Consider the following 69,917-nt stretch of genomic DNA (forward strand, 5'->3'; position numbering starts at 1 on the left):
CTGAGTCCATTTGTATCTTGCATAGGACCCGACTGATGAGGCAGAAGGGGGGAAAGGCATAGAAAAACAATTTTCCCCAATTCAGGGAAAAAGCATCCATTGCTGCTGCCTCAGGATCTGGTTCTCAAGCGACATAAGTTGGTAACTGGTGATTCAGTCTGGATGCAAAGAGATCGATATCAGGTGTACCATACCGCATAGTGATATCAGCAAATACTTTGTGGTTCAACATCCATTCGGTGTTGTCATTAAATTTTCGTGACCTGGTGTCTGCCATTGTATTGAGCTTACCTGGTAGGTAAGTTGCTGATAGCCAAATATGTCTGTCGACACACCATTGCCAGATTGTGTTGACCAGATTGTCACACGATATCGATTTTATTCCACCCATATGATTAATATAAGCCACCACCATGGTATTGTCAATTTGTAGGCGGACATGCAGATGGTGCATAGTTGAACAGTAAGCTTTTAGCCCATAAAACGCACCCAAGATCTCTAAGTAATTTATACCCAGTGTTTGTAGTAGTGATGATTCTTGTATGCTCCATCTACCACCAGTACTAGATATGGTGTTAGTTGCTCCTCAGCCATGAGCACTGGCATCTGTTTGTAATGTGACTGATGGGTTACTGATAACGATGGGGCTGGAACTATGCCAAATATTTTGCTTCCACCATTGTAACTCCGAAATTGCTTTGGCTGGTAATTGCATAGGTCGATCAAAATGACCTGCATGTTGTTTTAGCGCTTGCACCTTTGCCCTTTGTAGATTTTGGTAATGCAAAGGTGCAAACTGAGTAGCTGGAAATGCTGCTACTAATTTCCTAATCACTCTTGCCACCTGTCGAATAGATGGTTGATTCGTAACAATCAATTTGTTGCAGGCTTCCACCAAATCTGCTGATTTGTTTTTTGGCAATGTTACAGACATGTGGACAGAGTTAATTGTGAATCCCAGATAATCCATAGTTGTGGATGGTGTCAACTTAGATTTATCTGGATGGATGATAAACCCCAGTGTTTCAAACAACTGTTTGGTAGCTGAAACTGTGGATTTAGCTAATTCCAGGGTTTTCCCCACAATCAAAATATCATCAAGATATGCCATGACAATATGTTTTTGTTTTCTTAGTATTGTCAAGGCTGGTTTCAATATCTTGGTAAATAGTCTAGGGCTGAAGTTAAACCATTAGGCAATGCTTTATACTGCCATTGTTGCCCCATCCAGTTAAATTTTAGGTATCGACGATGATCCTTATGAATGGGTACCGAATAGCATGCATCTTTTAAATCGATGCATGCCATGAAGTATCCTTCGGAAACTAATTGTTTGGCAGTAACAAATGTTTCCATTTTAAAATGTATATACTTAACAAAAGTATTCAGTCTAGTTAAGTCAATGATGATGCGACATCCACCATCTTTCTTGGTTTTTGTAAAAATGTTTGATACAAATTCCAGAGAGTCATGCACCGTCCTCTCTATAACTCCTTTGGCATGTAACCTCACCAGTTCTGCATGTCCTTCCAACTTTTCCAGTTGTGAGAGTACAAACTCCCTGTCAGGTACATGTTGAACTGGTGGCATACTTTTTTGGATGAAATCAATTTTGTATCCCTGAATACTCTGTAGTATATATTTATTAATTGTAATAGTCCTCCATGCTTCCCAAAACAAGTGTAACCTTCCCCCTGTTAGTTAACAGGACCTACACCTTTTATGTTCTGGAAGGAACCAGACCCACCTACCTCCATGGTTACCGGTGGTATGTTCATTTCTTCGGCTTCTGCCTCTTCAGTGGTCGAGGCGCTGGAGTGTGGGGTTGGCGCATCTTCCATGAGGGCCGCTCTGGGCCTTGGCCTAAAAAAGACCTTTGTGGTTGTTGTGCGGCCCTCATGCTTTCACCAGCACCCTGGTGTTGATGCCTGCTGGTGGATGCTTAGGGGTGCTGCCGTCTGGGGTGTGTGGTTTTGCTCGTGAGGCTGCCCTCATAAGCCCAACGGCTTTAGACTCTTCGTCCAGTTCTTTTACTTGCTTAGGCAAGTCTTTCCCAAACAGCAGTGTCTGTGGTTGTGCCGTTGCTATTTTGCACAACCCTGCAAATTTGCGGTTGAGGGCAGGTTTGATGGCGTTCTTTCGCAGGCAGTTTATTTCATACTGTGTATTACACAGTAGGGCCAGTGTGTCCTGCTGATTGTTTGTCATTTCAACCCCATCAACGGAACGAGCGTAGGATGTTATAGCTGAAGTTAGAAGTATTAGTACTTTCTGAAGTTTCACCTCCTGGGCCCTTATGCTCATCCCGATGTACCCCCAGATTTGACTGTTGGTGGCGGGTACATTTAACGAGATGCAGTTCTCTGGAGGTATGTATTTGTCCATTGTATCATTGACTACCTGTTCCTGCAGAGGGTGGAATGACAGGTAGTCTATGCTGGCCGGCAGTTTGGCCTGCAATGGTTGTCCCGCTTGCGGTGGTACCGCAAACTTATTGACCACTCCCAGCAGCTCTTCCTGGTCCTGCACCCCCAGCACACTGCCGGTATCTTCAGTCATACTGTAGATTATCACTTTTGTTATTGATACCATCTCCCGGAGCAAGTCTCGCTGGAGCATCTGCTCCATCAACCACTCCATGCGGGATAGATGGTCACCTTTGCTGCTCTCGGGCAGCGCGTCCTCCCGGCCGGACTCATCCGAGTCTATCGGCCGGACCGACTTCTGCTTCGCCTTGCCTCCAACCCGCTGCGCTGGTTCGAGCTGAGCAGCTTGCGTCGTTGGGCTCGGCTGAGCAGGGTTTGAGTCGGTGACTGTGAACCGCAGGGAATGCGGTCCCGGTGCCGTCGGTCGCCACCCACTGTCGGAACCTTCCTGGTTCACCACAGTCATACGGGACGCGACCTTCTTTATTCTCTTTCCCTTGTCCATGGTTGCTGTAACGCAAAACACAGCAAGGGTTCCAAATAAACGACCTCAGAATAAGATTAACTTACCTGCAGGTCCCATTTTAAACGTTGCCGCGGGAGAGCTCTTCCCTCGCCCGTCGCTGTTGCACTGCGTGAGATGCTAGCGGGGTCTACGTGCTGGCGGGGTCTTCACGTAGTTACTCACGCGACTCCGAAGTAAAATTAGAGCACATGGTATTGGGGGTACGGTGTTGACATGGATAGAAAATTGGTTGGCAGACAGGAAGCAAAGGGTAGGGGTGAACGGGTCCTTTTCAGAATGGCAGGCAGTGGTGAATGGAGTGCCGCAAGGCTCGGTGTTGGGGCCGCAACTGTTTACGATATATATTAATGATTTGGAAGAGGGAATTAGGAGCAACACTAGCAAGTTTGCGGATTACACAAAGCTGGGTGGCAGTGTGAACTGTGAAGAGGATGTTAGGAGGTTGCAGGGTGACCTGGACAGGTTGAGTGAGTGGGCAGATGCATGGCAGATGCCGTATAATATAGATATATGTGAGGTTATCCACTTTGGTGGCAAAAACAAGGGGGCAGATTATTATCTCAATGGGGTTAGGTTAGGTAAGGGGGAGGTACAGCAAGATCTGGGTGTCCTTGTACACCGGTCACTGAAAGTTGGCGTGCAGGTACAGCAGGCAGTGAAGAAAGCTAATGGAACGTTGAACAAGAGGATTTCAGAATAGGAGTAGAGAGATTCTTCTGCAGTTGTATAGGGCTCTGGTAAGACCACACCAGGAGTATTGCGTGCAGTTTTTGTCTCCTAATTTGAGGAAGGACATCCTTGTGATTGAGACAGTGCGGCGTAGGTTCACAAAATTGATCCCTGGGATGGCGGGACTGTCATACGAGGAAAGATTGAAAAGACTAGGCTTGTATTCACTGGAGTTAAGAAGGATGAGGGGTAGATCTTATAGAGACATATAAAATTATAAAAGGACTGGACAAGCTAGATGCAGGAAAAATGGTCCCAATATTGGGCGAGCCCAGAACCAGGGGCCACAGTCTTAGAATAAACGGGAGGCCATTTAAGGCTGAGGTGAGAAAAAACGTTTTCACCTAGAGAGTTGTGAATTTGTGGAATTCCCTGCCACAGAGGGCAGTAGAGGCCAAATCACTGGATGGATTTAAGAGATAGAGCTCTAGGGGCTAGTGGAATGAAGGGATATGGGGAGAAGGCAGGCACGGGTTATTGATTGGGGACGAATGATCGCAATGAATGGCGGTGCTGGCTCGAAGGGCCGAATGGCCTCCTCCTGCACCTATTTTCTATGTTTCTATGTAATTTAGAAGGTATAATGGTATACGAATATTTTACATGATTGTTTTACATCTTTAGTCTAGATTGTCAAAAAAGTTTAGATCATGATGGTTTTGGTAACTTTCATTGTTAAATTTCCTGTGGACAAAAGTGCAAACAAAGTGGCATAAATTATACAAAGCTATCGTCAAAATTCAAATTTATCTTTGCAATATTATTTGGAAAATTATAAACTCAGTAAAATGAATCTTTTAAGAAGTGTCATATTTTATGCTCTTACTGGTTTCTACTGATTGTGCACAGAATTACTGTAGATTATCACTTTTGTTATTGATACCATACCTCACCAACACTCCATAGGTTTCTACAGCAAATTGAGTTGTGAGTTTACAGAAACTGCAGAAACAAAAAATATATACGTTTAGCATATTGAAAGCAACTGGAAAGTAAATAAAAAACCTTTTTGAGAACTACTTCAATTTTCTTTCCTCTCTGGTGACAGTGATACCATAGTTGGAGTATTTGATTTATCAATGTGACCCGAAAATAACATTTTTTAGCAAAATAAAATTCATGCAAATGTTGGAAATTTGAAATTAAAGATAGAAAATGGTGTTAATGCTCATGGGTCAGGCAGCATCAGTGCACAAAGTATGTTAATGTTTCAGCTGAATGTCCTTTCACAGAGCTAAGAAAAGTTAAATTCTTATTTTGTTTTAGTTAAAGGATGTATGACAGGTAACATTAATCATTTTTATTTTTCCACAGATGCTGAATAGCCATTTTTGTTTTGTTTTAAGATTTCCAACAACTTGACACATACTAAATTCAAATAAACAAAAACATCTGACAATTATGATCTGTTGACCTAGACATAGAGTCTTAATTTATGCTCCTATTTCTTATTTGCTACCTAATTTCTACTTGATTCAATTACTGGGGATATACTTCATGGAACCTAGATTTAATTTTGCATTTTATGACATATTTCTCCGTGTTGATGAAGGGATTGGATAGGGAGAGTAAAGTTTGGTTTCTCTGGAGTAAATCATTTACTGTGGTAATATAATTTCTGGTGTTTGTACAGATGTTCATAATTTTGCTCAAAATAGTAAACAATAGAAATTTCCGGATCCCAACATGGGTCAAAAACGGGATCAGAGAGTTGATGTATCTTGGTAGGCATATGCAAGTTGGGCCCAAGGGCCTGTTTCTATGCTGTACTCTTGTGCTTAAAATTCAGCTTTAATTATCCAGTAATTTCAGCAATAAAAATTGATTTCAAAAGCGCTGAAACCAGTAAGAATGTGAGTGATCATCAGTTAGTTAATTCTCAAGTAAAGGCAGCTATTCTAAATATTAGCTTGGTAGATGCTTTATTTCTGTGAAGTATAGACTATTACAGTTCCACGTTAACTTACAATTGTTTAAGATACGTTTATTCCAGGTTCAAATGGTACAGGGAATAACATGACTGCTGAACCCACCTGCACTGTTCCCATTTACTAAAGGGCATAAGTGAATAGGAGTCCATTAGTTGAAAAGGTTTTGATGAAAGGCCATCAGTTTTGAAATGTTAGACACAAAATACTGAAGTAACTCAGAGGGTCAGGCAGCATCTCTGGAGAACAGGAATAGGTGAGTTTCAGGTCGGGACCCTTCTTCTGACTGAGAGTTCAGGATTGAGGGAAACTAGAGGTATGAAAAGGTACAGAACAAATCAGAGCCAGCACTGATGCCAAAGGAAAGGTGGAGCCCACAGTGATCCATTGTTGGCTGTGGAAGAAGTGATAACGAAGGGATACGAACAGTGAAGCTAGCAGGACAACTAAGGTAAGAGAGGGATGGAGCGAGAGAGGGAATGCAAGGGTTACATGAAATTAGAAAATGGTCTTTCCTCAGATGCTGTATGTATCAAAAGCATGTTCTGTTATTTTTATTTCAGGAAGTCTTTGTCTTTGGTCAGTTTTTTAACAATAAGCAATGAACCTGCAATTTCAAGATTGCAAAAAGAATGAATATTTTAGATTATTATTGTTATTATGGGTGAACTGCAGGGTGTAGACATCACAAGGACTACACTATGAAACAAGCAGTGAAAAAATTTAGCATTGACACAAAATAATTATTATCATTAAAATCATCGGGTGAACGCGCTGCAGGGAAAATATTCTACAATTGTGTTAAAGAGAATTTACTTTTAAATTGAAATTATTTTATTTCAGAGGCAAAAGTGCGGGTGTGTGTTTCATATTTCCTGAACATCAATTAAAAGTTCAACTTACAAATATTATTTTTAATACATAAAGAATGCATGAAATAACCTGTAGTTGGGATCCACTACTTTCACAGTGAAAAGGTAAACGCCAGTATGGTCAGTGGGCCAAGTGATGAAAATGTTGCTTGAATAATTCATAATTTCATATGGTCTATGCATGTTTCTAGTCAATCCATGAGAGTGAAAGCAAGACCTATAATTCTTAATTCAAAATGAAATGAATTAAATCATAATTATCTTACTGTTACACAATGGTTTTCTATAAGCATGGCATTTGCTAAGAGGAAGTCTTGATATCACCAACATGGAATATATCCGTAGCATATCATTTGACAGTCTAAGAGCAGCAACATTGCAGCATCTTTATCAAAGACAAAAATGAATACAGAACCAAAATCGAAGAAAAAACAGAAACAGTTAGAAATAACCACCAGGTCAGGTAACATCTGTGGAAAGAGAAGCAGAGTTAATGGTTCAGGTCCAAATCAATTAGCTTGCATTGTTTTTTTCTCATCAATTCTGACAAAGAGGACAGGTGACCCCGATGTCACAAGGGATTGTGTTCCATGATCCTGATCTGTGAATATTCTGTAACATGAGCCTGCATCATCAGTGAATGGATCATGAGACACAAATTGTAACAAAATACACTGTGTTTATGTATTTACTTTTGTTCACCACATAATTATGGTGAAAGTAAATTTTATATTATATCTCAAATTGTTGTGTCGTAATTTATGAATTCTATATGGGCAAATTTCCATTACCTGAATAGCTGTAAAGCAGGGTTGCCAATAATCAACCTGAAACATTAATTCCTTTTCTGTTTCCACAGATGCTGCCTGATCTACTGATTGCTTCCAGCATTTTCTATTTTTCTATTTCAGATCGTTAGTATCTACATTTTTTGGATTTTGCTTCAAGGACATTTCTAGTAACCACTGGATGACCAGTTTAATATTTGTGGTGGATAAGACATTGAAGAGATTTAATTACCTGGGAAATCCATCATAGATTTTATTTTAAAAAATCAAAATGTGTTTAACTAATCTAAATGTAAGATTTTAAAATTATTATTATTATTGTTGAAAACATTAGCGACACAGTGGTGCTAGTTTCCGACGGTGACAGACGCACCACACATCTCTGTCCTCCATACAGCTGCCAAGCTCCTCTTTTGTCTCTACACATGCGTCTTCCATCAACATAGAAACATAGAAACATAGAAATTAGGTGCAGGAGTAGGCCATTCGGCCCTTCGAGCCTGCACCGCCATTCAATATGATCATGGCCGATCATCCAACTCAGTATCCCGTACCTGCCTTCTCTCCATACCCTCTGATCCCCTTAGCCACAAGGGCCACATCTAACTCCCTCTTAAATATAGCCAATGAACTGGCCTCGACTACCCTTTGTGGCAGGGAGTTCCAGAGATTCACCACTCTCTGTGTGAAAAAAGTTCTTCTCATCTCGGTTTTAAAGGATTTCCCCCTTATCCTTAAGCTGTGACCCCTTGTCCTGGACTTCCCCAACATCGGGAGCAATCTTCCTGCATCTAGCCTGTCCAACCCCTTAAGAATTTTGTAATCAATCAACGTCTTCAGCATCGTCTTGATTGGCCGTCCTGGGTCACGTCTTCCATGGGTGGGTTCCCACAGCACAACCTTGTTTGTTGGCATTTCTGGGTGGTGGTGGCAGTGACCAGCAAGCCTCATCCTTCTCGACCTGATCTTCTTGGTCAGAGGGGGAATCCCCCCCATAGAGCTGGGCGTTGGTGATGTGGTCCCTCCAACTGACATTTTATGATGAAGTAATATGTTATCAAAAGGACATTTTTGGAAAAAGTGTGACATAAAACACTCATGGAATGGAAGCACCAATTCCAATCTACATCAAATTAATTCAGTTGGTCAAGAAAGCAATGATGGTTTGTTTTCAGACTGGAAGATGGGTTTGCTAAGATCACAGGTCAGTGCTCGGACGACTCTCTTTTATATAAAGTGCGTTAGAAAATTATTCTGAAAAATGGAAATTGGCTATACAGGTACATCATAATTGAGGAAAAGAAGAACAAGCTTTCCAATGTCTACATAGTACATAAATCAGGTAAGACAAAGAGGATTTGCATATTGAATTATAATCAAAATAAAAACTTTTTTCAAAGCATACCTGTAACAGAGTTATCATTCATTATTTGAACTTGTTAATTCTTAGATACATGCCACTATTTGAGGCGCCAAATTCAAAATCTATATAAATATACTGCATGCTTTGAGTCTGCAGCATTGACTGTTCCCCATGGCTGACAAGAAATTGCAAATAAAGAAGTTAATTGTTACGTCTCATTTAAATTACTCCGACAGTTTTGGAGGTTCTGTTGAGATATTTCCCCTTGACAGAACATTTAAGGGCCCTTCCCACTTAGGCTATTTTAGGCGACTGCCGGCGACTGTCATAGTCATAGCAGGTCGCCGAAAAACCAGCGACTGGATCCCCTTTCGACATAAAATTTGAAATAGAATAATTACTTTAACAACAAAAAAAACCCCGAAGTCAGCACCTGCGACAACCTACGTTAACCTAGCGACAACCCACGTTAACCTGGCAACAACTAAGACAGCACCTACATCAGGAGAAGTCAAGCTACGCTCATTGGCGTCAAACCCAATGTCGCCGACTGTCTCTGAAAAATTTTCAACATGTTGAAAATCTATCGGTGACCAGAAAGACGCTACCACTCTTAGGGCGGCTGAGGAGACTATTCACGACTATACAGGAGACACCCCGGCGACCATGTGGCGATCGTCTAGTCTCCTGTAGTCGTCTAAAAAATCGCCTAAGTGGGACAGCCCCTTTACTGGGATCAAATAGAATGCCTGCAGGTGGTTTCACAAGAAAAAGAGAAGTGTGGTTGTAAAGATGTAGGGGTGGTTACAATTTATGGATTGGCATCAGGAAGCAGACGAAGAAGAGAAGATAGACACAAAAAGTTGGAGTAACAGGCAGCAACTCTGGAGAAAAGGAATGGGTGATGTTTCGGGTCGAGACCCTTCTTCAGAAAAGAAGAGAAGAGTCTAGACATGAGTGGGCGAGTTGGGCCCCAATGTTGGGTGAGTCCAGAACCAGGGTCCACAGTCTTAGAATAAATGGGAGGCCATTTAAGACTGAGGTGAGAAAAACATACATTTTCACCCAGAGAGTTGTGAATTTGTGGAATTCCCTGCCACAGAGGGCAGTAGAGGCCAAATCACTGGATGGATTTAAGAGAGAGTTAGATAGAGCTCTAGGGGCTAGTGGAATCAAGAGATATGGGGAGAAGGCAGGCACGGGTTATTGATTGGGGACGATCAGCCATGATTGCAATGAATGGCGGTGCTGGCTCGAAGGGCCGAATGGCCTCCTCCTGCACTTATTTTCTATGTTTCTATGTAATTTAGAAGGTATAATGGTACACGAATGAATGGCGGTGCTGTCTCGAAAGGCCGAATGCCTTCCTCCTGCACCTATTTTCTATGTTTCTATGAGTGGAGAAAATGAGGAGCAAAAACGTAAGTTAGAGGGATCCGCAGGAAAGTGGCTGTAAACAAACTGCGGAATCCAGAATCTTGAGAGAAAACATAAATCCATGGCCATGATTACATTCCACCACCTTATTCTCCTCCATCAGCTGACGGGTGATGACTTCTAAATTAAAACTAAGACAAATGACGAGGAGGAAAACAATGACTGGGATGACTCGGTTACAATATACCCTCTACCCCCATCCAATGTCCCTACCAACTGCTCCCCCAGTTGAACAAGATGTACCGGTTCCTTCTATACAGTAGTCACAATGATCCGCAGACCTGACATGCGGCACCAGATTCATCCACTTCTTCACGAGGACCGACAACACGTTGCAAAAAAAATGAGTGTAGAGGAGAGTAGTAATGAAGCCTCAGCTCAACCTGATATCCAAGCATCCATGCAAGTCTTTCCAGGTCTCCAAGAAGAATCCATTACAGTCAACAGACCCTGGACTCCCTCAGGCGAGGGCTATTGTTGAAGGCATGCCCAACCCAAAAGAAGATATTGAAAAATTCATTCATAAACTAGATGCACTGAACAAGTGTCATAAACCAACTGAAAGTAATATTGATGTGGCTCTTGATGTGATCCTTGGTAGATCTAACTGGAAAACTATTCAAACAAAATTTGATTTTAGACAGTTTAACGGAAACTGATGCTGCACTTGGACTCCTTTGAAAAATGCATGACATGAATACTAACCAGCAGTAGGTGATTGGGGAAAGATTTATTCTATTGTTCAGAAGCAGGATAAGGACATTAGGGATTATGATGATCGTGTCCGAGCGGTTTTGTAAAATATTTGGAATTATAACAGTGAACAGGGAAGTCTGCTTTAGTCAGTGCTATTGTACACGGGTTGCAATCTCATATAAAATAGTAAAATTAAACGAGAACTTACCAGTTTGAAGTTTGATCTTTATTTTATGAGGAGTTACGATGAGGGATTACGTGAAGAACCCGCCAGCCCGCATGCGCGTCAATCTTCAAAGCAGCGGTGTGAAATCACAGATAACTGTTGATGAACTGAATATAGTAAGATTCGAGAAACTAGAACTACCAGCTGACCTTTATGAGAGGGTTGGGAGCGGAGGGCACGTAATCCCTCATCGTAACTCCTCATAAAATAAAGATCAAATTTCAAACTGGTAAATTCTCATCTAATCTTACTATCTTACTTCGGAGTCACGTGAGTGACTACGTGAACATTTCAAAGCTCTGTGATTTCATGCCATGGACACGAGTCCATGTGTCACTCACTGCATCAATTGACCAAGGATGAGTGAACATTAATAATGCATTCAGACATGACATAGATTTAGACATGCTGATGCTTTTTAATGAACAAATAATGACAATAGTAACCCCTCTCATCTGGGAGGAAACTATAAACAGAACTTAAAATAGAGTTGGCAAATACCCCCGGTCTGGCAATGGGTTTGTTATAAAATGTTTGGAAAGATCGTTTGTTTGACCATCCTGCAGTCGCTAGGATGTGGTACAGCAGAACGTCCATAACCCTGCTGCTGAAATTGTTGCAGCCCTGTTGGAGTGAGATTTGAAAATGGCAGTGTTCACTCCTGCACAAGCCAAAACCCGTTTAACCACCTGGAGATGGTCTGTACTGATACCTTCTTATGAGGTTTTATGTAACTAACAAACATTGCTAGATCAGTGCCCCTAAGGCTCTTAGTGACCTTAACGTATTGTAGTAGATGTGACCACACACAACCGAAGGTCCATGGAGTATGCCCAAAAACTAGTTTGAGACCTGATGCCCCTGGTCTGCTCTGTTTGACTAAGCCATGAACATAAATTGTTATTTTGCCTGCAGATGTAACCATCCTGTCCAGTCGCAGCTTATGCAATGATTGGACCCGTTGCGCTGAACCAGCGCCATGAGCATAACCACTTTGTAAGTGAGTTTGACCAAGGAAAGGGATGTAGCTGGAGCACACCGGCGGCATCAGCACAATGTTAACATCCCATATCTCTGCGTACCTGGGCCTGGGAGGTTTGAGTTGAAGATACCCTTCATGAATCTGGATATCAGAGGGTGAGACCCGACAGAGTGGGTCCCGCTCCCTGCAGAAAATATGATGAGAAGGCACGTTTGGCACAGTTAATGGTACTATAATTTAATTTTTGTCAAAGACCCATTCGAAAATGAACTCCCAGACGTCAGTTATTTGTGCCGTATATATGTAAATTAGTAAGATTAAATGAGAACTTACCAGTTTGACGTTTGATCTTTATTTTATGAGGCGTTACGATGAGGGACTGCATGAAGAAGACCCCGCCCAGCCGCATGCGCGTCAACTTCAAAGCAGTGGTGTGAAATCACAGGTAATAGTAATTGAAGTATAATAGTAAGACCAGAAACCTAGAACTACCAGATGACCTTTGTGAGAGAGGGTTGGGAGCGGAGGGCACGTAGTCCCTCATCGTAACTCCTCATAAAATAAAGATCAAACTTCAAACTGGTAAGTTCTCGTTTACTCTTACTATTTTACTTCGGAGTCACGTGAGTGACTACGTGAAGATTTCAAAACTCTATGATTTCATGCCGTAGATTCAAATCCAGTCGTCTCACTGCATCGATTGACTCAGAATGAGTAAATAATCAACAATGCATTAAACCATAACATTGATTTAAACGTATTAACGGTTTATTTTTATAAAGAAAACAATAGCAACCCCTTCTGTCCCAGGGGGAAACTATAAAACTGAACTCAAAACAGAATGGGAAAATACCCCTGGTTTGGCAATTGGTTTATGGTAATATTTTTGGAACATCAATTCACTTGACCATCCAGCAGCCACGAGGATATGATCTATAGGGACGTCCATTGCCCTGTCCGCTGATGTTGATGCCGCCCTGGTGAAATGGGATTTTAAATTGTCAGTGTCAATACCAGCATAAACCAGAAGCTGCATCAGCCACCTTGAAATGGTTTGAACCGATACCTTACTTTTGTGGCTAATAAACAATGCTGATTCCGCACCTCTTAGGGTTCTGGTGGCCTTAATGTAATATAACAAATGTGACACCACACATAGGTGGGAATCCGTAGGGTATGCCGAAAAAATAATCTTAAACCCTGTCACCCCTAGTCTACTCTGCTTGAGTAGATCATAATGTAAAAGTAATGGCATCTGCAGATACCTCCATCGCAGCTTCTGTAATGTCTGCACACGTTGGGCTGAAACCAGTGCCATGAGCATACAATACAATACAATACAATACGGTTTTATTCGTCACATTGCACATAAAGTGCAAGTGAAATGAATTTGTCAGCAGCGGTACAATAATAAAGAACACACAATACACAATAAAAAAATTTAACACAAACATCCACCTTGATGTTTGAGCATGACTACCTTCATGGTGACTTTGGCCAAAGACAGGGCTGTGACAGGAGTCCACTGACGAAGGAGCATAAGAACTTTGCTTACATTCCAGATTACCGAATACTTGGGCCTGGGAGGATTGGAATTAAAAATTCCCTTCTTAAACCTAGAGACTAGAGGGTGTGACCCCACAGAATATTGTTCTGATCCCATCCATAAGTATGAAGACAGGGCACTTCTGGCTGTATTGATCGCACTATAGCTTAACTTATGATCGAAATAGAGAGTTGACAAGAACTCCAGCACGTCTGGGATGCCTGCCGTTTGATATGAAATATTCTACCGTAAGCAGAACACCTCCCACTTCTTTATAGAAGAGATGTGCTGCTTTTGGGTACTATCCCTCCAGGCCACAGTAATAACATCCATGGTGCGATCGGATAGTCCTCTCCCCAGGTATGGCCTTCTTAGAATCTGCAAATTAACAGATCAATACGATGATGTAAAGGGTGTTGATCACCAGTTACCGGGTGCACCAGTAGGTTTCTATGTTTGGGAACAATCATAAGAGGCTGTGTGATTATCTGCAAAACGAGAGGGAACCATGGCTGAGTAGGCCAGTCGGGTACCACCAATACTCCTGAGGCGGAGTCCTGCTTGACTTTTTGCAGACACCGACTGATGAGGCAAAATGGAGGAAATGCATATAAAAACATTCCACCCCAATGCAGCAAGAATGCATCGACCACTGCTGCCCCAGGCTCTGGTTCCCATGAAACATATTTAGGCAACTGGTGGTTTAGTCTGGATGGAAACAAATCGGTATCTGGCATCCCAAAACCGAGCAACAACATTGTTAAATATCTCATGATTCAACATCCATTCTGTGTTGTCATTGAATTGGCGTGACCTTGTGTCTGCCACTATGTTGAATCTACCTGGTAAGTAGATTGCTGAAAGCCAAATGTCTCTGGTAATACACCAGCTCCAAATCAGATTTGCCAATCTATCACAAGATTCAGACACAAGGTTCGACCAATATGATTAACATACGCCACTGCTGTAGTGTTGTCAATTTGAACCTGAACATGCAAGTGACACTTAGTAGAGCAATAAGCTTTAAGCCCATAAAATGTTCCCAAAAGCTCTAAGTAATTAATCCCTCGTAATTGCAGAAGAGGTGCCTCATGCATATTCCATCTGCCTCCACAGCTGGAAAAAGTATCAGTAGCACCCCAGCCTAGAGCACTAACATCAGTCTGTAAGACAATGGAAGGAGGGTCAACCAACATTTTGCTGCAACTACTGGAGACATGCATGATCCACCATTGTACTTCAGCAATGGCTTCAGATGGTAATTCCATGGGCCTGTCATAATTACCTGAATGCGTCCTCAGTGCCTGTTCTTTTGCTTGTTGTAGTTGTTGGTAATGCAGAGGTCCAAACTGTACAGCTGGAAAAGAAGCCACTAATTTGCAAATCAAGCTGACCACCTGTCTAATTGAAGGTCGTTGCTCTTCAATGAGCTTGATACAGCCTTCAATTAACTGCAGCCTTTTATCCCTGGGCAGAGTCACCAACATGTGATCTGAGTTAATAGTGAAACCCAAGTAATCAATAACTTTGACTGGTGTTAATTTGGACTTATTCACAATGGCAGGCAGTGACTAGTGGGGTACCGCAAGGCTCAGTTCTGGGACCCCAGCTATTTACGATATATATTAATGATTTGGACGAGGGAATTGAATGCAACATCTCCAAGTTTGCGGATGACACGAAGCTGGGGGGCAGTGTTAGCTGTGAGGAGGATGCTAGGAGGCTGCAAGGTGACTTGGATAGGCTGGGTGAGTGGACAAATGCATGGCAGATGCAGTATAATGTGGATAAATGTGAGGTTATCCACTTTGGTGGCAAAAACAGGAAAGTAGATTATTATCTGAATGGTGGCCGATTAGGAAAGGGGGAGATGCAACGAGACCTGGGTGTCATGGTACACCAGTCATTAAAAGTAGGCATGCAGGTGCAGCAGGCAGTGAAGAAGGCGAATGGTATGTTAGCATTTATAGCAAAAGGATTTGAGTATAGGAGCAGGGAGGTTCTACTGCAGTTGTACAGGGTCTTGGTGAGACCACACCTGGAGTATTGCGTACAGTTTTGGTCTCCTAATCTGAGGAAAGACATTCTTGCCATAGAGGGAGTACAGAGAAGGTTCACCAGACTGATTCCTGGGATGTCAGGACTTTCATATGAAGAAAGACTGGATAGACTCGGTTTGTACTCACTAGAATTTAGAAGATTGAGGTGGGATCTTATAGAAACTTACAAAATTCTTAAGGGGTTGGACAGGCTAGATGCAGGAAGATTGTTCCCGATGTTGGGGAAGTCCAGAACAAGGGGTCACAGTTTAAGGATAAGGGGGAAATCTTTTAGGACTGAGATGAGGAAAACTTTTTTCACACAGAAAGTGGTGAATCTCTGGAATTCTCTGCCGCAGAAGGTAGTTGAGGCCAGTTCATTGGCTATATTTAAGAGGGAGTTAGATGTGGCCCTTGTGGCTAAAGGGATCAGGGGGTATGGAGAGAAGGCAGGTACAGGATACTGAGTTGGATGATCAGCCATGATCATATTGAATGGCGGTGCAAGCTCGAAGGGCCGAATGGCCTACTCCTGCACCTATTTTCTATGTTTCTATGTTTCTTATCTGGATGAATGATGAACCCCAATTTCTCAAAAATTAGTTTAATAACTGAAATGGATGATTCAGCTGCGTCCCGATTCTTTCCTACAATTAAAATATCATCCAAATAGGCCATTAAAATATGACCCTGAGCTCGAAGTAGCCCCAGGACTGGTTTTACCAATTTGGTGAACAATCTAGGAGCTGAGGTTAGAAACATAGAAAATAGGTGCAGGAGTAAGCCATTCGGCCCTTCGAGCCTGCACCGCCATTCAATATGATCATGGCTGATCATTCAACTCAGTATCCCGTACCTGCCTTCTCTCCATACCCCCTGATCCCTTTAGCCACAAGGGCCACATCTAACTTCCTCTTAAATATAGCCAATGAACTGGCCTCAACTACCTTCTGTGGCACAGAGTTCCAGAGATTCACCACTCTCTGTGTGAAAAAAGTTTTTCTCATCTCGGTCCTAAAGGATTTCCCCTCTATCCTTAAGCTGTGACCCCTTGTCCTGGACTTCCCCAACATCGGGAACAATCTTCCTGCATCTAGCCTGTCCAACCCCTTAAGATGGTTAAACCATTAGGCAGTGCTTTGAATTGCCATAATTGACTCATCCAGCTAAACTTGAAATATCTCCTATCATCGCAATGAACAGACACTGAGTAATATGCATCTTTAAGATCTATGCTTGCCATATAACACCTTCTGGAAAGCAGTCGTTTAGCAGTAGCAAAAGTTTCCATTTTGAAATGTCTATACTGTACAAAGGGGTTAAGGCTCGTCAGGTCGAGGATGATTTTACATCCGCCATCCTTTTTTGACCTAGGAAAAATATTTGACACAAATTGATGGAGTTGACGAACCGACTTCTCAATCACCCCTTTATTGCATAATTTCTCAAGTTCTGCCTGTATCTCCATATTCTCTTCGTGTGAGAAAATGAGTGTCCGGCTCGGAACATGCTGAGTGGGTGGACACAAATTGGGATAGAATTCAATTTGAAACCCTTCTATACTGCACAGTACAAACGGATCTGATGTTATCTCATACCATTCTTTTAGACACAAGTGTAAACTACCCCCAACTTGTAGGTGTTTTTCACTTAATATGTTTCTATCAGGAGCAAACCCACCTACCTCCATGGTTACCGGTGGAATTTGTTGCCCCCGGTTCCTCGTGGGAACATTCACGTTTGCCCGTGTGCCAGTAGCAGTGCGCCAGTTGCACATATTCGGAAATGAACGGTTCGTTCCTTCGCCGGCCCCGATCATTGTACCCCGTCGGTAGGGGAACTGCCTCCGAACTGTTTTGCTGCCCATCGGTGCTTTAATTAACCTCACTGTTTTTGCCTCGTCATCGAGCTCCTTCACTCTCTTTGCGAGGTCCTCCCCAAACAGCAGATTTGGTGGTTGAATATTGCTGGGTTGCACAGCGCTGCAAATGTATGGTGGATAGTAGGGCGTATGGCACTTTTCCGCAAACAGTTCACTTCGAAATGTGCACTGCACATAAGGGCTAAGGCATCCTGCTGTGATTCAGACAGGTGCCCCTTGTCCACCGTTCTGGCGAACGCAGTAATGCCTGCGGCAAGCAACTTCTGCACCCGCTGGAGCTTTAATTCTTGTGCTCGAATACCAACACCCATTTGGCCCCATATTACATGGTTAACCGCCGGTACTTTCAGTAGGAAGCTGATGGGAGTGTAAATAATTTATCGTTGTTGCCAACTCCTCACCCAACGGCTCCCCTGACTCTCTGGGGATGGCAAATCTTGCTGCCAGACTTGGTATTCCGAGCTCATGCCCTTCACCCCTTGGGCTCTGCTCACCCACTGATTCAGCATCAGAGTAAAACTGACCCATCAAACTCTCCTCCTCCAAGAGGGAGCGATTGAGCAGCCCTATTTCAGGCGCTGCTGGCACGGGCTCTCCAATAGCCCGGCACGGACACCATTCCTCCTCCCGGAGTGTATCCTCTCCATTAGGAGCTCTATTTGAGATAACCGTGCAAGAACGGTCTCCCTTTGCGGAGTGGAACCCTCCTGGCCCGACTCCCCCGAGTCTATGGGCCTAGCAGACTTAGAAGTGGCCTTACGCCCCAACGGCGCGGCGACGGTGCTCAAAGGCAACGTGTCTGCAGTCGCTGACCTCCCTGCCAACGACGGAACAGGTGAACTAGGCGGGCACCCGCTACCTGCACTCCCACTGTCTTCCATGGTTTTACCAGCAGCTCGCCTCGCCTTCACCTTTGATGCTTTCTGCATGTTCAACTTGATCTGAAAAACAAGCCTTTCAACCTGAAATCAACCTCCGACTAAGCTGAGCACTTACCTTGAGGTTTTTAAACTTACCGCTGGAGGAGCGCTGCTCCTCCGACCGGACGCTGCGCCATGCATCTGACGTAATGACGCGCATGCGGCTGGACGGAGTTTTCTTCACATAGTCACTCACGTGACTCCGAAGTAAAATAGCATTTAAACAAAATACTTCCCATCTTCTGATGAGGAAATGTACTGCTTATCTGGTGTTATCCCTGCAATCTGCAGTGAGTACGTCCATGGTTCGGCCTGACAACCCAAGCTGCAGGAACAGTCTTTTCAGAGTCTGCAAGTCAATGAATTGATTTTATCATGCATTGGATGGTTGCCCGAGTCACAGGCTGAACCAGCAATTCTATGTTACAAATAACCATATAAGGTTCTATTAACATTCCCAACATCAGCGGGAACCATGGCTTCATAGGCCAGTCACTACAAAAAATGCCTGAAGCAGGATTTTGCTGAATTTTTTGCAAGACCCGACTGATGAGTCAAAATGGAGGAAGACATTCCTCCCCAGTGTAGTGAGAATGCATCTATCGCCACTGCCATGCTGCATTTTTTTCTTTTTTTCTTTTTGCAACTGGTGATTGAGCCTGGATCTCGATTTTTAGTGTTCCATGAGCCACCGTCATTAAATACTTTGTGATCCAACATCCATTCTATTTTGACATTGATTTTACGTGATGATACACCAGTGCCAAATGAGGTTAGGTAAACTATCACCGGATACTTTGACTTGATTGCACCCACGTGATTAACATATGACACCACCAAAGTGTATCAACTTGGACTTGAGAATGCAGATTATGCATATTCGCACAAAACCTTTAACCCATAGAATGCACCTAGTGTCTATAGGTAGTTGATACCATATAACTGAAGAATTGGTAACTCATGCAAATCCCATCACCTCCGTAACTTTGAGCCCTAGATGGGAATATAACTGAAGATTTGTATAACTTCAGTTTGTAATATAACTGAAGATTTACTGACGAAAAGTTAGTGGAGCAATGCTGAATACTGTTCGTCCACCATAGTGACTTGCATGGAGGTAAATAACGAGACCTACTTACCAACATCTCTAACTCCAGGTCCCTTACCTTTGCAGGAGTTCCAGCAAAATTTCATTCGCAGACTCTGTCCATGTTGTCATTTCCATTAGATCGCTGTAGTGGCTAGTCCGTCTCCGACGGAGCAGCAATTTTAGAGGCAAAGTACACCGCTTTCCCTCATGCGATTGTCGTGCATTATGCATTAAGCATGGGACCCTGACAGTCATATTCGGGTTCCTGTTTGGAGTTAATCCATACTAACCTTAGACACTCTTTTTAGAGTGGGAGTAATTGCACCTGAACCAGGTGTCACCATCCGTATCCTCAATTTGTCTGTGCATGCCTCTGTACCAAGCATGTTTTGTCTCAAGCATGTTTTGCAACACCATCTCCCATGGTCTCATAATATATATGGCTCCATCTTCATCCTTCATACATCCGAATGGGAGGACTTATGTAACCTGAACCAGGAGCTGCCGCAGGCATGTGTGCATGTATTTTAGCACCATCTCCATCACTGCGTTCAACCGAGTGGGAGGAATGGCAACCCTGAACCAGGCGTTGCTTCAGGCACATGTGCATACTCCTGTAGTACTCTCTCTACCACTCCGTCATTTGAGTGGGAGGAGATTTGCAACCATGAACCAGGAGCTGCTGCCTGACATGCCTTAAGATGGAGCGTTCTTTGACTGCAACGAGTCGCAATCTTGTCTGACATAGATGCCCAAGACTTCGCACTCACTCTAAGTCAGGTTGCTTCCTTCAGCAGCCGCCAGGACTAGCTGTGCAAATCAATGATCTGTTGGTATCCTCATTTCCCAAACAGGCTGTGCTAGTGACTCCGAATCCTGCTCCTTTCCGATGCCAATGCAGTATACCGGAAAGGACTGGAGCGCCTCTGGCCCCCATACGTCAGACATAGTGGGAGAAATGCTGGAACAAAAACCTGCCAGTTATTTGTCATGGGCAAAGACGTTTACATGAATGAAGACGCCCATCCCAGTTAAATCAGAGATTTGATTACTTTATTGATATGAATAAAGTCGGCGTCTTGGGGAAGAATCTTCCACAGTCCCTTTAATGAGCGGAATTACCATGACACCACCATGTGTAGCTCGCACAGGTGACTGATAGGTACAGCTCAACAAGGCTTTCCAAGCCAGGGATCTAGACCGCCATGGCAGGTCCGATTCTACTACACAATTTATTGGTGTAAGTGATAATAAAATTTCTCCTTTGGTTATGATAGTCACAACATGATCTAATGGCAACCATATAAATGCCCACCCTGTATAGCCATACTTTAAAAGAATACACTATAACTAGTCCACACAACCCATGTTTCAGAAACCCAGACTCTAGTACCTGCATAGTTACCGGTGGTCTTGAGGTAAGCCCAAAGGCCCCTGATGTAGGTTCCATTCCCGTCCTTGATTTTGAGGGTAGTACTGCCGGGGTGCGTGGATAGTATATTTTCCCTGAAGGCCAGCTTTTGTTGTTGTATTGTTGTATTCAATTTATTGTCATTATCTCATATTAGAGACAACAAAATGAATTTTCCTTACAGTCATCAGTATCATAAAGTATCATAAAAAATAAATAAATAATAAATAAATAAAACATTTTTAAAATACAAAAAAAGCACAAACACAGAAGTCCCTGACACAACATAACCACAACACAACACAGTGGAACCAAAGTTGAGGAAGGTACCAAAGTCCAGCCAGCCTCCCCTCCGATCTTCCCAGATGTTCACCCGTGGACGGGCCCTCCCGAGCATCTGCAGTCGCCGCCACGGGCGGCCCGATGCTCAGGCCCTCATGCCGGGCTGATGGAACACCGACGCCGAACCCCGACGGAGAACATCCTCAGCGGCCCGGACCTCCAGATCAGCTACCTCCCACCGGAGTCCGCGGCTCCCGAGTCCACAGGCTGAGCCGGGCAGATTCGCAGGAACCCGCGATGTTGATCAGCACCGCCTGCGCTGGGAGCTCCGCGAACCACAGCTCCGCGATGTAGGTGCAGCAGGCCCATCACTCCGGGGCTCCAAACGGCGATCCCCGGTAAGGCATCGCCCGCCCCGCGATGTTTCCAACGCGGGGCGGGGGGGCGAGGATGCGACTCGAATAATAGTCGCATCCTCTCCAGGAAGCGACTGAAGGACGGTATCCCCCTTACCGTACCCTCTTCTCCCACATAAAGACATAAAACCCCCCCACAAAAAACGCACTTCAACATAACATAAAAACAAAAAGATACCGGACTGAAGGTGGAGGCAGCTAGCACCAGCGCCACCGGAAATACTAGCTTGGGCCTCGGCCTGAAGACCTCTGCCCACAGAATCAATTTTATGGCTGCTACCAGCTTTAGAGAAATGCTACGGCCATTGGAGCAGGGGTGATATTGCCGCTAGTAATGTGAGGGGAACTCTGGTACCCCCCCCCCCCCGGGTATTCTGGAATCTTATTCATAAATGTAGAATGTGCCCTGGACACACTTCCGGGGTTGGGATGTCACACACTGACCCCTTGCACTCCTCTCCACTGAGTAAGCAGCCCTGAAAACAGGCGCTGCCGTAGTCCCCCGAGGACCTGCGCTGATATGGCCCTGATTCGTGGATGTACCCATAAATGACGGAGGGGAACCCTCCTGGCCAGGCCCATCCAGCCCAGGCCTCTCCGACTCCGTATGGTTGCCCTCCTTTTGAGCTGCCGAAGTCGGGGTCGCTGACCGCACTCTCAGCGAGTCGGATAGCGAACCCGATGGCCACCGGCTACTCGCTCTACCGCGGACCGTACCCGGCATCACCCGCGGTCTGAAGTACCCCGTGGCCCAAATTATAAAGCCCTCTGGAGTCGCTGATCGCACTGTCAGCGAATCGAGCAACAAACCCGACGGCCACCCGCTACCCGCACTTCCGCGGTCCGTAGCCGGCAACCCCGCGGTCCAATTGGATTCCCCGCAGTCCGACCGGGTTTTGCCAGTATGCAATATCCAACAGGAAACTCTGCGAGAAGAGATCCCTGCAACAAAGGACAACCTGAAAAGTAAGTTTGATACTTACCTGTAGGATTTGAAACTTACCGCTGGAGGCGCAGCGCCCCTGCCAGCCAGTCGTTGCGCCTTGCGTTAGACGTAATGACACGCATGCGGGCTGGCGGGTTCTTCATGTAGTCACTCATGTGACTCCGAAGTAAAACAAATATTCTGTGTAACTTGCATAGGATGAATGCTATCGAAAAGTGTGGATGAACTTTTGTCTATTTTAAAACATTGTCAGTTGCAGGCTGAAGCATGGCAGCAGAGAGCTAGTAAGAGACCAAGAATATTTACTGGTAGAGATCTCTTGCTCTGCGGGTCCTATAGTCTTGAGGGGAAGGATATTTGGAAGGGGAAGAGCCAGGTCATTGGGAAAGAGGAAAGTAAGAAATATGTGCTTTAATTGTGGTCAATGTGGACACTGGGTTAGAGACTGCTCGCAACCATATACTTCAAATACTGACCAAGGAGAATATCCTAATGTTGACACTGATGATGAAAGCCAGCCTTTCTGAGCCAGTCAGCAAAGTCTGTCTTTTAAATGACTATGTCACCCTTAGACATTATCACAACTGTTATCCCAGCCCCAAGTTCCCAGCCAGCCCCTAACCACTCTCAGAATTAATGGCCTCAGTAAAGAATTCCTGATTGATACCGGAACAAAATACGTCCTTCAGACTGCCCTAATTTTCCAAAATATCCCCCCCCCCCCCCCCAACCGGCCGGGTTCCCCTTTATTCATATCTGGCCCCTACCAGTTCCCCCTCCCCCCCCATTGTTCTCGGCGGCCCTTCTCGCTCTCTGGCGGCACTCCTCCTTCTCCGGCGGTACTCTTTTCTCTCGCCAGTTGCTCGCGTGTCCCTCCTCACTCTCGACGATGCAGGTCCCATCAATGTCCATAGCTCAGGGTCGAATTATGAGTCCGCAGGTCTCTGTACAAGGCGGGCGAGCGAGGCCTGCAGTTGGGCTTGGGCCCGCTCACCAGGACAATGAATATGCTGCTAAATATATGACATGCCAAAAGTACAAGAAGGGAAAAAACTCCCAGTGTACAGCCTGCTTCGCAACCCCAACTGTGGGGACCTTTTGTTCATATGCAATAGATTTTATACAAATACCTGAATGTATGGGTTAGCAGCGAAAATATATCCCAGTTATTATCTGTCACTAATTACCTCAATAAAGTGGCAACGACCTACTGTCTTAAACCACTGCAGTCCTTCTGATGAATGCTGTTGGGATGGTCAAGGATTTAAACACTGGTGATGAAGGATTGGTGATCTATATCCTAGTTAGGATTGAGTAATACTTGAGAAGGGAACCAGCAGGTATTGGTGTTCCTGTTCACCTGCCATCCTTATCCTTTCAGGTGCGGAAGTCATGACTAACGGAAGTCATATATTGGAGTACCCTAGACAAAAAAACTGCTATGCATTTTGGAAATGGTAAACATTGCATTGTGGAGGAAATCTATATTTCATATTCACACTAGTTGATTTGTCCTGGTTGGTCCTTGAAGTGGCAGCTAGAAGTGAGTCAGAGGGGGAAAACAGTTGAAAAGGAGAGGAAAAGCACAGGCAGACTTTACTCAGACCTCCCGTGGGTTTTGAAGCAACAGCAACAAAGAGAAGCAGGAGAAAACACTGATTGGCTCTAGCCCGAGTGGGAGGAGAGTTAGAAGTGAGCGAGAGGGGGAGAACAGTTTAAAACTGAGGAATTTGGTTTGTAAATTGGTAAATTAGGCAATTTATCAATCAATATAAGCAGGACGACTCTTAGGGCGCGGCAGTGAGGGAAGTGCCCTGTGAGAAAAGTGCGAGTCTTTGGCTCGAGAGTGCCCTGTGAGAAAAGTACGAGTCTTTGGCTTGAGAGTCTTCGGCGAGGAGGCTGAGTAGAGGAGGCTTCGCAAAATGCTGGAGAGGGAGAGAAAAAAGAAGGAGATGTTAAGCAAGCTAATTCAGTGTGATGCTTGCAGTATGTGGGAGGTCAAGGACACTGGTGGTGCCTCTGGCTGCTACAAATGTGAGAAGTGCATCCAGGTACAGCTCCTGAAGGACCGTGTTGGGGAACTGGAGAAGCAAGTGGATGACCTCAGGTTCGTCTGAGAAACTGAGTCGTTCCTCGACAAGTCCTACAGTAAGATTGTTACACCTAAGGTACTGGAAGAGAGAAGGTGGGTGATGATGAGAAAGGGAGGGAAACATGGAATGCAAACGTCCCCGGGTGTTGTACCTCTTGCGAACAGGTTCACCCACTTAGAAACTGTCGGGAGAGAAGATATTAACGCACTGAGCGGCGGACTGGCTTGCGAAGCAAAAAGGGCTGTTGAACCAAAACCAAAGAGGCCAACGTCAGGCAACGCCATTGTAGTTGGAGACTCCATTGTGAGAGGTACGGACAGGGGTTTCTGCGGCAATAGATGGGATTCGAGGATGGTGTGCAGCCTTCCTGTTGCCAGGATCCGGGATGTCACGGACAGAGTACAGAAAATCCTCTAGGGCGAAGGTGAACAGCCGGAAGTGGTAGTGCATGTCGGCACAAACGATGTCTGAAAGAAGGGGATGAATATTCTGCAGCGCGACTTGAGAGCTCGGAAAAATGCTGAAAAGCAGGACCTCCAGGGTTGTTATCTCCGGTTTGCTTGAAGTTACTCATGCTGGCGAGAGTAGGAACAGGGAGATACGGGGCCTGAATGTGTGTCTGAGGAACTGGTGCAGTGGGCAGGGATTTAGATTCTTAGATCACTGGGATCTGTTTTGGAGTAAGGGGGAACTGTACAAAAGGGATGGATTACATCTTAACAGGTGGGGGACCAGCATTCTGGCAGGCAGGTTTGCCACTGATACACGGGTGGTTTTAAACGGAATAAGGTGGGTGGGGTTTCAAATGGGATAGTCGAGGATGGAGTTAAAGGGAAAGAGAGTAAAGGGATTCAATTCAATTCAATTCAACTTTAATGTCATTGCACAAATACAAGTATGGGTACAACGAAATGCAGTTTAGCGTCAGTCCGTAGTAATAGTGCAATATAGAAATAAAAATACAGAATAAGCAAACAATGTGGACGGAGAGACTGGAGAAATCTATCGGCGGGACTCCGAGTTCAGCAATGTGATAGTGTTGTTGTAGAAGCTGTTCCTCATCCTACTAGTACGAGACCTGAGGCTCCTGTACCGCCTCCCTGATGGGAGGAGGGCAAACAGTCCATGGATGGGGTGGGAGGGGTCTTTGATGATCTTCCTGGCCCGTCTCAGACACCGTTTTCGGTGGAGGGCATCCATGGCAGGGAGCGGGGCACCGATGATGTACTGCGCGGTTTTCACCACCCGTTGTAGTGCTGGTTAATTACCCCAGAATTAACGGGAAAGGAAGCTCACAAAGGGATAGGAGAGTATGACCAAGTGTAATAGGGATCGATGCGAAAGGTGAGATGCGTAAGGAGTTAAAAGTATTGTATGTGAATGCGCAAAGTATAAGAAGTAAAGTAGATGAGCTTGAGGCTCAGTTAGAGGTTGGCAGATATGACATTGTGGGGATTACTGAGACATGGCTGCAGGAGGATCGGGCCTGGGAACTTAATATACAGGGTTATACATCCTATAGAAAGGACAGGCAGGTGGGCAGAGGAGTAGCTCTGCTGGTGAGGGATGGAATTCAGTCCCTTGCGAGGGAAGACATAGGGACTGATGAGGTAGAGTCGCTGTGAATTGAGTTGAGGAATTGTAAAGGCAAGAAGACACTAATTGGTGTTATTTACAGACCCCCAAATAGTAGCCCGGATGTAGGGTGTAAGTTGCAGCAGGATTTAAAACTGGCATGTAACAAAGGTAATGCCACTGTGGAGATGGGGGATTTCAATATGCAGGTAGACTGGGAAAATCAGGTTGGTTCAGGACCCCAAGAAAGAGAGTTTGTAGAATGCCCCCGAGATGGATTCTTAGAGCAGCTTGTAATGGAGCCGACCGGAGAAAAGGCAATTCTGGATTTAGTGTTGTCCAATGAACCAGATATGATAAGAGAACTCGAGGTAAAGGAACTGCCTGGAGATAGTGATCATAATATGATTAGTTTTAATCTGCAATTTCGAGAAGAAGAACGTTAAATCGGAAGTGGCAGTGATGCAGTTGAACAAAGGGGATTATGAAGGCATGAGAGGGGAGCTGGCCAAAGTAGACTGGAAAGGGATCCTAGCAGGGATGATGGTGGAACAGCAATGGCAGCAATTTCTGGGCATAATCCGGGTGACGCATGATCATTTCATTCCAAAAATGAAGAAAGATTCTAAGGGGAGTAGGAGGCAACCGTGGCTGAAAAGAGAAGTTAGGGATAGAATAAAACTAAAAGAAAAGATGTATAACACAGCAAAGAGTAGCCGGAAGCCAGAGGATTGGGAAACTTTCATAGGACAACAGAAGGAAACAAAACGGGCAAGTACGAGGGGAAGCTGGCCAGGAATATAAAGAAGGACAGTAAAAGCTTCTTTAGATATGTTAAGGGAAAAAGAGTAGCAAAGTCAAATGTGAGTCCCTTGAAGGCAGACACGGGTGAAATTATTATGGGCAACAAGGAAATGGCAGAAGAGTTGAAAAGGTACTTCGGATCTGCCTTCACTAAGGAAGACACAAACAATCTCCCAGATGTACTGGAGGACAGAGGATCTAAGGGGGTAGAGGAACTGAAATAATTTTTCATTAGGCGAGAAATAGTATTGGGTAGGCTAATGGGACTGAAGGATGATAAATCCCCTGGGCCTGATGGTCTGCATCCCAGGGTCCTCAGGGAGGTGGCTCTAGAAATAGTGGATGCATTGGTGATCATTTTCCAATGTTCAATAGATTCAGGATCAGTTCCTGTGGATTGGAGGGTAGCTAATGTTATCCCACTTTTATAATGTTATCCCACAGTTAGCCTGACATTGGTGGTGGGGAAGATGCCGGAGTCAATCATAAAAGATGAAGTAGCGGCACATTTGGATAGCAGTAACAGAATTGGTACGAGTCAGCATGGATTTACGAAAGGGAAATCATGCTTGACTAATCTTCTGGAATTTTTTGAGGATGTAACTAGGAGAATGGACAAGGGAGAGCCAATGGATGTAATGTACCTGGACTTTCAGAAAGCATTTGATAAGGTCCCACATAGGAGATTAGTGGGCAAAATTAGGGCACATGGTTTTGGGAATAGAGTGCTGACATGGATACAAAATTGGTTGGCAGACAGGAAAGATGCTGGAGTCAATTATTAAAGAGGTAATAATGGGGCATTTGGATAGCAGTAAAAGGATTAGTCCAAGTCAACATGGATTTATGAAAGGGAAATCATGCTTGACTAATCTTCTGGAATTTTGTGAGGATGTGACAAGTAAAATGGATGAAAGGGTGCCAGTGGATGTAGTATATCTAGACTTTCAGAAAGCCTTGGATAAGGTCCCGCATGGGAGACTGGTGACTAAAATTGGAGCACATGGTATTGGGGGTAGGGTGTTGACATGGATAGAAAATTGGTTGGCAGACCGGAAGCAAAGAGTAGGAGTGAACGGGTCCTTTTCAGAATGGCAGGCAGTGGCGAGTGGAGTGCCACAAGGCTCGGTGTTGGGGCCGCAACTGTTTACCATATATATTAATGATTTGGAAGAGGGAATTAGGAGCACCACTAGCAAGTTTGCGGATGACACTAAGTTGTGTGGCAGTGTGAACTGTGAAGAGGATGTTAAGAGGTTGCAGGGTGACCTGGACAGATTGAGTGAGCAGGCAGATGTATGGCAGATGCAGTATAATATAGATAAATGTGAGGTTATCCACTTTGACGGCAAAAACAAGGGGGCAGATTATTATCTCAATGGGGTTAGGTTCTTGGTTTCTTGGTCCTCCAAAATATTCCAAATGGAATTTAAACTGGAGATGGTGGAGGGAGGACTTAAGCCAGAAAGGGTTATTGGGAAGAAAGAGCTACTTTAAATTTAGTTGCATCTGGTTGGGTAACTATAGTAGGGTGGAGAATATTCCATGCTTTAATTGTGCGGGGGAAGAACGAATTGCTGTACACATCTGTCTTTGTAGCTGGGATCACAAATTGGATCGAATGCCCTCGTCTGCTCCTAATTGGTTTGGGATTGGTGTAGGTCTTGTCGATCTATGTCGAGCTGACCATTTAACATTTTGTAAAAACAGGTCAAACGGTGAGCTTCACGTCTGTCTTGGAGAGGGTTCCACCCCAGACAATTCAGAAGTTTGGTGACACTCGCATCTCTCTCATAGGTGTTAGTAACAAATCGAGCTGCCTGTCTTTGGACACGTTCGATGGAAGAAATGTTTTTATTTGTGTATGGGTCCCATGCTGCAACTGCGTAGTCCAAATGAGGTCTAACGAGGGTGAAGTATAGCTTCTCCTTGACAGAAGTTGAATAATTATGAAAGTTGCGCCTCAGAAAGTTTAGGACACCTGTTGCTTTCACCGTTGTATGATGAGTCTGACCATTCCAACGCAGATCATTCTGCAATTTGATGCCAAGATACTTGGTTTGTTTGGATTCTTCAAGGGTGGCACCAAGTATATTGTAAGATGTTTCGCCTGGATTTTTCTTTCTGGTGACACGCATGGTTTCACATTTGGAAGGGTTGAACTGCATGCCCCATTGTTGTGACCACTCAACCATGGTATCGAGATCCTTTTGGAGAGCATCTTCATCATCAGCTGACTTAATTGGACGGTACATCAAACAATCATCAGCTAATAGTCTGGTCGTACTTGCGACTTTTTCATGGATGTCATTTATGTAAAGCAAAAATAGATGTGGGCCAAGTACTGCGCCCCGAGGTGCACAACTCAACACTGGATGCCAATTGGAGCTCTTTCCGTTCACACACACACGTTTTGTCAGGAAACTGGAAATCTGGAAATCCATCGTTTCGTGTTGGAATGAATACCATAGAAGTCAAGTTTCCGAAGCAGTCTCTGGTGTGGGATGACATCAAATGCTTTAGAAAAGTCCAGCACAACTAAATCCGTGATGATGTTACCATCAAGGTGCTTGGCCAGGTCATTTGTCGTCAGGATAAGCTGAGACTCGTATGATCTATGCCTTCTAAATGCATGTTGGTTGTCAGCAAGAATGTTATGTTTGCTCACGTGTCGCATCAGATTACTATCAATTAAATGCTCCAGCAATTTGCAGCAAGTACTTGTTAATGAAACAGGACGATAATTCGCTGGGTTGGTGGTTGAACCCTTCTTAAAGAGAGGAGTGATGTTAGCCTTCCTCCAATCCAGCAGAACATCACCTGAGTCAAGCGATTGTTGGAAAATGAACTGCAAAACTGGAGCCAGTTCTTCGGCTGCGATCTTGAGGGCTTGATTCTGTATCTGATCTGGTCCAATTGCTTTTGTGGTATTGATGTTGAGCAATAACTTCTTGACACCTTCAACCTCAATTTTAATAGCAGGCATATCAGCATACGGGCTGGGCGGTAGGACTGGAAATGATGAAGGCTACACATCTTCCCGGGTAAAAACATGTTGAAACTGGTTTGCAAGAGCTTCTGCTTTCGCCTGGTCCTCAGTGATCAGACAGTTGTTCACTTTAAGCATCTGGACACCAGTGTTGTCTGTCCGTCTGGATTTCACATATCTCCAAAAAGCCTTGGGTTGCTCTCCCCCAAGAATAGAAGAAACATGTTGTCTATGAGCACTCTTAATTGCACGATCGACTTGCTTTCGCACTCTAGTAAAATTGTCCCAGTCCAGTTTTGTACCCCTTTTTTTGGCACGGATATAAAACTTCTCTTTCTTACTGCAGAGACGTTATAGTTTTGCCGAAAACCAAGGAGGACGCATACGGCCCTTAATAGGTTTTTGAGGAACATGATTTGTAACATGATCTGAAATGTCCTCATTCTTCAGGGAACGGGGGATCCCTTCCTCCACCATAGATGAGGCTCGCACCAGGGTCTCTTCCATACCCCGCAACACTGCTCTCTCTCCCCATCCCTGCACTCGCAACAAGGGCACAGTCCCCCTAGTCCTCACCTTTCACCCCACCAGCCGTCACATACAACAAATAATCCTCCGTCAGTTTCGCCACCTCCAACGTGACCCCACCACTCGCCACATCTTCCCATCTCCCCCCATGTCGGCCTTCTGCAAATACCGCTCCCTCCGCAACTCCCTTGTCAATTCTTCCCTTCCCTCCCGTACCACCCGCTCCCCGGGCACTTTCCGTTGCAACCGCAAGAAATGCAACAACTGTCCCTTTACCTCCCCCTCGACTCCATTCAAGGACCCAAGCAGTCGTTCCAGGTGCGACAGAGGTTCACCTATATCTCCTCCAACCTCATCTACTGCATCCGCTGCTCTAGATGTCAGCTGATCTACATCGGTGAGACTATGCGGAGGTTGGGCGATCGTTTCGCCGAACACCTCCTCTCGGTCCGCTAGAACCTACCTGACCTCCTGGTGGCTCAGCACTTCAACTCCCCCTCCCATACACCGTCCGACCTCTCTGTCCTTGGACTCCTCCATGGCCAGAGTGAGCAACACCGGAAATTGGAGGAACAGCACCTCATATTGGGGAGTCTGCATCCTGCGGGCATGAACATTGAATTCTCCCAATTTTGTTAGCCCTTGCTGTCTCCTGCCCTTCCTCAGCCCTCGGGCTGTCTCCTCCCATCCCTCAGCGCTCGGGCTCCTCCTCCTCCTTTTTCCTTCCTTCTCCCCGCCACCCCCTATCAGTCTGAAGAAGGGTTTCGGCCCGAAACGTTGCCTATTTTCTTCGCTCCATAGATGCTGCTGCACCCGCTGAGTTTCTCCAGCATTTTTGTGTACCTATGATTTGTAACAATATTATTTAAAGAGTTTCTCAGCCACACCCAGTTGTCTTTTACTGATCTTTTATCTGGTTGCAGGTTGAAGAAATCTTTTCACTGTTTTTTTGCTAAGACTTTAAATTTCTCGCTGTTCACTTTTTTTCAGAGGGAAATTTTACGCGGTGGTTTTGAAGGAACTTTAAGTATTAAGTGCAGTTTTGCTTGGATAATACAATGATCGCTAATTCCAGCACACGATGAAACTTACGAAATTAAATCTGGGTGTGAAGTGAACAATAAATCCAAAGTATTTTCGGTGTCACTTGTCTCATCACGCCTGGTAGAGAAAGTGACTTTTTGGGACAGGTGAGGGGGAGGTACAGTGAGACCTGTGTGTCCTTGTACACCGGTCACTGAAAGTTGGCGTGCAGGTACTGCAGGCAGTGAAGAAAGCTAATGGAATGTTGGCCTTCATAACAAGAGGATTTCAGTATAGGAGTAAAGAGGTTCTTCTGCAGTGGTATAGGGCTCTGGTGAGACCACATCTGGAGTATTGTGTACAGTTTTGGTCTCCTAATTTGAGGAAGGACATCCTTGTGATTGAGGCAGTGCAGCATTCATGAGATTGATCCCTAGGATGGCGGGACTGTCATATGAGGAAAGATTGAAAAGACTAGGCGTTTAGAAGGATGAGAAGGGTACTTATAGAAACATATAACATTATAAAAGGACTGGACAAGCTAGATGCAGGAAAATTTTTCCCAATGTTGGGCGAGTCCAGAACCAGGGGCCACAGTCTTAGAATAAAGGGGAGGTCATTTAAGACTGAGGTGAGAAAAAACTTTTTCACCCAGAGAGTTGTGAATTTATGGAATTCCCTGCCACAAAGGGCAATGGAGGCCAAATCACTGGATGGATTTAAGAGAGAGTTAGATAGAGCTCTCGGGGCTAGTGGAGTCAAGGGATATGGGGCGAAGGCAGGCACGGGTTATTGTTATAGAACAATCAGCCATAATCACAATGAATGGCGGTGCTGGCTCAAAGGGCTGAATGGCCTCCTCCTGCACCTATTTTCTATGTTTCTATGGAGCACAGAACCCAAGTAAAACTGAAGTCTATGGTCATCAATTGTTGGGAGTTGCAACTATGGTTGATGCAGTCAATCATTTCTGCCACAGGCCATAATTTTAGCAGTTCCTCAAGATTGTATCCTAGGCCATTTCTAATAATTTAGGGTCTGAAGAAGGGTTTCGGCCCGAAACGTCGCCTATTTCCTTCGCTCCATAGATGCTGCTGCACCCGCTGAGTTCCTCCAGCAATTTTGTGTACCTTCGATATTCCAGCATCTGCAGTTCCCTTTTGAACACTCTAATAATTTATAGCTGCCTCATTAAAGAGTGTCTTCTATTATAAAATCTAAAGTGAGAATAATTGTTGATGATTGCATCTCCTTGTAACTCCTCAGCAAATGAAGCAGTTCATGCTTAGGCAACATTCAGGCATTAATGGCAAGTAGCAACCATCTCCAACATGAAAGAGTCTGACCAGCTATCCATGACAGTTAATGGCATTATGAAAATCAGTGTCTACATTGGAGAACTGTCATGCAAACTAATTAAGCAATAGTCTGATCCAGTTGAGCTTACAGAATCATCTATCTATCTATACTATTACTAAAACTCTTTGTCTTGTTTGTGGCTGTCTGTGTGTATGTATATGTGCCAATTTCTATTTCCCTATTTTCTTCCAAATGCTAGGCCATAGCCTTCCTATTTTCACACATTCTACTCACATTTTCACGTTGGGTCGATAAACATCTTCCCGTCGCATTTCCATCTATATTTGCGCACTTTTTAATCGTTTAAAGTTTTTAAAAAACGGAAAAAAACACTCGACTCGCAAGGCAGGAGGGAGCACTCCAGCACACCCGAGTGACGTCACAATGCACTCGCGAGGCAGGGTGGGGCACTCCAGCGCACTCACGTGGCAGCCGCTGCCTGCACCTGAGACCTGGTGGCGAGGGTGGAGCCGCGGGCCCTGGCTGGAGCCGAACTAGAGTGAGAGACGAGCCTGGAGCTTGGGATGGGGCCATGACCGCCAACGCCCAACACCTGGTGTTGAGGGTGGAGCCGCGGACCCTGGCAGGAGCCCAGCCTTGTGCACGAGCTGGAGTGAGAGCTGGGCCCGGGATGGGGCCGTAACCGCTGCCGCCCGACACCTGGTGGCGAGGGTGGAGCAGCGGGTCTTGGCTGGAGTCGAGCCTGGTGCTCCCTCTCTACCACCCCTCCCTCTCTAGGTGGCCTTTTTGAGGCGGGGGGGGGTGGGGGAGGGTGCAGGGGGTGTAAATAACCCGGAGGGAGTGTGAATAACCCTGGGGGAGGTTTATTCTCTAACCGGGGGGGGGGGGGGGGGAGTTTAAATAAACCGGGGGGTGAAGAGTATGAATAACCAGGGGGGGGGGGGGGAGAGTGTGAATAATACGGGGAGGGAGGTGTGAATAACTCGGGGGGGGGGGGCGGGTAGGGGTGTGAATAACCCGTGGGGGGAGTGTGAATAACGCGGGGCGGGCGAGGAGTTGGGGGGTGTGAATTAACCAGATGGGTGTTTGCTGCCTTTTTGAGCTGCGGTTCCGCGCTGGCTATGCGGAGAGAAACTCAAGCCGCGACCTATTAATTTGTTGTGCCATCATAGCTTCTCAGAAACATTGCTTCGCTGCTTAGTCTCACTAATTTTCTCTGAAAATACTCCAATAGCCCCGATTTCATCTCCGGGCTTGTCCGTTGTTCCACCGGTGGCGGCTTTTCCGGCGGTGCAGGGTGTGTGAATAACCCGGGGCAGGGGTGGGGGGGGGGGAGTGTGAATGACCCGGGTGGTGTGAATAGCCCGGGGGGGGGGGGGGCGGGAGGGAGTGTGAATAACCCGGGGAGGGGGAAGTGTGAATAACCCGTGGGGGTGTGTGTGACTAACCCGGGAGGTGGAGGGGTCCGGGGGGGGGGGGGAGTGCGTGAAGATTCGAAGTGCGTGAAGATTCTGTGTGTGAGACATTGTGACATCATCAGTGAAAGCTGGTCATTTTTAATTCAAAGTCTTTTGAAGTTTTTAAACCTTTTCAGTAATGTCGAGAAATAAAGCATAAAATAGTCAATAAAGGCAATCTCTACCTAGAGGGGGAAAATGTGAATCAGTATATGAAAAAATATTATCGTTACCGCATAGTAATTTTGCAAAGATGTAAAGCCAAATATATATAAACACGTACAAGATGAGAGTTTGAGAGTTATACTAGACTAAGACACACGGGAGGGCTGGTCCCCCAGCGCAATATTCTACCTCCCCACCAATTTCAATATTGGTGGCCAGTGGGCGGGGGGGGGGGGGGGGGGGGGCTTACTGGAGCGCTAGTATGGGTGTTGTGGGCTGAAGGGACTGGTTTTCAGAGGGTTAGTATGGACATTGTGGGCCGAATGGATTCTTGGGCTGGCGGCTCAGTCACTCAAGGCTGGTGTGCTGGCAGCTCACTCATTCAAGGCTGGAGGGCTGGCAGTTGACACGGCTATTCCTTGAAATGCCACTTCAAGCAGGGTGCAAGGCCACCAAATTCAAGTGCAGTTTCATACCACTTCAAGCAGGGTGCAAGGCCACCAAATTCAAGTGCAGTTTCCTGTCACTTCAAGCAGGGTACAAGGCCACCAAATTCGAGTGCAGTGTCATACCACTTCAAGCAGGATGCAAGGCCACCAAATTCGAATGCAGTTTCCTACCATTTCAAGCAGCCTGCAAGGCCACCAAATTCAAGTGCAATTTCATACCATTTCACGAAGGGTGCAAGGCCACCAAATTCAAATGCAGTTTCATACAATTTCAAGCAGGGTGCAAGGCCACTAAAGGCAGTGAGTCGTGACCTCTTCCTCCTCCTTCTTGCAGAGACTGAGCCACGCTCACACTTCCAGGTTTTATAGTCCCTCCCACCAGAACGTGTATGGCCTTCATGCCGTGATTGACAGTAGAGAGAATCTCAACATGTTTTAAACACTAATAACTCTTTTACTTTTCATCTATGGGAAAAATCCTCAGCAACTGATGAGCGGAGGGGGACTCTGAGTAAGATGGCCAAAAATCACAGCCGTACGTGGTAGCGTTTTTCCTAATATCAATATACAGCGCAATCAGGAAGAGGTCAAGATTAGACTTTTACTTATCTGGACGGCAAGGCAACGTTTGCATTTTCAAACCAACATTTCAATTAGGCAAGGCAACCTTTGCATTCTGAAACCAACTTTTCAATTAGGCAAGGCAACTTTTGCATTCTCAAACCAACTTTTCAATTAGGCAAGGCAACTTTTGAATTCTCAATCCAACTTTTCCATTAGGCAAGGCAACTTTTGCATTCTCCATCCAACTTTTCCAATTAGGCAAGGTATTCACAAACCAACTTTTCAATTAGGCAAGGCAACTTTAGCATTCTCAAACCAACTTTTCAATTAGGCTAGGCAACTTTGGCATTCTCAATCCAACTTTTCAATTAGGCAAGGCAATTCTGGCATTCTCAAACCAACTTTTCTTTGTTTTAATATTTTCTTTTATTAGAAGTAAGTACAATCATATGGCACCAAAGTGCCTAATATATATTTTCATAATACATTTTATGTACAGCTTCTTATTTTTGTTTTGTTATAATAAAGAAAAATAAGAATAAGAAAAATAAATTAGATAGTAAAGGATAGAAAGACGTGAGATATCTAGTGTGTGGAGAAGAAGAATGAATGAAGAAAGTTGAAGAAAAGAAAATAGGAAAAAGAGAATAAAACATAAAGAAAAGAAGTAAGGAGATCATTGTTTATAATCTTGACCATCCCTCGTCCAGTCCTGAAACAGTTAGCTTTTACAAATTGTGCTGCACCATATGATTCCAAAAAGACGACAAATGGAGACCAACTCGTTATGAATTGGTCTGATTTATCCATTAGGAGGAATCGCATTTCCACAAGATGTGCGGTGTCCAACATGCTTGTGATCCACATTTTAAGCGTTGGTATTGATGTATTTTTCCAAAATTTAAGTATTAATTTTTTTGCTATTATTAAACCGTAATTAAAAAATAAATTTTGAGATGAGTTCAATTTATTCCCATCTTCCATTACTCCAAATATAATCATTTCAGTATTAGGTCCCATTCTTATCTTAAATAATTTTGTAAATATTTCAAAAATATCACTCCAAAATCTATAAAGTTTTATGCAGGAAACAAAAGAGTGTGTTATAGTTGCGTTTTGGGATAAACATTTACCACAAATGGGGGATATATTTGGATAGAATTTGTTCAATCTTGTTTTTGAATAATATAATCTATGTAAAATTTTAAATTGAATTAGATTATGTCTTACATTAATCGAACATTTGTGAATATATATCAAGTACTTTTCCCATGTAACCTTCGTAATTTTTATCATTAATTCCCGTTCCCACTCTTCTCTAAGTACCTCTGTCGATGGTAGGTCTATATTTAAAATACTATTACTATAAATATGATATTAATTTTTGTGAGTCAGCTTTAATATTCATTGCTTCTTCCAATAAGTCAGGAGTTATTTTTTGATATCCTTATATGTATTTTTCATGAAATCGCAAATCTGAAGATATTTAAAATTGGTTGTTTTTCAATTTAAATTTTAATTGTAATTGTTGGAATGATAGTAGGTTTCCCATTTCATACATATCCCCGATCCTTTTAATTCTGAGACTTTCCCATTGGTTATATGTTTTATCAATAAGAGATGGTTTAAATAAAGGGTTATTCGCTATTGGCATTAACAATGATAAATTTCTTAATTTTAAAGATAATTTTATTTGTTTCCAAATTCTTATTGTATCATGTATAATTGGGTTCTTCTTATAACCATATAATAACCATATAACAATTACAGCACGGAAACAGGCCATCTCGACCCTTCTAGTCCGTGCCGAACACTTATTCTCCCCTAGTCCCATATACCTGCGCTCAGACCATACCCCTCCATTCCTTTCCCGTCCATATAACTATCCAATTTATTTTTAAATGATAAAAACGAACCTGCCTCCACCACCTTCACTGGAAGCTCATTCCACACAGCCACCACTCTCTGAGTAAAGAAGTTCCCCCTCATGTTACCCCTAAACTTCTGTCCCTTAATTCTCAAGTCATATCCCCTTGTTTGAATCTTCCCTACTCTCAGTGGGAAAAGCTTATCCACGTCAACTCTGTCTATCCCTCTCATCATTTTAAAGACCTCTATCAAGTCCCCCCTTAACCTTCTGCACTCCAAAGAATAAAGCCCTAACTTGTTCAACCTTTCTCTGTAACTTAGTTGCTGAAACCCAGGCAACATTCTAGTAAATCTCCTCTGTACTCTCTCTATTTTGTTGACATCCTTCCTATAATTAGGCGACCAAAATTGTACCCCATACTCCAGAATTGGCCTCACCAATGCCTTGTACAACTTTAACATTACATCCCAACTTCTATACTCAATGCTCTGATTTATAAAGGCCAGCACACCAAAAGCTTTCTTTACCACCCTATCTACATGAGATTCCACTTTCAGGGAACTGTGCACAGTTATTCCCAGATCCCTCTGTTCACCTGCATTCTTCAATTCCCTACCATTTACCATGTACGTCCTATTTTGATTTGTCCTGCCAAGATGTAGCACCTCGCACTTATCAGCATTAAACTCCATCTGCCATCTTTCAGTCCACTCTTCCAACTGGCATAAATCTCTCTGTAGACTTTGAAAATCTACTTCATTATCCACAACCCCACCTATCTTAGTATCATCTGCATACTTATTAATCCAATTTACCACACCATCAGCCAGATCATTGATGTACATGACAAACAACAGTGGACCCAACACAGATCCCTGTGGCACCCCACTAGTCACTGGCCTCCAACCTGACAAACAACCATTCACCATTACTCTCTGGCATCTCCCATTCAGCCACTGTTGAATCCATCTTGCTACTCCACCATTAATACCCAACAATTGAACCTTCTTAACCAACCTTCCGTGAGGAACCTTGTCAAAGGCCTTACTAAAGTCCATATATACAACATCCACTGCTTTACCCTCATCAATTTCCCGAGTAACCTCTTCAAAAAATTCAAGAAGATTAGTCAAACATGATCTTCCAGGCACAAATCCATGTTGACTGTTCCTAATCAGACCCTGTTTATCCAGATGCTTATATATATTATCTCTAAGTATCCTTTCCATTAATTTGTCCACCACTGACGTCAAACTAACAGGTCTATAATTGCTAGGTTTACTCTTAGACCCCTTTTTAAACAATGGAACAACATGCGCAGTACGCCAATCATATAACCATATAATATAACCATATAACCATATAACAATTACAGCATGGAAACAGGCCATCTCGATCCTTCTAGTCCGTGCCGAACACATAATCTCCCCTAGTCCCATATACCTGCGCTCAGACCATAACCCTCCATTCCTTTCCCATCCATATAACTATCCAATTTATTTTTAAATGATAAAAACGAACCTGCCTCCGGCACTATTCCCGTTTCTAATGACATTTGAAATATTTCTGTCATAGCCCCTGCTATTTCTACACTAACTTCCCTCAATGTCCTAGGGAATATCCTGTCCGGACCTGGAGACTTATCCACTTTTATATTTCTCAAAAGTGTCAGTACTTCCTCTTCTTTGAATCTCATAGTTTCCATAGTTACTCTACTTGTTTCCCTTACCTCACATAATTCAATATCCTTCTCCTTGGTGAATACCGAAGAAAAGAAATTGTTCAATATATTGTGTTGTTCAGTTTTTTCGGGGAGAAGAGGCTCGGTCCTATATTACAAGGAAAATAATCCTCTTTCTCCATTTTTATCCATTCTGTCCGTTGGGTAGAACTATCCAGCCAATAAATTATATTCTTAATATGCACTGCCCAATAATAATACATAAAATTCGGGAGTGAGAGTCCCCCGACATCTTTTCGTTTACATAAGTGTTTTTTTTTTAAATTCTATGTGATCTATAATCCCAAATAAAGTATTTTGGTATATATACAGGTATAGATTGAAATAGGTATAATAATTGTGGTAGGAAGAACATTTTTATAGCATTTATTCTACCTAATAATGATAAAGGAAGTGTTTTCCAAAATTTAATCAGCATATTAAGTTTATTTAATAAAGGTATAAAATTAGCGTTGAATAATGCTTTATATTTTCTAGTAATCTGAATACCGAAGTATTTAAAATTTTCTGTTGCAATTTTAAAGGGGAACTTCAGTAAGTGTGTAGGTTCTTTAGGTTTTAACGTCATGATTTCACTTTCATTCCAATTTATTCTATATCCAGAAAAAGACCCAAATTCCTCTATTAAATTTAATAAATTTGGTATGCTCGTTTGTGACTTTGTAATATATAAAAATATATCGTCTGCATATAATGAGATTTTATTGAGTCCCTAGTATTATAGCCCTGAATATTCAGATGAATTCTTATACTTTCAGCCAAGGGTTCCATCATAAGGGCAAATAGCAGGGGTGATAACGCACATCCCTGCCTATTATCCCTTGATAATTTTTGAGATAACATATTGTTAGTTAATATTCTTGCCATCGGTTTATCATACAATAATTACTTATCTGGACGGCAAGGCAACTTTTGCATTTTCAAACCGACATTTCAATTAGGCAAGGCAACCTTTGCATTCTGAAACCAACTTTTCAATTAGGCAAGGCAGCTTTTGCATTCTCAAACCAACTTTTCAATTAGGCAAGGCAACTTTTGCATTCTCAAACCAAATTTTCAATTAGGCAAGGCAACTTTTGCATTCTCAATCCAACTTTTCCATTAGGCAAGGCAACTTTTTCATTCTCAATCCAACTTTTCAATTAGGCAAGGCATCTTTAGCATTCTCAAACCAACTTTTAAACTAGGTGGGGGACTGAGTAAGATGACCAAAAATTACAGCCGTAAGTGGCAGCGTTTTTACTAACATCAATATAAAGTGAATAACCCGGGGGGTGGAGGGGTGGGGGTGACATCACTCGAAGTGCGTGGAAGATTCTGTGTGTGAGACGGCCCCGAGCCGAGCCGTTGTGACATCATCAGTGGAAGCTGGTCATTTTCAATTCAAAGTCTTTTGAAGTTTTTAAACCTTTTCAGTAATGTCAAGAAATAAAGCATAAAATAGTCAGTGAAGGCAATCTCTACCTAGAGGGGGAAAATGTGAATCAGAATATGTAAAAATATTATCGTTACCGCATAGTATTTTTGCGAAGGTGTAAAGACAAATACATATACACACGTACAAGATGAGAGTTTTAGTTATACTAGACTAAGCTTCACACGGGAGGGCTGGTCCCCCAACGCAATATTCCACCTCCCCACCAATTCCAATATTGGTGACCAGTGGGGGGTCTTTCTGGAGCGCTAGTATGGGTGTTGTGGGCTGAAGGGACTTTAGCTTTCTCAAACCAACTTTTCAATTAGGCAAGGCAACGTTTGCATTCTCCAACTTTTCAATTATGCAAGGCAACTTTTGCATTCTCAAACCAACTTTTCAATTATGCAAGGCAACTTTTGCATTCTCAAACCAACTTTTCAATTATGCAAGGCAACTTTTGCATTCTCAAACCAACTTTTCAATTAGGCAAGGCAACTTTAGCATTCTTAATCCAACTTTTCAATGAGCAAGGCATCTTTAGCATTCTCAAACCAACTTTTAAATTAGGAGGGGGACCGAGTAAGATGACCAAAAATCACAGCCGTAAGTGGCAGTGATTTTTCTAAAATCAATATACAGTGCAACAGGAAGTGGTCAAGATGAGACTTTTAGTAATATAGATACTAGCCCAAGTGCAGCTCCCCCAACGCACCCATTCCCCATGGGAATTTAATAAATTTGGTATGCTCGTTTGTGACTTTGTAATATATAAAAGTATATCGTCTGCATATAATGAGATTTTATTGAGTCCCTAGTATTATAGCCCTGAATATTCAGATGAATTCTTATACTTTCAGCCAAGGGTTCCATCATAAGGGCAAATAGCAGGGGTGATAACGCACATCCCTGCCTATTATCCCTTGATAATTTTTGAGATAACATATTGTTAGTTAATATTCTTGCCATCGGTTTATCATACAATAATTACTTATCTGGACGGCAATTATGCAAGGCAACTTTTGCATTCTCAAACCAACTTTTCAATTAGGCAAGGCAACTTTAGCATTCTTAATCCAACTTTTCAATGAGCAAGGCATCTTTAGCATTCTCAAACCAACTTTTAAATTAGGAGGGGGACTGAGTAAGATGACCAAAAATCACAGCCGTAAGTGGCAGTGATTTTTCTAAAATCAATATACAGTGCAACAGGAAGTGGTCAAGATGAGACTTTTAGTAATATAGATACTAGCCCAAGTGCAGCTCCCCCAAGGAGGTTTATTTATCCGACTGTACGGAGCTCTCTGTCTAATCAGCCACCATGCTCTGCCGCCAGTTCTGATTTCTATATATTTATCTATATAGCTATCTATCTATCCATCATATACATATTAAAAGTCTGATCTTGTTAGTGTGTGTATATGTGTGTGTATATGTGGTTGTCTTTATATCTTCGCAAAAACACTACTCGGCAAAAGTGATAGCCTTCCAGATGTCCACATCTGCGCCAGGTGAATCGAGATGGGGCTCCTAAGGGACCGTATTAGGAACCTCGAGCAGCAGCTCGATGACCTCCGTCTGGTCAGGGAGAGCGAGGAGGTCATAGAGAGAAGTTATAGAGAGGTGGTCACTCCAGGACCACAGGAGGCAGACAAGTGGGTCACAGTTAGGAGGGGCAAGGGGCAGAGGCAAGGACTAGAGAGTACCCCAGTGGCTGTACACCTTGGGAATAGGTACTCCTGTTTGAGTACTGTTGGGTGGACAGCCTACCTGGGGGTAGCAACAGCGGCCGGGCCTCCGGTACAGAGACCGGCCCTGGTGCTCAGAAGGGTAAGGAAAAAAAGAGGAGGGCAGTAGTAATGGGGGACTCTATAGTTAGGGGGTCAGATAGGCCATTCTGTGGACGCAGTCAGGAGACCCGGGTGGTAGTTTGCCTCCCTGGTGCCAGGGTCTGGGATGTGTCTGAACGTGTCCAAGATATCCTGAAATGGGAGGGAGAGGAGCCCGAGGTCATGGTACATATAGGTACCAATGACATAGGTAGAAAAAGAGAAGAAGTCCTGAAAGGAGAATTTAGGGAGTTAGGAGGAGAGTTAAGGAGAAGGACTGCAAAGGTAACAATCTCAGGATTACTGCCTGTGCCACGCGACAGTGAGAGTAGGAATGGAGCGAGGTGGAGGATAAATGCGTGACTGAAGGACTGGTGCAGAGGGCAGGGATTCAAGTTTCTGGATCATTGGGACCTCTTTTGGGGAAGGTATGACCTGTACAAAAAGGACAGGTTGCACTTGAACCCGAGGGGGACCAATATCCTGGCGGGGAGATTTGCAAAGGCTATTGGGGAGACTTTAAACTAGAATGGTTGGGGGGAGGGACTCAAATTGAGAAAGTTAGTAGACAGTGTGTGAGGCAGGAGGCAGAGAAGGGAAGCACTCAGGCCCAACATGTATGTGGGAAAGAAGAAAAAAATAATAAACAGACAGTGGGGGATTTCTTAAATGTGCGAGCAGAGAGACAGAGGAGTGTAAAATGAGGGTAGAAGCAATAGGTAGAAAGGTGAAAAGTAAAAGTGGCAGGCCGGCAAATCCAGGGCAAAAATCAAAAAGGGCCACTTTTCAGCATAATAGTATAAGGGGTAAGAGTGTTGTAAAAACAAGCCTGAAGGCTTTGTGTCTCAATGCAAGGAGCATTCGTAATAAGGTGGATGAGTTGAATGTGCAGATAGCTATTAATGACTATGATATAGTTGGGATCACGGAGACATGGCTCCAGGGTGACCAAGGCTGGGAGCTGAACATCCAGGGATATTCAATATTCAGGAGGGATAGACAGAAAGGAAAAGGAGGTGGGGTAGCTTTGCTGGTTAGAGAAGAGATTAACGCAATAGAAAGGAAGGACATTAGCTAGGAGGATGTGGAATCGATATGGGTAGAGCTGCGAAACACTAAGGGGCAGAAAACACTAGTGGGAGTTGTGTACAGGCCACCTAACAGTAGTAGTGGAGTTGTGGATGGCAACAAACAGGAAATTAGAAATGCGTGCAACAAAGGTAAAACAGTTATAATGGGCGACTTCAAACTACATATAGATTGGGTGAATCAAATCGGCTGGGGTGCTGAGGAAGAGAATTTCTTGGAATGTATACGGGATAGTTTTCTAAACCAACATGTAGAGGAACCAACGAGAGAGCTGGCTATTCTAGTCTGGGTATTGAGTAATGAGGAAGGGTTAGTTAGCAGTCTTGTTGTGAGTGGCCCCTAAGGTAAGAGTGACCATAATATGGTTGAGTTCTTCATTAGGATGGAGAGTGACATTGTTAATTCAGAAACAAGGGTCCTGAACTTAAAGAAAGATAACTTTGAGGGTATGAGACGTGAATTGGCCAAGATAGACTGGCAATTGATTCTTAAAGGGTTGACGGTGGATATGCAATGGAAGGCATTTAAAGAATGCATGGATGGACTGCAACAATTGTTCATCCCAGTTTGGCAAAAGAATAAATCAGGGAGGGTAGTGCATCCGTGGATAACAAGGGAAATCAGGGATAGTATCAAAACAAATGATGAAGCGTACAAATTAGCTAGAAAAAGCAGCCTACCAGAGAACTGGGAGAAATTCAGAGTCCAGCAGAGGAGGACAAAGGTCTTAATTAGGAAAGGGAAAATAGATTATGAAAGAAAACTGGCAGGGAACATAAAAACTGCCTGCAAAAGTTTTTATAGATATGTGAAGAGAAAAAGATTAGTTAAAACAAATGTAGGTCCCTTGCAGTCAGAAACAGGTGAATTGATCATGGGGAACAAGGACATGGCAGACCAATTGAATAACTACTTTGGTTCTGCCTTCACTAAGGAAGACATAAATAATCTGCTGGAAATAGCAGGTCAAATGAGATGGAGGAACTGAGTGAAATCCAGGTTAGCCGGGAAGTTGTGTTAGGTAAATTGAATGGATTAAAGGCCGATAAATCCCCAGGGCCAGATAGGCTACATCCCAGAGTACTTAAGGAAGTAGCCTCAGAAATAGTGGATGCATTAGTGATAATTTTTCAAAACTCTTTAGATTCTGGAGTAGTTCCTGAGGATTGGAGGGTAGCTAATGTAACCCCACTTTTTAAAAAGGGAAGGAGAGAGAAACGGGGAATTACAGACCAGTTAGTCTAACATCGGTAGTGGGGAAACTGCTAGAGTCAGTTATTAAAGATGGGATAGCAGCACATTTGGAAAGTGGTGAAATCATTGGACAAAGTCAGCATGGATTTATGAAAGGTAAATCATGTCTGACGAACCTTATAGAATTTTTCGAGGATGTTGGGGGGCAGTGTGAGCTGTGAGGAGGATGCTAGGAGGCTGCAAGGTGAACTGGATAGCCTGGGTGAGTGGGCAAATACATGGCAGATGCAGTATAATGTGGATAAATGTGAGGTTATCCACTTTGGTGGCAAAAACAGGAAAGTAGACAATTATCTGAATGGTGGCCGATTAGGAAAAGGGGAGATGCAACGAGACCTGGGTGTCATGGTACACCAGTCATTGAAAGTAGGCATGCAGGTGCAGCAGGCAGTGAGGAAAGCGAGTGGTATGTTAGCATTCATCGCAAAAGGATTTGAGTATAGGAGCAGGGAGGTTCTACTGCAGTTGTACAGGGTCTTGGTGAGACCACACCTGGAGTATTGCGTACAGTTTTGGTCTCCAAATCTGAGGAAATACATTCTTGCCATAGAGGGAGTACAAAGAAGGTTCACCAGACTGATTCCTGGGATGTCAGGACTTTCATATTAAGAAAGACTGGATAGACTCGGCTTGTACTCGCTAAAATTTAGAAGATTGAGGGGGGATCTTATAGAAACTTACAAAATTCTTAAGGGGTTGGACAGGCTAGATGCTGGAAGATTGTTCCCAATGTTGGGGAAGTCCAGGACAAGGGGTCACAGTTTAAGGATATGGGGGAAATCTTTTAGGACCGAGATGAGAAAAACATTTTTCACACAGAGAGTGGTGAATCTCTGGAATTCTCTGCCACAGAAGGTAGTTGAGGCCAGTTCATTGTCTATATTTAAGAGGGAGTTAGATGTGGCCCTTGTGGCTAAAGGGATCATGGGGTATAGAGAGAAGGCAGGTACAGGATACTGCGTTGGATGATCAGCCATGATCATATTGAATGGCGGTGCAGGATCGAAGGGCCAAATGGCCTACTCCTGCACCTATTTTCTATGTTTCTATGTTTCTAAAAGCAAGAAACAGAAGGACAGGCTTGAAGCGACACACAGACGAAGACAAAAACAAACAGGCTGGTGGAGACGATGCAACAGAGGCCCTTCATGAGGGATTAAAAAGCTTAAGTACACAAATCAGCAACTTGGGAAGAGAATTAAAAGCGGACTTCACATCATTCAAAGACGATTTCAAGCGGGATATGAGAGAAGAGCTGGCCAAACTTAAACATGAAATGAATCATCAGATGTCGGCGAATGCGCAAGCAATACAAGACCAAAAAAAAAAACTGATGAAGCCGCCGCCCGAATAGAGGAGCTGGAAACATGGAGTGTCGCTGCAAATTCCGTACTCCAAGAAACACTGATAGACCAGAAGTTACTTGTTGACAAATTGAACGATCTGGTGTTCAGTTCCCGAAGAAATAATCTGCAGATATACGGTGTGCCGGAAGGTGCGGAAGGTAGCTCAGTACCTCAGTTTGTGGAGAAACTGCTCAGAAGTGAAATGTCAATCCCTGAAATGACAGATTTACAGATTCAATGAGCACATAGAGCCCTGGCACAGAAACCAAGCCCCAGCTCCCCTCTGAGATCCATAATTGTCCACTTTCTCCAGTTTAAAGTTAAAGAGATGGTTCTCAAACAGGCATGGTAAAAGAAGATCCAACTTGGAGAACGAATGCTGTCTTTTGACCACGACTATACTATCGCTGTAGTACAAAAACGTAAAGCATACAAACATGTTAAAAGCATCCTAAAAGAGGAAGGAATCCGCTTTCAGACACCATTTACCAAGATACGTATTCACTGGGACAGTGGACACAAAACCTACGATAATGCAAGGGAAGCCATGCGAGAGCTACAACGGAGAGGCTACAAAGTGGAAGAGCTGTGGGGAGACATGGACATGCCGCCACTGCGTGAACAACTCCGCCAAACGGCGCAGTGGCAGCTCACCGAGAGACACGAAGAATCAGAGACAGTCAGACGGGCATGGGAGCGCCTTCAAGAATTACAACGAAAGAGTCATGCTTGAACTGAGATATGATTATGAAGTTACGCATAGACAAGGATAACACAGTGGTCTCTGCCACAATATGTTAGAATACTGAGTTCTTATGGAATCCTTGGTTTACAAATATGTGTATGGATATGTATATTCATAGACAAATCTGTTTATAAGCCTGGTTCTAAAAATATCACCAAGCGTCACAGACCTCATGTGAGTGTAATTAATGTTGATTTAATACAACTTTCTGTATTAGATAAATCCGACAGTTAGGGAGATTAGCGGAATATTAGAGTTAGAATGAATGCAGGGACCCATAGAGGGTTATCCCCCTTATCTAGGAGAGGGCCCTTTCTTAGTGTTGGGCTTCCCCCCTCAATTTACAAAGGGATTCGGGATCTATGGTGGAGAGAGACTACCCTTTTTTGAGTCTATATATGTTTTGATGTTTTGTTTTGTTTTGCCAGGTGAAACACCTTTGTTTGTTCATATGTTTTGGTTTGTTGTTCAGAATGGTTCTGGTGTTGAGTTGAGGGGATACAGTGAAATCAATCACACTAAGTGTAATGATGGAATGTCAAGGACTTAAGCTGATGTCTCTAAATGTTAATGGCTTGGGTAATCCAATTACGAAGGCTAAAGTCATGACTAAATTGAAAAAAGTGAAGATGCATATTAATTTCTTACAAGAAAACCATGTATCGCGACAAGAGCATGAGAAGCTGAAAAGATTTGGATATAAACACATATTATAGCTCACATACTTGTAGTCATAACTGAGGACGGGCAATCTTGATATCAAACTCAGTTAAATTTGATTTTTTTAAAGAAATAAAAGACAAAGAAGGGAGGTATATCATAGTAAAGGGCAAAGTTGATAATAATATCCTGACACTGGTGAATAGCTATGCTCCCCCAGATAGTGATTTTTTTTTTTCAAATCCCTATTAGGTATTGTTGCAATGGAAGCAGAAGGAATTTGTATATGTGGGGGGGTCTGAATGTTGTACTGAATCATAGGCTTGATACGACAAGTAAAATGAAGAATAAGAACCAGTTATCAAAACTACTAAACACTACCTGTGAAGAATTTGGTTTTCTTGACGTCTGGAGGCATTTTCACCCTCTAGAAAGAGACTATACAAATTACTCAATACCGCACTCAGTTTACTCCAGAATAGACTATTTCTTAATGCAGAAAGAAGACTGTTATAAGGTAATGGATTGCTGAATTTGGTGTGGCAGATGAATCAGACCATAATGCCATATACTTAACAATTCAAATGGACAGTAGAAGGAAAAACACAGTGTGGTGATTAAATGTTGGAATACTGAATGATAAAACAACTGTTAATGATATTAAATTGGAAATTTATCTAAAGGTGAATGACAATGGGGAGGTGGACCCATCCATACTATGGGACTCATTGAAGGCTGTAATACGAGGTAGGTTAATAGCTAAGGCATCACATATTAAAAAGGCCAGAATGAACACATAATAAATTGATATCAGACCTGAAGGATTTAGAACAGCAGTACAAAAATAATAAGGACCAGAGAACGTATAAACAAATAGAAGATTTGAGGGGACAAATGGATGGAATATTGGGTCAAGAGGTGGAGAAAAAAGAAAGATTTGTTAAACAGGCACATTATGAGCTAGGCCCTAAATCCACTAAAATACTTGCCCAGAGGCTATGTAAACAACAGGCTGACAACACCATACACAAAATTAAGGACCCCTGTACACAGAAATTGAAGAGTGATCCAAAAGAAATAGAATATATCTTCCAGGAATATTATAAATAATTATATACACAAACCTCTACAGTAGATGGGGAATCAATGAGGACTTTTTTTAAGTACAATAGATCTGCGCTGTATTGGAGAGACACAAAATAAAATAATCACAGCAGAAATATCACTGGAGGAGATAGAGAAGACAATTGGTAGGATGAAAACAAACAAGGCCATCGGCTGCAACGGTTTCCCTATAGAATGGTATAAAATATTTCGGAATGAGCTGAACCCACTTCTTCTGAGAACCTTTAACTGGATTATCAAAGAAGGCAAGACACCCCCGTCATGGAAAGAGGCAATTATAATATTATTCCCCAAAGAGACCAAAGACAAGGAAAATTGTACCAACTACAGACCAATATAGATTCTAAATGTGGACTATAAATTATATTCTTCAATTATCTCCAAACGATTTGAAAAGTTCATGCCAGATTTAATTGATGAAGACCAGACTGGTTTTATAATAGGCAGACAAACACAGGACAGTATAAGAAGAACCCTACAGATAATACACAAGATTCAAAAGGAAAGTACGTGCGCTGTCCTGATAAGCCTAGATGCGGAAAAGGCTTTCGATAGGGTTAATTGGGAATTTTTATATCAAACACTAGAAAGATTTGGCTTTACCGAAGATTCAATTCAAGTTATTAAAGCAATTTACCAGCAACCTACTGCAAGAGTAAAGGTGAATGGGTCCTTAACTGAGAGATTTGTGTTAGGAAGAGGAACGAGACAGGGATGTTGTCTTAGCCCTACCCTGTTTGCTATACGTATTGAATCATTGGCGCAAGCGATTCGTCAAGATAGGGACATGAGGGGAATAACTATAAGAGACAGAGAACATAAAATTGACCTTTTTGCAGATGACGTAATGATGTATCTCACGGAAGTAAACACCTCCTTTCCAAGGATGATGGGGATCATAGAGAAATTTAATTTTTATGCAGGATATAAAGTGAATATTTCAAAAACTCAAACCCTCCTATTTAATTGTGCTCCTACAGAAGAAATCAAGTAAAAGTATATTATTAAATGGGATTCAAAATGAATAAAATACCTAGGGGTACATATAACAAAAAAGATATCAATGTTGTATGGGGCCAATTATAATCACATCAACCAAAACATAAGAAAGGATATAGAAAGATGGTCCACCTACCCAATGGATTTTAGTAGTAAGATAAATGTGGTGAAAATGAATATTTTGCCAAGGCTATTGTACTTGTTTCAATCTCTGCCAATAGAGGTACCATTAAAACAATTCACAAATGGGATAAATTAATATCTAGATTTATTTGGGGAGGAAAGAAGGCCAGAGTTCGATATACTACACTCCAGTTGCCAAAGGACAAAGGTAGAATGGCACTTCCAAATTTTAGGATATATTTCTATGCAGCCCAACTTCGACCACTGGTGTGAGGACAGCTATATAGCTAGGTGGAAAGAGATTAAGACATATATCCCTGACTTCCACATTGGGAGAAAAAGCGCTTTCTGGACATATCAGGATCCAATAACGATATTTAATTTAGAAACCTGGTTCACTCTTACCAGACAACTTAAACTGAATAAAGAACAAAAAGTTTTAAGATGTATAGCTTTGGATAGTGAATTTAAACCAGGGTTGTATGACTCAACATTTAAAGAGTGGATGAAAAAAGGAATGACTGCATTTTGTACTGTTACTAAAAATGGAGACCTAAGAAGTTTTCAAGATTTGAAGGATAGATTTGCACTTCGTATCCAAGACTTGTTTAGATACCTCCAATTGAGAGATTATTACAATAAAAAAGTAAAAAGGGAGGCACTAGAAGAAAATAATCCAGTGGTAGAAGTGATAGTTAATGCGTATCATCAAAAAACACAAAGGATTATTTCTAAACTTTACCATAGTTTAATGGAATGTCAAGCTAAAACTACAATGTAAAATTTAAGTGGGAAAAGGAATTGAACATCACAATCTCAGAAGAAGAATTGCATCATATGTGTGAAACACTACAGACATCCACTAATTCACAAAAATGGAGAGTCTTTAATTGGAAAATGTTGATTCGTTTCTTTATTACGCCTAACATAAAAAGTAAACAAATTCTGAGGCAGCAAACATGCTGGAGGCAATGTGGCCAAACAGACGCAAATCATGCACATATTCTGGAGTTGCCCAAAAATAGAACCATTTTGGGACAGAGTGAATTCAGAATTAATAGAGGTATTAGGATATATATAGTGTTCCATTTTACACCTGGGTAACATAACTACAGTGGTGCTGAAGGAAGATCACTACTTGGTTAAAATCCTACTCACAGCTGGCTGAAAGGCCATTACAAGAAACTGGCTTGCAGCAGACACACCCAGATTTAGACAATGGTTAGACATAGTACAGGAAATATTTGTCATGGAGAAAATGACATATTCTCTAAGAGTTTAACAGAAAATGGGGGAAATGGATTAGGTATAGAAATAAAGACATCAACACTGTATAATTTTATTGACAATAATGTAAGTTATTGGAAAATGTTTTAATAAGAAAATAGTTCTGCATACTGCACCATTAATTGTAAACTGAACCCCCCCCCCCGCTGCACTGTTGTATGTTTCACTGCATCGTTGTTATATTGGTGTTTTATTTGTGTATGCATAAAAGCAATAAAGACTAAAGTGAAAAAAAAAGAAATCAGAACTTACCTCTGGACCCCAGGCTTTATCTTTGTATTTTAAATCACCATCGTAAGCTTTTAACATTTCGTCCCATGTCTGTGCTTCACGCAGACAGCCAGCCTAAAGAAAGTTCAAATAGTATATATGGTTCTGAAAGTCCTCATGGGTAATACCTGCTTTGGCTTCATTATCAAAAGGGGTCACCATAAAACACCAAGCTAATTATCTAATCAGGTGACAATTTGAATTCTTCAAGACATTTTTTCTGTGAAGCAATATCTTCCATGGCACTGCTCATTGCATCTTTGATCAACGCACTGGTGACTTCTTTCCAAGCATTCTGCACCTACTTTTGAGGCCCATCTTTCTTTGATGAACACAATTCCCAATTCTCCTCCATCAAATGGGACAATACTTCCCTCACATATCCATTGGGAATAAGTGATTAATTTTCTCTACCATTTCCTGCTACCATTTCCTCGTCAACACTAAGCTACGACCCTTTATACATTATGGTCTTGTGCAATAGAGACAAGCCTTGTGGCAAGATTTTTCATTTAAATCAGACTCTCACCTGTGCCATTGTTGTATTATAATAGAAATCTGTCCTCCCATTATCTTCCCAAATGATGTAATTGGCCCTTATAGGTCCACGGAAGTGAGAACCATCATACCTATAATAAAACAAAAAAAAATTCTTGTAATTTCCTCATTAACAAATAATTATCGGTACAAGTTCACGCTGCACTTCATTGAAACAAGTAAGGATAATCAAACCCATCAATTTTAATTACATTGAAATTACAACCAAAGACCACAAAACCTTGATATTTATACCTCCATCTGAACCTCCATATGATGCCAAAAAACAAGTCAGCTATTGTTTCATTGAATGGGCAACAGGTTAAAAGGATTGGATGGCCAACTCCTGCTCCTTGGGTTCTTATGCTTTTGTATCCAGTTCCTCAGGTAAAAGAGTGAAGTGTTTGAAGTAGAGGGTGGGAACCAGCACAGAGCAATGTTCTTTGGGCATGGGCTAAAAACAGTCAGCTGGCAGAGGGAAAGTGACAAAGGAGGATTGTACCATTTGGCTTTGGCTTGACTAGTCTGTGGGCAGTTCTCCCAATGTAGACAACAATCTCCAGATGCCTATCAGCTGGATTTTTGCCACGTCTGACTTTGGTAGCTTTGACAATGCTTGTTGGCTCATCTGTTTTTTATACCTTTTCTGTTTTAATATAGTATTTTAGATACAACTGAGTGGCTTGCTATACCATTTCAGAAGACAGCTCAGAAACAACCATCTTTAGAGACATTCAGACTAAATTGGGTTATGAAAGTAGATTTTCTCTCTGAAGGACTTTTGTGAACCAGATGAGTATTTACAATAATCAACTAGTTTTATGGGACTAATTAGTAGGATTCGTTGATTTATCACATTCTAATTTTAAACAATAATAGTTTAAGTTTACTGATTTTCATAGCAAGATTTGAACTCACCTATGGGGTATGGTTAAAGTGAATAGTCATGGTGTTCCCCACCCCCACAAGGTAGCAGAGTCTAAAATTAAAGGGCATAGGTTTAAGGTGAGAGGGGAAATATTTAAGGAGTCCCGAAGGGCAACTTCTTCACAGAGGAAGATGCGGACACTTTAAAAAGACACTGAGACTATGTTTGTAGGGATTTGGACAAGGCACAAACAAATAGGATGAGTTTGGTTAAGCAATTTGGTTGGCATGTGCAGATTGGGCCAAAGGATCTTTTTCTGTGCTGTTTAGTTCAATGACTCTATGACTATGAGTTCAGGCTGCTGGGTGACTAGTCCAATTATCTAACTACTAAACTGAGAGTAAACTTGCACAGATCACCCTGACACAAAATTCAGACATGACAAAGTCACTTCCATCTCAGTCAGCCTTGCAACATCTTATGAAGACATAATGAACGTTTCTAAATTTTGCAATAGCTTGATCGAGTTGTGCTTACAGAACCATATCATATTTTGAGCTTACAGAACTATATCAGACGTTAGATTAAGGATTTGTTTGCAATAAGATCAAAAGATCATAAGTGATGGGAGTAGAATTAGGCTATTCGGCCCATCGTCTACTCTGCCATTCAATCATGGATGATATATCTCTCCCTCCTAACCTCATTCTCCTACCTTCACCCCATAACCTCTGACACCTGTTAGAGAGGGGTTTCATTGCCTGAAATTAAGCACCTTAGTTATGAGGAGAGATAGAATAGGTTAACCTTCCTTGGAGTGGAAAATGCTGAGGACAGACCTGTCTGAAAGATAAAAAATCATGTAGGGCATGGATAGTGTAAGTAGAGAAAAATCCTTAAGCCCCTGTCCCATTTTCACAACCTAATTGGCGACCTCTGCCGAGTTTGCCCTTGACTCATACTCGCAGCATGGTCACCACGAGGTCGTAGGTCTTTGTAACTCTTCCTTATGATCATGAGTGGTCTCCGCGTACACGTGGCCTCAAGTAGGTAGTAAAAAAAAGGTCGGCATGGACAAAATTGATACTTTTTACTCATAGGTAGGTCGAGGTAGGCCGCGATGGTAGTCATAGGTAGTCGTAGATAGTCATGGGTAGTCGTAGGTCGGTAACTGGCCTGAGAATAAAAAATGCAAACATGACATAATTTTATCATATGATCATTTTCCACTCGTAGCTAATCGTAGTTGGTCTTAGGTGTGGAAGACTGAGGTCAAGGGGGGGGTCGTAGGAGGTCGAAGACATAGCCATAGGAGGTCGTGGACATAGTCGTAAGAGGTCGTAGACATAGTCGTAGTAGGTCGTAGACATAGTCGTAGGGGGTATTTTACTTTGGCGAGTCAACACGACCTTGATATTTTTTTCAACTCGTCTAGGGTCTTCTAAACTCGTGGATTAGGTCGTCCAAGTGGGACAGGCCCTTAGCAGAGGTGTCTACAACCAGAGGGTATATATTTAAGGTAAAGTCTAGGAAATGAAGAGGAGGTTTTTAGAGAGGATTTGAGGAAGATTTTTTTTCACGCAGAGGATGGTTACAATCCATTAAGTACTACCTGAATGGATGGTGGAGTCCGGTACTCTCACAACATTTAAGTATTTAAATGAGCATTCAGATGCCGAGGGGTGAGGGACAATGTGCTGGAGAATAGAATTAATATTGTTACCTGGTTGCCAGCATGGGCTTGGTGGGCCGAAGGGACCATTTCTGTGCTGTACAGCTCTTTGACTTATAACTCCAACACAGGACAAACCCATCAGAGATTATAGTACAAGACTTTTCCTTTATCTCTACTTTCTATGAAGGTGAAAAAATATACACACTCTGTTTCCTTTCCCTGTTGGCACTGCATATTATACAAAGTTTATTCACTGCACCTGAATACACGTGATGATAATAAACCAATGGCAATTCCAATACCTCCACTCATCTTTCAATTAGGTTTCTGAACGTAATAATGAATTCAATAATTTAAGATCAGAATTTATTGTATTCTCTCACCCTTTCAGCCTTCCTTCACACTGACCTTTTTAAAAATATTTTTATCCCATTAGTGCTCACGTCTACGTCATTTTTGGCATTTAATCCCTTCTGATTTCCATCTTAACACAACCTTCCCTCGTGATTTATCTTCCATTCCCCCTTTTCTCTGGTTCTAAAATCTTTTCTGTGCCTACATTCTACTAGTTTTCATGTAACTCTCTTTCTCCCTCCAAAGATGTTGCCTCAACGTGGAGGATTTTTAGCGTTTTATTAGTTTTGCAGGATCTGTACCATTTTGCTTTGGTATGAGGCGAATCAAGATGTGTTTCCTCAGCAAATAAATTGGCACAGGAACTTTATGATCGATGAATGCCAAATGGACTCATCAACGTAAAGGTTTGTGCAGGTGGATGCTGTCCAACTTAGGCTACTTTTCAGCGGACTGCCTGCAACCTTCAAGCTCGCGGCACTCGCCTGAAAAACTGCGAACTGGAACGGCGACCGTCAGACACACACACACACACACAAACACACCGCAAATGCGGGGGCCAGTGAAAGCGGGGGAGCGCTGTCTGAAATTCACACGTGCAAAGCCAAGGTGATACAGACACACACCGCGATGAACAGGAAGGTTAAAGACGGCTTGCACAGTGTATGGTAAGTCCTTTAAAAGAGCGGGGAGGAGAGATTGGAGAGAAGGTGGGAGAAGGGGGGGAGATGGGGGAGAAGGGGGGCGAAGGAGTGGAGACACTTTTAAGAAGCCAGACAACTTTTAATAAGCCAGAGATATACAGTTGTGAAGTTTGGCGGGCATTTAACATTACCGATCGGATTTCCTTCGTTCTGAAAACTCGTGCTTATGGTTTTTTTCCCCCAATGAGTCAATGAAAATGCCCGGTCAGCAAAGGAGATTAACTAAAACTACCTACCGCTACCTCGACTAACTACAACGGCATGGTGACCCCACTACCACTGCACCTACGGCTACAAAAGTATCGATTTTCTCCATGGTGACCAATATTTGGTCGCAGAAAATTTTTCAACATGTTGAAAAATTTGCTGCGACCATACTGAGGCCGCGACTAGTTCCCCCAATGTGGGAACTCCTCGCGACCATGAAGTAGACACTTTCCTTATTTTTTAATCTTTTTATTCGTTTTTTTTCAAAAACAAAAACAAAACAAAGAAAAATAATGATAAACATAACAATGATATTGATACGTAGGGACCAGGATTACATTAATAACAAGTATAACCTAAATATAAGTCCAGTGTCAAAATACACATTGAGTATAGACCTCTATGTAAATATAGTTAAGTGTTTAAAAGAGAACTTGTATATATAAAAACAAAAAGATCAAAAGAAAAAAAAAAAGAAAAAAAAGAAGAGAAAAAAAGAGAACCCCCCCCCCCCCCCCTAAACTAGAAAAGCAAAACAGAATCTGGGCTGCAAAGAATTTCAACAATTTAAGTCCCTGTTTGTCATCAAGTCCGTTCCACCTTATAAAGGTAAAATAATTATTATAACGGTTGGAGAGGGGACAATTTATATTGTGTCAAAATGTTGAATAAAGCTTCCCCAAGTCCTATCAAATTCAGCCAAGGGTTCAACAATGTCACTCCTAATTTTTTCTAAATTTAAACATGATATCGTTTCAGAGTACCAATGGAGTGTGGTCGGAGGATTAGAGTATTTCCATTTAAATAAAATAGATCTTCTGGCAATAAATGTAGTAAAAGCAATCAGCCGATGGGCGGAACGGGACAGATGAGTAGAATCTAACATTGGTAGCCCAAAAATTGCAGTAATAGGATGAAGTTGTAAATTAATACCTAAAACTACAGAAATAGTGTCAAAAATTTATTTCCAATATTTTTCCAAAAGTGGGCAAGACCAAAACATATGAGTCAGTGAGGCCACTTCAGAGTTACATCTGTCACAGGTAGGATTTATATGACCATAAAAACAAGCTAACTTATCTTTTGACATATGAGCTATGTGAACCACCTTGAATTGTATCAGAGTGTGTTTTGCACACATTGAGGAAGTATTAACTAATTGAAGAATCCTCTCCCATTTCTCTATAGGTAGGGAAATTTGAAGTTCTCTTTCCCAGTCATTCTTAATTTTATCAAATGTATCTATTTGTAATTTCAAAATCAACTCATAAATAGTCATTATTAAACCTTTCTGATAAGGGTTCAAATGTAATTTTTTTTCCAAGATTTCGGTTTGATGTGGTAACGGAAAAAAGGGTAGAGTAGCCTTCAAAAATTGTCTAATTTGTAAATATCTAAAGAAATGTGAGTTAGGTAGATTATATTTATTGGAGAGTTGTTCAAAAGGCATAAAACAACTATCCAAAAACAAATCACGAAAAGCTGCTAATCCCTTCGTAACAGAAAGGCTTGATCAGTACTAGAAGGTTGGAAGAAAAAATTAGATATGATAGGACTCGATACGATAAAATCATTCAATCCAAAAAACTTACGAAATTGAAACCATATTCGGAATGTATGTCTTATTATTGGGTTAGTCGTATATTTATTCAATCATGTAATTGTAAAAGGTAACAAGGCCCCTAGAATAGAAGCCAATGATAGCCCTTGCATAGAATCACGTTCAAGATTTATCCATCCTGGGCATTGGGTATCTTCTAAATCTTTCGTCCAAAACGTTAAATTGCGAGCATTAACTGCCCAATAGTAAAATCTAAGGTTCAGCAATGCCAAACCACCGTCTTTTTTTGATTTCTTTAAAAAAAAAATGTTTTTATTTTTATTAGAAGCAGTGTACAAAATATAAACCGCGGCATGTGACATAATACATTTATTGTAGAGCTTTAATTTTAATTTTTAGCTAAGATGAAAAAGAAAAAGAGAGAAAGAGCAAGAGAGAAACTGAAAGAGAAAGTGAATGTGTAAGAATAGAACCCCTAGACTACCAAAGGTGTAGTCGAAGTGAGTAAATAAAATAAATGAGAAAAACGTAAAGAAATAAAAAGACAAAAATAGAAAGAAAAACAAAAAGTGATGATATACCTACTACATATCTCGTCCCACCCATCACCCAACCCATAAGTCGGTTTAATTCCGAAGTTGTGTTGCACCATACTGTCCTTGTAATGAATCAATGAATGGAGTCCATGTCTTCGAAAATTGCTCTGGTTTTCCTGCTAAGACAAGTCTCATATTTTCAAGATGTAGCGTCTCAGACATGTTTGTAATCCACATTTTAAGAGTAGGGGCAGCTATATTTTTCCAAAACTTAATTATTAGTTTTTTTGTCATTATCAGGCCATAATTAAGGAAACGTCTTTGAAATATTGATAGTTCAGGGCAGGCTTCTGATGTTCCGAAAATAATCAGTTCCGTCTGGGGATCCAGTTTTGTTTTTTAATGTTTTTGAGAAAATTTCAAAAATTCCTTTCCAAAAGTTAAGTAGTTTTATGCAAGAGGCAAAGGAATGTGTTATAGTTGCTTCTTGAAGGAGACATTTGTCACAAATAGGAGATACATTTGAAAAGATCTTATTCAGTTTAGTCTTTGAGTAGTAGAGTCTGTGCAGTGTTTTAAATTAGATTAAAAAGTGTCTAACATTAATCGAACAATTGTGTATACAAAAAAGATTTTTTTCCCATCTGTCTGGAAATGTTTAGGCCTAGTTGCTCTTCCCAGTCTCTTCTAATTGCGTCTGACGATGGAATTTCTATATTTAGAAAGGTATTATACAAATATGATGTTAGATTGTTTGATTCTGAGTTTCTATTCATACATTCGTCTAATATATCTGGCAGCAGAGTTTGATAATCATGGGTATATGTTTTCAAATAATCTCGAATTTGAAGATATCTAAAATATTGATTACCTTTCAGATTGTATTTCGACTGTAATTTCTGAAATGACAGAAGATTTTCCATCTCGTAGAGATCTCCAAGTTTTTTAATTCCTAGTCTTTCCCATTACTTAAACATTTTATCTATAATAGATGTCTTAAACAAAGGGTTATTAGCTTTGGTGAAAGAAGAGTAAATTTCTTAGTTTTAAAGTTGGTTTTACTTGTCTCCAGATTCGTAAAGTGCTGTGAATAATCGGATTTTTATCATATAGTGTGTTCTTCAACTTTGTTGGGAAGAGAAGAATCATGCCTATATTAAAAGGCGAGCAATCCTCTCTCCATTATTAACCAGTCTACCTGTTGGCATGCGTTATCCAGCCAATAAATTACATTTTTAATATTCGTTGCCCAATAATAGTATAAGAATGGGGAGAGCCAATCCTCCCATTTCTTTGGGTTTGCATAGATGTCGTTTATGAATTCTATGTGTTTTATAATCCCAGATAAAGTTTGTAATCCGAGAATCAAGATTTTTTTTTTTTTTTAATTTTAGGTACGTATATCGGTATTGATTGAAAAAAATAAATTTGTGGGAGGAAGATCATTTTTATAGCATTTATTCTGCCTATTAGAGACATCGGAAGTGTTTTCCAGAATTGAATAAGAGCATTTAATTTTGTAACTAAAGGCGGGAAGTTTACGTTGAATAAAGAAGTATATTTTCTGGTTACCTGAACACCCAGATATTTAAATTTTTCCATAGCAATTCTGAAAGGGAATTTTAAAAGGTGTGCGGCTCTTGAGGTTTTATTGCCATAATTTAACTTTTGTTCCAGTTTATTCTATATCCTGAAAAGGAACCGAATTACTCTATAAGATTTAATATATTTGGAATGCTAACTTGGGAATTGGTGGTATATAATAATACATCATCCGCATATAATGATATTTTATTATTCGAGTGTTTAGTATTACAGCCATGAATGTTCGGATGTACTCTTATACTTTCCGCTAAGGGTTCAATCACAAGGGCAAATAACAGGGGTGATAATGCACATCCCTGTCTATCGCCCCTGGATAGCTGAAATTTCGGAGAAAGTATGTGGTTAGTCAGTATTCAGGCAGTCGGCCTATCATATAATAATTTTATCCATGAAATAAAATTCTCTCCCATCTGAAAATTTTGCAGTACTGTGAAAAGGTACTTCCATTCTAGTTGGTCAAATGCTTTTTCTGCATCTAATGAAATAATTGATAAGTCTTCTTCTTTAGTTCTGTATGAGTACATGATGTTAAAAAGGCGTCTCAAATTATTAAACAAATGTCTCTTGGGTTTGATCCGAAGGTATTAATTTATTAACGTATTTACTTAATCTTCTTGCCAAAGCTTTCGCTAGTATTTTCTGATCTGTATTTAGCAGGGTGATTGCTCTGTATGATCCCGGGTATTCTAGATCATTTTAGCTTTTTTGGGTATAAGTGTGATAGTTGATTCAGCTAGTGTTTGTGGTAATGTCTGTTCTTTAAATGCGTATGGATAAAGATTGTGTAAACGTGGGGAAATTACCTGCTAAAACCTTTTATAAAATTTGTTACTGAACCCGTCTGGTCCTGGTGTTTTACCGTTCTTCAGTGAATTGATTGTCTCTTCTATTACTTTAATTGAAATCTGTGCTCCTAATTCCTCTTGGTCCAGTGGATTAAGTGTTGGATGTTTACAGTTGTCCAGAAAGTTTGTAATTTTTCTGCTTTCTGTTGATGTTTCTGGATGTGTATAAGTTTTGGTAAAATTGGGCAAATCTTTCATTAATGGCTTTTGGAAGCGTTAACAGTTCACCTTTATCTGATTTAATTTTTAGAATAGTCTGGTCCTTTTCAACTTTTCTCAGCTGGCGTGCTAAAAGTTGTGTGGTTTGTCGCCGAATTCGAAATTTTCCTGTTTTGTAATTTGAAATAATCTAATAACTCTTGCAGATAAATTTGGTTTAGTTTAAATTTCAATATTGCTATCTTGTTGTGTTTATCTATAGTCGGATCTATCGCGTTTTCTAAATCAAGTTGTCTGATCTGTTCTTCTAGTTGCAATTGTTCTGTCCTATTCTTTTTATTTTGATAAGCTTGATATGAAATAATAGAACCTCTAATTAAAGCCTTAAAAGATTCCCATAATAGGGAGGGCGAGATATCTGGGGTATCATTGGTCTCACAAAAGAGTTCCATCTGTTGTTTTAAGTATTTGCAACAGTCCGGATTATTCAGTATTTGAGGATTAAACCTCCAGAATGATTTTTTATTAAACATTCCTTCTAGTTTTAAGGAGAAGGTTAGCGGAGAATGGTCGGAAATGGTGCTATTATGGTATTTAGGGTTAGTTGTGAAGGGTATTAATTTAGTGTCCACTAGGAAGTAGTCAATACGTGTATAGGTTTTATGTACTGATGAGTAGAAGGAGTATTCTCTTCCGGCAGGATTTGCAATCCTCCATACGTCTGTTATATATATATATATATTTTTTAATATACGTATTTAAAAGATCACTGGATTTTGATTTTATATTATGTCTCTTTTGTTGAGCAGATTTATCAAGGTATTGATCCAAAACGCAATTGAAATCTCCCCCAATTATCACATTTTGGTGAGAGGACTCAGAAATTATATCCAAGATTTTGTTAAAAAATTGTGGGTTATCAAAGTTAGGAGCATAAATATTTACCATGGTAAGTGGGGTAGAATGTATCTCCCCAGAGAATATGACATACCTCCCCTCTTTGTCTGCAATGGTATTTTTATGTTTAAATGGTATGCCCTTACGCATTATAATTGCAGTGCCTCTGGATTTGGAGAGATAGGAGGAGTGATATGTTTGACCGATCCAATTGGCCTTCAGCCTAGTCTGAGCATGAACTTTAAGATGCGTTTCCTGTAAAAATATTATGTCGGAATTGAGTGATTTTAATTGGGCAAGAATCTTACCCCTTTTGATTGGCTCATTAGCACCCCTAAGATTCCAGCTACAAAACGTAATTCCTCCAGTTTTCTTTAGAGGGTCGTCTTGCATTGTAACTTACATTGGTTCCTTTATTTTAGATGGTGCAACACAATAACTCAACCTTCTGGGTGTTGGGTGGGTGCTCCCAATTTCTGAACTCTGTAGGTATATCCCATAGAAAGGTGCCCTATAGAGAAAAAGCAAAAAAGGTGCTAAATAACATAAATAATATGGAAAAAACAGCATTTAGAAATACTGTGTGAAACCACCAAATGGTGGAAGAATTTGAGTAACCTTCCATAGATGTAGATCACATTTAGCTCCGCTCCTTACAAACTAGCATTATAGAAGAGAAAGAACAGGCCAGAACTGGATAATATATTTGCAGAAAAAACAACCAAGCATGTACTATAAGTAGTTCATCTAATAGGTTAAACTAAATAGATATTTACTGTTTAAATGCTGTATTTAAATTAAAAGAAAAAAACATTTTTTTAACTTATTAATAATCGTCATATTTAAGTAACAATCATCTTGCTCGAAGGGGTTAACAGAGAAATATGTCTTGAGTCCGCGCCTTGGCTGCCTGCCAGATTCGTCTCAGTCTGTCTTTTACTGGCTCCTTGCCAGCTTGGATGACTGTCGGTTTGGCCTGACCGTTTCTGGAAATTTGCCCACACAAATCGATTAACCATATTTTTGATATATACCAATACAATGAACATTAACTAGAGGTCATAAATCTAGAAGTTATTCAGTATTAGCTTTAAAGAGGAATGAATCATTATTCAGTTATGATATTACGTTTTAGGTTAAAATAAATGATTTAGTACCATTATTTTTGTGTTAGTGATATAATTAATTATATAATTTGTTAGTAGATTATTCCGTTCTGCTCCGTTTAATTTGTTTTCTATACTGCATAATTCCAGTTTCTTGAACCTTTCTTTAGTAAACACGACGGCCTTGAACATTCTATCCGCTTATGCTCCAATCCATCCCTGATAAGGTGTCTAGACGTTAGCACGTGCGAGTTAGTCGGCCATCTTATCTGCAACTTTTGTATATCTTTTTATGTAAAGTAACATATTCTCTCAATCTACCCCTTATAAATATATATAAAAGGTATACATTAAACACGTGGTTTAATCCACGAAATCAGCAAAGCCGTAGCATTTTACTTATCCTTTAGAGTCCCTTTTTTAAAGTCTTGTGCGTGCTTAAATGCTGCTTCTGGATCAGTAAAGAAACGCTCTGAGTCATTATATGTGACCCTCAGTTTGGCAGGATATATTATTCCATATCTCAGGTTTGGGATTCCTTTAAGAATCAGCTGGGTCTTCGTAAAAAGGGCACGTTTCTTCGCCACCTCTGCCGGTTGATCTCTGAAGAATCTTACACTTTCTCCATCGAACATCAGGTTTTTTCTGATTGTCACTTTCTTCATAATGTCTTCAAGAACTGCTATGTCGTCAAGTTTCAGGATAATCTGTCTTGGTGGAGCTCCGACCCCCGAGTATGCTCTCTGAACTCGATGTGCAGCATCGACTTTGGGTCTTTCAGACAGACTGAATACTTGTTGAAGTAAGTTGGCAGTGAAAACCCGAGGGTCTATTCCAGTTTCCTTCCCTTCTTTCACTCCAACAATTCTTAAGTTTTGCCGTCTGTCCCGGGCTTCGAGATCTAGGCATTTGTCGGTCATTCTGGCCATTTGCCCAGAAACTCGGTCTAGATCTTCTTTCATTCTTTGCATCGCTTCAGACATGTCCATAGTTGTAGTTTCCAGATTTTTAATAGCTTTGTTTTGTTCTGTTCAAGTAAGGAGAAAGGGCTACAGCTTTTTACTGAGACCTTCTTTAACCCATTTGATTTCTTCTCTTAAATCGGTATCTACTTCTTCAATATGATCCTGTAGAGTACCAATTTTATCACAAATATCATTGTTCCCGGCATCCATTCTTGTTTCTAACTTTCCCAGCTGAGTTGATAGCTTGGAAGGCTCCTTATTCAAAATCTCACCAAAGTATTTTGCCACAGCTTCTCTTAAAGATTGTTCTTGTTCTTTTACTTTTCCTTCCAAAGTAGCAAAAACCTTTGTCCTTCAGTTTCCTCCTCAGATTCTTCAGGTGTTGTTTGAGGTGTTATTTTCTCTAACTCTTGAGCGACCCGCAATCTGGTTAGTGGTCTTGTCTGGGGCACCATCGGTAAATTCCATTTTTGCATTTAAAAATACCGGTGTCCCCGTCAGTTTGCGGTGATTTCTGATGACGTCAGGTATCTCCCGGTGAGTGTTTTTAAATCGGTCCCGTTTCTCTTTCAGGCTTTTTAGCGCATTTTCGGGAGCGGAGCTAAAGCGGATGCCTGCTTCCTACTCCATGGCGCCGCCGGAAGTCCTCCTTCTTTTGATTTCTGTAAGTATATTTTACTTAGTCTAGGATTTTTATTCTGCCAGACATATGAAGACATTTTTGAGTCAATAATTTCAAAGAAAGATTTAAAGGGCTTTCTCACGGTGCGACCTGACCCAAGACCTAACAAGAGTTTGACACCTGGGAACCTCCTGCGATAACAGTACGGCATTCGTGGACCACCGAGGACCTCCGTGGCGCTATCGTGTAACTTTGTAAGGTCGGGAGAAAATTCAAACATTTTTGAATTTCTCCAAGAGTGACTTGAGCACTTTTTGGTGAGCGTTGCAACATTGTATGAAGCAGATGCCAGTGCGATACCCGTGCGATATCCGTAATGACTCTTGCGGGTACCGTGGGAACTCCTGCGAACGGTAAACCCGGAAGCTTGACAGAGGGGACATAAGGTGAGTAATAGGTATTAAAGGGGGCTTGGGGTGTGGAGGAAGGGAAGGGTGGGGGGGGGGGGGGGGTGCTCGGGGTGATTACAATGCTCTCTGGGGTGCGGGAAGAAGGGTCTCGAAAAGCAACTCGCCGCTTTGCTCTTAAGACAAATTGCTTCGATTTGAATCTCCCCGCAGTACAAGGAAGTAGAGGCAAGGTTGCGCCGTGTGTTGGAAGGAACTGCAGATGCTGCTTTAACCCGAAGATAGACACAAAAAAACTGGAGCACTTCATCGGGTCAAGCAGCATCTCTGGAGAGAATGAATAGGTGACGTTTCGGGTTGGGAGACCCTTCTTCAGACCCGAAACTCTCGAGCCGAAACGTCACCTATTCATTCTCTCCAGAGATGCTGCTTGACCCGATGAAGTGCTCCAGTTTTTTGTGTGTCTATCTTCGGGTTAAAGCAGCATCTGCAGTTCCTTCCAACACACGGCGCAACCTTGCCTCTACTTCCTTGTACTGCGGGGAGATTCAAATCGAAGCAATTTGTCTTAAGAGCAAAGCGGCGAGTTGCTTTTCGAGACCCTTCTTCCCGCACCCCAGAGAGCATTGTAATCACCCCGAGCACCCCCCCCCCCCCCCACCCTTCCCTTCCTCCACACCCCAAGCCCCCTTTAATACCTATTACTCACCTTATGTCCCCTCTGTCAAGCTTCCGGGTTTACCGTTCGCAGGAGTTCCCACGGTACCCGCAAGAGTCATTACGGATATCGCACGGGTATCGCACTGGCATCTGCTTCATACAATGTTGCAACGCTCACCAAAAAGTGCTCAAGTCACTCTTGGAGAAATTCAAAAATGTTTGAATTTTCTCCCGACCTTACAAAGTTACACGATAGCGCCACGGAGGTCCTCGGTGGTCCACGAATGCCGTACTGTTATCGCAGGAGGTTCCCAGGTGTCAAACTCTTGTTAGGTCTTGGGTCAGGTCGCACCGTGAGAAAGCCCTTTCAGCAATAAAATTTGGTATCGTCTGAAATAAATACAAAAGCTCACTCTTACTAAGATTTAGTATATAACCAGAAAAACTACTAAATTGATTAAGTAGTGCTACTATTGCCGGAATAGATTTCTCTGGGTTAGAGATAAATAATAACAGATCATCTGCATAGAGAGATAGCTTATGAGTCTTATTCTCACAGACAATGCTAAAAATATTAGGGGATTCCCTAATAGCTGTGGCCAAAGGTTCCAAAGTAATATCAAACAGTAAAGGACTTAAAGGACAGCCCTGTCTAGTACCTCGAAAGAGTCTGAACAATGGGGATCTCTGATTATTGGTAAGTACAGAAGCCTGAGGTATATGATATATCAGCTTGATCCAAGAGATACAATTTGGACCAATCTTAAATTTTTCAAGTTTATTGAATAAGTATTCCCATCCTACTCTATCAAATGCCTTCTCAGCATCAAGTGAAATGACACATTCTGGAGTTTTATTTGACGCTGTATATACAATATTCATTAATCTCCTAAAGGTACAGTATGAATAACGATTTTTAATAAAACCTATCTGATCTTCAGAAATAATTTGCGGTAAAATATTTTCAAATCTCATAGCTAATATTTTTGAAATAATTTTGGAATCTACATTTAACAGTGATATAGGTCTATATGATGTCACTTCAGTAGGGTCTTTATCTTTTTTAAGAATTAAAGAAATAGATGCTTCATAAAAGGATTGTGGTAATATATTCATTAAAAAGGCTTCTTTAGAAACCTTGCATAGCCAGGGGGACAGTAAACTTCAAAAATACTTTAAAAACTCCACTGTAAACCCATCCAAACCGGGAGCTTTACCAGAATTCATCGAAAGGATTGCTTTATGTATTTCTTCCTCCGTGATGGGTTCATCTAACAACAGAGACTCATTATGTGGTAAATTTGGCAAGTTCAGTTTCATTAAAAACTCATGCATTATATTGGAATCAGTAGCAAATTCTGATTGATATAGGGAGGTATAAAATTCCCGAAAGGATTTATTAATTTCATCATGGTCTACTGTCAATGCACCATCCCGTTTACTCACTTTAATAATCTGACGTTTGGCTGACACTGCTTTCAACTGACTGGCAAGTAATTTGCCAGATTTATCCCTAGAGCCAGGATGTTTAGGCGCTAAAACCCTCTGAAATAGGCAGGCAAAAATGCATAATAATATTACAAAAAAGGCACGAAAAAGGCATTTATTGGCCAAAAAAAGCATAAAAAGGCAATTATTTCCACCACCAGAATATGGGTAAAAATGATAATATAAAGGTATACTACATTAAATTACCAAAGTTGCCTGGTTGCACATAACTACTAGCATTTTAATCAAATTATCTGGTGTTAAACTATGCCGTCTTCAGACAGAATATGCTTCAGTTGTGAAAAACGTCTTTCTACCCCAGCTAAGGTCAGTGGTTAATTAAAAAATCCTTTCGGGAATTTTATACCTCCCTGAATTCTTTGGGTGTAGGAATCTCCAGACTTCTAACATTCCAGAGTCAAGTAAAAAAGAATTGATAAAACTAGCAGATTTATTTGGAAGCACATGATCAGGTGCAGATCTGTCCGTTGAGGGGTTCAAATAGCAGTTAAAATCTCCACCCATTATCAAAAGATCTTCATTTAAATTAGGAAAGGAAGCAATTAACTGTTTAAAAAACTCAGGGTGATCAATATTAGGTGCATAAACATTCACCATAACAACTTCTTGGTCATGAAGAACACCAGTGATCATCAAAAAGATACCATATGGATCAGAAATTGTTTCATAATGAACAAACGAAATTGAGGAGTCAATAAAAATAGAGACTCCTTTCACCTTTGCCTGTGAATTTGAATGAAACTGCTGTCCTCTCCAAAACTTAAAGAATCGTTGATTGTCGTCTTTCCTTACACGAGTTTCCTGAATAAAGATAATCTGAGCATTTAGTCTACGAAGAACTTAAAAAATGTTTGTTCTCTTAATGGGATGGTTCAGACTATTCACATTCCATGAAAGGAAGTTAATAACTTTATCCATATTGTTTGTAAAAATCATGTGGAATGTAAAGGGTTAAATTCGTAGGCCATAGCAGTTCATGATACTGGAAGGAGAAGAATTTAAGGTGACGACATTTCAGACAGAAGTGACGACATTTCAGACATTTTTGTAGTTCAAATTCGGCCCAGATAAAAAAAACTAAACTAAAAGCAAAAGTCCCCCACCCCCCACCCATGCAAATCCCGAAACTGACCAGTAGGCAATCAGTATGCTACCTAATCCCTCCCCTACCCCCATCTCTCCTAATGACAGCTCCCAACGTAAAAAGAAGGCATATTTACCACTCAATAGCCAAAACAAATTAATGTTATGGTTAAAAAGTGCGTGCTAACTGAAAAACAAGAGCCACTTCATATTGTTTATAAAAGGTCAAAATGCATGCAACCTATGAAAGACAAGAACTGCTTCACTTTGTTTGTCTAAAGACAGGGAGAAAAAATCCCTTAATTAAATTAACAGTATCTTAGAAAATGTAAAAGTTATGGTTTGATACCATCATACTAAGATTCTAAAAAGTAATTAGAGAATAACTCATCCAATTAAATTCTTAATCGTTTACAGAACAATATATTGTCAAAATATGAACAATAAATCTCCAATTGTAACTTAGTCGACTATTAATAACTCCCCCTCATGGCTTCAGTCCCATAAGCCTTCAGAAAGCTGGAAGTTTCTTGCGGATTGTTAAAATATCGGATGTTACCATTAAGGAGTCGTATACGCAGTCTAGATAGAGCAAGGCAGGGCGCAGCTTTTTCCTTAAACAACTCAGACTTATGTCATTATGGAAAGGCATTCTCAATCCCATAAGCTCACGGATGTAATCAGGTACAAACTGAAACTTGCATCCTTCATATTCAACCATGCCCAACTTTTTTGCTGCTCGGAGGATATTCTCCTTCATCTGCAGAAAGTGAAACCGAACGATCAAATGTCTCGGTTTATCTTGGAGACCAGGTTTCTTCCCGTTCCTGTTTGCATTATCCAAAATTGGAATATTTGCATAGTGCTCGATGTTGAAAGTCTCATTTATCATTTTAGAGGCATATCTCATAACATTATCCTCTTCTTGACCTTCAGGCAAACCGACAATTTGCAGATTCAGTCGACGGCTGCTGTTTTCCAGATCTATATTTTTATTCTTGTATTGCTCGAGTGCCCAAGTATTTTCGTTCATTTTCCGTTCCAGTTTTTCAATCTTCAAATCTCTTTCCTGACCCAAGGTTCGCAAGTTATCAATTTGTTCCTTCTGTTCACGAGATTCATCTTGTAACATAATCAGCTTGTCTTGAACATCTTTCAATTTGCTCGAAATTCCTTTCATAATTTCTTCCAAACTGCAGAATCTTGTGTTCATTTCTCCGTTCATTTTCGATATTGCTTCTACGATACCCGAGTCAGAAGCTGCGCCTTTCCTATGCTCCATCCTTGGAGAAGCTTTTTTTGCTCTTGCCTCCGTCCTTTACATAGAAACATAGACATAGAAACATAGAAAATAGGTGCAGGAGTAGGCCATTCGGCCCTTCGAGCCTGCACCACCATTCAATATGATCATGGCTGATCATCCAACTCCGTATCCTGTACCTGCCTTCTCTCCATACCCCCTGATCCCTTTAGCCACAAGGGCCACATCTAACTCCCTCTTAAATATAGCCAATGAACTACCTTCTGTGGCAGAGAATTCCAGAGATTCACCACTCTGTGTGAAAAATGTTTTTCTGATCTCAGTCCTAAAAGACTTCCCCCTTATCCTTAAACTATGACCCCTTGATGGACTTCCCCAACATCGAGAACAATCTTCCTGCATCTAGCCTGTCCAACCCCTTAAGAATTTTGTACGTTTCTATAAAATCTTCCAAATTCTAGGGAGTAAAAGCCGAGTCTATCCAGTCTTTCTTCATATGAAAGTCCTGACATCCCGGTAATCAGTCTGGTGAACCTTCTCTGTACTCCCTCTATGGCAAGAATGTCTTTCCTCAGATTAGGAGACCAAAACTGTATGCAATACTCCAGGTGTGGTCTCACCAAGACCCTGTACAACTGCAGTAGAACCTACTTGCTCCTATACTCAAATAATTTTGCTATGAATGCTAACATACCATTTGCTTTCTTCATTGCCTGCTGCACCTGCATGCCTACTTTCAATGACTAGTGTACCATGACACCCAGGTCTCGTTGCATCTCACCTTTCCCTAATCGGCCACCATTCAGATAATAGTCTACTTTCCTGTTTTTTGCCACCAAAGTGGATAACCTCACATTTATCCACATTATACTGCATCTGCCATGCATTTGCCCACTCACCCAACCCATCCAAGTCACCTTGCAGTCTCCTAGCATCCTCCTCACAGCTAACACTGCCCCCCAGCTTTGTGTCATCCGCAAACTTGGAGATGTTGCATTCAATTCCCTCATCCAAATCATTAATATACATTGTAAATAGCTGGGGTCCCAGCACCGAGCCTTGCAGTACCCCACTAGTCACTGCCTGCCATTCTGAAAAGGACCCGTTTACTCTTACTCTTTGCTTCCTGTCT

The 69,917-nt window shown here is 41.9% G+C and overlaps 1 long non-coding RNA gene across 1 annotated transcript; it reads left to right on the top strand.

Moving 5' to 3' along the window:
• The first annotated feature begins 30,242 nt into the window (after positions 1–30,242).
• LOC116976231 lies at positions 30,243–49,927 on the top strand. Its single transcript, XR_004412905.1, has 3 exons — positions 30,243–30,254; positions 39,118–39,122; positions 49,833–49,927. It is a non-coding gene; the product is annotated as an uncharacterized LOC116976231 (long non-coding RNA).
• The last annotated feature ends 19,990 nt before the right edge of the window (positions 49,928–69,917 follow it).

Source organism: Amblyraja radiata, chromosome 8, assembly GCF_010909765.2.
Source record: "Amblyraja radiata isolate CabotCenter1 chromosome 8, sAmbRad1.1.pri, whole genome shotgun sequence".
Taxonomy (NCBI): domain Eukaryota; kingdom Metazoa; phylum Chordata; class Chondrichthyes; order Rajiformes; family Rajidae; genus Amblyraja; species Amblyraja radiata.